Source organism: Cydia strobilella, chromosome 27, assembly GCF_947568885.1.
Source record: "Cydia strobilella chromosome 27, ilCydStro3.1, whole genome shotgun sequence".
Lineage (NCBI taxonomy): Eukaryota > Metazoa > Arthropoda > Insecta > Lepidoptera > Tortricidae > Cydia > Cydia strobilella.
The window spans coordinates 1,391,361-1,446,831 of record NC_086067.1 but is presented as its reverse complement, the minus strand read 5'-3'; the positions used below and the strand labels follow the sequence as shown (position 1 = coordinate 1,446,831).

Sequence of the window (55,471 nt, the reverse complement as noted above, 5' to 3'; positions counted from 1 at the left end):
ACGGTTTATACATAGGTGTTACATTGAAATATTACTGCCAAACTGCGAAACAGTTTGATGGCAAACACTCCCTATTTTATTATACTAATCGATAGTATTATTATTCAGGATAAAAGTTCTCTAACAAACATTTGGTTACTGTTCAATTTCAACAAGTAAAAGACACGTAACAGTCCTCTTATCTCTCCAACATTCAAAGACTTCGTATGAAGTACACGCTTGCTAATTTATCGTTAAGTAACTTGTTGAAATCTTCGATAAGAAAATCGTTTAATGTTTGTAATACCTCTAAACTTGCTATGAAACCGTTCAAGAGCTAAGGGTTGCGTTGCGGTAGAAAATATTATTAGGGGCATACACCACAACACTTTGCTGAAGGCAGCAGGCAGAAATGAATTACAACGGCGACTAATTTTGTGTAACAGGAACGAGGGGACTCATTTCGAACAAATTTTATTTTTAAGACCAAATGTTTGTTAGAGAAATTTTATCCTGAATAATAAAAATAATAATAATATACTATCGATTAGTATAATAAAATAGCGAGTGTTTGTTTTTCTACTTTTAGTTGGCTCGAGTCCCGGGCGAGGTAAGCGAGTTTTAGAAAATCTTTGAATGCAGTTTTGTTTCTTTTTAAAAATAAAGGAATGTCTCCTTTAAGTAAAATGAGCCAGCTTAAGGATTTAAGGTAGTTTCCCTCCACCTCCAGGGCCCGACTTATCTTTCCACACTGTATAATATATCGTTGTCTAGGACCCACAACATAAGCCAGCTTACTGTGGGACTATTACTACTAAGTACTACTCGATCTGTGTAAAATTGTCATATAATACTGATTAATTTATTTATACGCCATAAGGAGGCTTAGTGCATATAAAATCACTTGCGTTTCTATGTGTAAACGGGACGTCTGTACGCGCGTCTTGCGTCATAGTGTGAGTAGGGCGCAACACTATTACTTATTCTGTACTAATCATACAGAACGGCCACGCACCGCCCCGCCCCGACTCGAATTACCTCGCCCCGCGACAGCAGATCGACGAACTTTTGCCGACCGTTCAGTACTGTTTTTAAGCAACTTACACAAGTGACGCATGCCGCGTGTACAGACGTGCCGTTCACACATAGAAACGCATAGAAAATAATGATCATTTTAACATTAGGTGTGTAAGTTAGTAAATAGGATAGTACTCGCTGGCACCGGCGGCCGTCATTCTTGTGACAGGCTCCTAATCCTTATGTATTTATTTGCAGACATGGAGAAGGCATACTCGGCGGAGGAGCTGGCAGCGATGCCGGACCGCATCGCGGCCACCTTCAGCAACCGCTCCGTGTTCGTCACCGGCGGCACCGGCTTCATGGGCAAGGTGCTGGTCGAGAAGCTGCTCAGGTATGTGGCCACCTTGAACAACCGCTCCGTGCTCGTCACCGGCGGCACCGGCTTTATGGGCAAGGTGCTGGTCGAGAAGCTGCTCAGGTATGTGGCCACCTTCAGCAACCGCTCCGTGTTCGTCACCGGCGGCACCGGCTTCATGGGCAAGGTATTGGTCGAGAACCTGCTCAGGTATGTGGCCACCTTCAGCAACCGCTCCGTGTTCCTCACCGGCGGCACCGGCTTCATTAGCAAGGTGTTGGTCGAGGTCGAGAAGCTGCTCAGGTATGTGGCCACCTTCAGCAACCGCTCCGTGTTCGTCACCGGCGGCACCGGCTTCATGGGCAAGGTGTTGGTCGAGAAGCTGCTCAGGTATGTGGCCACCTTCAGCAACCGCTCCGTGTTCGTCACCGGCGGCACCGGCTTCATGGGCAAGGTTCTGGTCGAGAAGCTGCTCAGGTATGTGGCCACCTTCAGCAACCGCTCCGTGTTCGTCACCGGCGGCACCGGCTTCATTTTTATTTTCTTTATTGGAGAAACAACAGAAGTAAGTACTTACAATATAAATGATAATAAGATACAGTTCAAAACATATGCACCTACCTCCTAAAACGCTCTCACTAAGAACTATACATAATATAGGTAAGGTACTTAATGCTACAGTAAACTTAACTAAGCTTAACGCACACTAAAGAAACAAGCTACACAAGGAAGTTAAGTTGTCTCAGCTAGGATTTCAAGGACTTGCTTTTGGAAACGTACTTTGTTTGTGTTGAAAATGTCTACGGCCGTGAATAGTTTATTATATGTATTGCAAAGGCGGCGCAGAGGTGCGCGGATCCCAGCGTTAGTTGAGCAATTCGGGACGGCGAACAAGGCGTTAGAGCGGGCGGTACTGCGTGAGGGGACCCTAAAGCGGATTTTGTCAAGCAGCTCCGAGCAGTCGTACCTGTCACGGCAGATGTTGTGAAGAACCATCATATCAGAACACATGCGTCTTGAGTCAAGAGAGGATAGCTTATAATATTTCAATAAATTGCAGTAGGACATACGTTTGCCGGTTAGGCGTCTATGTGTAGCCCGCAAAAACTTTTTTTGGACCATTTTAATTGCATTCGAGTACTTGGAATAAAATGGGTTCCACACAATTGATGCATATTCCAAATGCGGTCTAACAAGAGCTTTGTATAATAGAATGTACGTGGATGATTTTTTAAAGACTTTTGCTGTTCTCAAAACAAATCCTAACATTTGATATGATTTAGAGATAATTCGTTCAATGTGACTGTTAAAATCAAGTTTATTGTCAAACAATATACCTAAGTCCCGTACAGTAGATACTTTTGTAATGGTCGTATTGCCAATCTTAAATTCAGAATCAATTACCCTTTTTTTATTTTTAGTAAAACACATGTGCAAACATTTATCACCCGCTAATTGAAGTTTATTTTTATGGCGGTACGAGGTAAAGTTGTTGATATCATCCTGAATTAAATGAATGTCATCACGAGATTTTACTGATTTAAATATTTTTAAGTCGTCCGCAAACATTAGAATATTACAGTTCTTAAAACAGTCCTTAATGTCATTAATAAAAATAATGTACAACAAGGGACCCAGAATAGAACCCTGTATTACCCCAGAAGACACAGTAGTGAGGTCAGACCTAAATCCAGTCAGGGTAATGACTTGGGTTCTGTTTGAAAGGTACGACATAAACCAACGTAGGAGGTTACCCCGAATGCCATTGTAAGCCAGCTTTTCCAGAAGTAGTACATGGTCCACCTTGTCAAAAGCCTTTCTGAAATCAGTGAATATCACGTCAACCTGTACTCTTTTATCCATAGATTCTAATAGATAGTTTGTGTAAAGTGTAAGATTAGTGATTGTAGATTTACCTTTCATGAAACCATGCTGCTCTGGTATTATAGCATTAACAAGCGAGGGACACAAGAGGTCATGTATTAAACTTTCAAATACTTTAGGGATGCACGATTGCACTGATATGGGTCGATAATTAGTAATATCAGCGCGTGACCCATTTTTGTGAATTGGTGTAACATGAGAATTTTTCCACTGCTCGGGAAATACACCTAAACTTAGGCATTTATTAAATATAATATATAGTGGATTAGTAAGCGCCTTAGCAGAGTTCTTAACAAATATAGGGCTAACTTTGTCAGGCCCGATTCCCTTATTTGTATCGACTTTTGATAGTTTCTTAAAAATATCTGATTTCTTAATATATAAATTTGATAAGTTAGGTGCTCCCTCACGCTGTGGTAGGTTTGTCAGAACGTCATGGTCTATGTCACCCTTCGGCTCAAATACGGAGAAAAAGAACTTGGAGAATAGATCTACAATTTGTTTAGGTGTAGATGCAGATTCACTCTCATAGAACATAGTTTCAGGGTAGCTAGACAAGCTTTTTCTTTGGGATGCCACATAGGACCAAAATGCCTTGATATTACGTTTCAAAGACTTTTCCGTGTTAGCAGTAAAGGTATTAAAACATTCTAATATTAATGTTTTGCAGCGAGTGCGAAGAAGTGAGTATTCTCGATAATCAGCAAGCGATTGATAGATCTTCCATTTGCGCCATACTTTGATTTTCCTATTTAAAGTGCTAATAAGTGCCGCGGAGAACCATTTTGGATATTTAGAATTTTTTGAGTGCTTAAGTGGAACTAATTTATCAATAACATCAAACAACAAATTGTAGAATCGCCCTACCGCCTGGTCCGGTTGTAGGTTACATAATTCAGCTTCCCAGTTTACCTTATTAAATTCATGTGATATAACAGAGTAATCTGCCTTTTCGTAGTTATATTTTCGGACACAGTTGACGGAAAGGGGTCGAGGACAATTAAGGTTCATGGTAAATACTATAGGCGGGTGATGCCTATCGGTATGAGAGAGTTCAATATCGGGCTCAGAAATAACGCCCTCCTGGCTACAAAATAGTAAATCTAAAATCCTGTCATTCGTATTGCGGAACCTGTTAAACTGTTTAAGGCCTAACATGCCACTAGATCCTAGAACGAGCCCCCCTATCTGGCACAAGACCCCATTCGATGGCATAAGTTCCCGCGAGCCCGGCCGCTCCACCTAATCAATAGTAGGTATGTTAAAATCACCCACAATACAAATACCAAAACCACTGTAGCTATCGTTTATTTTTGTAATTTTGTCACAGTAATCCTTAAAGATGCAGTAGGATGTTTTAGGGGGAATATAGACGCAGTTAATTATTAATTTAAATTGTTGACTAATTAAAGTAATAAAAATATCTTCAATATTTTTGGACTCCCAATTTGGGACACGGGATGCTCGTAGGGATGATTTTACCGCTATAAGAACGCCACCGCCATCCTTCTTCGCCGTTCCGATCAAGTCCCTATCGCGCCGGAACACATTGTAATTAGTATTACAAAATATTTCCGCGCTGTGTATACCTGGCCGCAACCATGTTTCTGTTAAAATTATAATATCATAATCACACTGTAGTATATTTAGACGCAGATCAGCTATTTTAGTTTTTAAACCACCACAGTTCTGATAATATAATGTTAAATTATTAGGACCCGTCACAAATAATTCAGGAATAAACAACTCGATGTAGTTGACCCACAATAAAAATTTAATATGCAGCCTTTATACACAAAAAATCTAATATGCACGGTCGGGTTTAAAATGAATGTAAAGATAACGTTACTAATTGCTATTGTGGTGTCCAAAAGAGGTCTTATTGTTATTATTATTTGCGTCTTAGCCGTTCGCGTTACATTATGGATATAATTACACAATAAACCAGCATGAAAATACATCAGAAACATGTGAAATCATCCATAGATTTAATACTCAGTAAAAGGGGTTTAGCACACAAACCACTGCTTGCTTTGACATTTCTTTTATTACATTGATATACAGGATTAATTATAAGATTACATAAAGATCAAATCGAACATAAGTAACATAACCTCGCGCACAGGCCTGCCGCCAAATCTGACAGCTCTCTCTCTCAAACTAAAATGACCATAGATACAACAATCAAAAGTATAGAGCCAGGTACATACTACATGAAATTATCAGTAGTATTAGGCCACATATAGGATATTAACTATTGTGATGCTTACAGCTCGGCCATCCTTTTTATTTTAGTGAGTCCTCTCACTAAAGTAATTAAACATTTATATCAACAACCATATATCATAACATGTCATCCACCTTAACACTAACGAAAGATAAACATACATAACAACATTATTTTAACCTTCTGGTTATTCAGTTCCTCATTAATCAATCGCAGCCAGTGACAATATGTATATTAACCTGATGCTTTAACTTGAGATCATGTAAACAGTCATTTCATACAACCAGCACCTATAGTAGCATTTACAGCCTTCTTCTAGTCTTTCACTATATGAACTAACTTACAGTCATGGTCTGCTCTAGACAGTCTGTTAAAGTATAAACCAACATCAACATTTACAGTCTGCCCTCAAGGCCTGCTCTAAACAGTTTGGTAAGTATAACACGTTATAAACAATCATAGTCTGCCCTTAAGGCCTGCTCTATGGCAAAGCATAATACATCATATACAATCACAATCTGCCCTTAAGGCCTGCTCTAAGCTGTTTGACATAGTATGACACATCATAAACAATCAGTCTGCCCTTAAGGCCTGCTCTAAATAGCTTGGCAAAGTATAACACATCATAAATAATCACAGTCTGCCCTTAAGGCCTGCTCTAAACAATTTGGCAAAGTATAAAGTATAACACATCATAAACAATCACAGTCTGCCCTTAAGGCCTGCTCTAAATAGTTTGGCAAAGTATAATTCATGATAAACAATCACAGTCTGCCCTTAAGGCCTGCTCTAAACAATTTGGCAAAGTATAACACATCATAAACAATCACAGTCTGCCCTTAAGGCTTGCTCTAAACAATTTGGCAAAGTATAAAGTATAACACATCACAAACAATCACAGTCTGCCTTTTAAGGCCTGCTCTAAATAGTTTGGCAAAGTATAATTCATCATAAACAATCACAGTCTGCCCTTAAGGCCTGCTCTAGACATCATTCCAAAGTATAAAAATTGTTATGGCCTGCTCTAGACTAGACTAGTCTAGACAGTCTGCCATCACGGCCTGCTCTAGAAGACAGGCTGCTATCAAAGCCTGTTCTAGACAGTCTGCCAACATTCAACCTAGTCAATCTAATTATTTAATTAGACTGTTGTTATGGCCTGCTCTAGACTGGACCAGTCTAGACAGTCTGCCATCACGGCCTGCTCTAGAAGACAGGCTGCTATCAAAGCCTGTTCTAGACAGTCTGCCAACATTCAACCTAGTCAATCTAATTATTTATTTAGACTGTTGTTATGGCCTGCTCTAGACTAGACCAGTCTAGACAGTCTGCCATCACGGCCTGCTCTAGAAGACAGGCTGCTATCAAAGCCTGTTCTAGACAGTCTGCCAACATTCATACCTATAGCCAACCTAATCATTTAATTTGTTATGGCCTGTCTGCCATCACGGCCTGCCCCAGACAGTCTGCCCTCAAGGCCTGCGCTGGACAGTTTGCCAAAGTATAACTAATTATTTATTTATTTTTGAATCTAACTAACTACAAGGTCCATATTACAAGTACCTATCTTTGCCAAAATATAAACTAACATAATAAACAGTCTGCCATTACGGCCTGCACTAGACAGTCTGCCAAAACTCAACGGTTATATTCTAGATTCATAATATTAATATAATAACTAGCAGTCGTGTCAGCGAAGAGTCTCGACCAACACCGAGAGAGACTCTCGCCGAGTCGCTTGATCAGATGCATAAGACGGTAATCGTGGACACGGCGCATAGTACGTCGGTTGCTCACTCTGCGGCCCTGACCATCGGCAGCTTGGGCCCTGCCCACTGCTGGCAGCTCTGTCTTAACAGTTTCACCTCCTTTGCTTCAGTCAGCTCTTGCTGCGATGCCCTCGCTTATCATCAACTTCATCCGTTCAGCCAGGTTACCAGCGTTGAAACATACAAAAATAAAAATAGTTATAATCATTAGCAGTAGCAAAGATAATTTTAGTCACAGTCATCCTCAACAATTTAATAATTGAAATATAAACATCGACTCAGTCAATCATTATCATCATCAATTAATCTTACTATATACCTAATCATCATCTATCATCATCTATATCGTCATCAAAATCGATCTGTTCGGTAATCATCATCGATATCATCATCAATATGGTCAGTCAAGCATTATCGCCGACATTGTTATCGAAGTCGTTCAGCTCCGTTTTCATCATCGATATGGTCAGTTATTGACCCTGTCGTGGACATCGAGGCAAACATTCGTTAACATCGACACTGTAATCGATATGTTCGGTCATATACATAATCATCGTTCTCGGACCTCTGTTACCTAAGATCTTCCTTAGATACCTACTCATCGTTACTGAAATCGTAATCAGACGTCATTGACGTCATCGAAAAATCCTCAACATTAATTAAATAAAATGACAAATATTCCATCGATTCATCAACTTTAAGATGATTACATTTAAAACAGGTTTTTATTAATTTATTTATATAAACAGATAATTATTTATTCAATGACCTTATGATCCTGATGTTTCGTCCTAAACTTCGTTCAGTATTTCACAATGGTAATATTCAGCCCCAGGAATCGGCAAGAACGCAGCAACTATATCTCGGGATGACATGCACCCAAAAAAAAGTAGCTCTAAATAATAGCGTATAGGTACTACACCGAGTACACCGTAACATATACTAGCGTCATTAGTGTCATTACCCCACCTACTATATTATTGGAAGTATTGGAAGTGTTTAAAAGTTATTCCAATATACATTTATTCACTTTTTGTTAATTGATACAGCCAATATTTCCTGGCTATGCTAATCGTGGCGACAACGCACTTAATGACAAAAATGCAACCATACATTTTGTCTTTATGAATCATGGTTCTTTTGCCTTACTATACTTTAATTAATATTACCAACTTATTTCTTGTCATCACTGTGTCTCTGTCATAAAATCATACATGTTACCTTCCATGGTACCTTCTGTTAAACCTACTGATCAAGCAAATTTTAAGAATACAAAGTTTCATGAATTGAAATGAAAAATAAAAATTAGTTCCAAGCTCCTTATAAGGCTTCTTGAGCCTACTTTATAAGGCTTCTTTAAGTTTGAATGTTATCTACTTTTAGCTTCGTTTATTTAACTTACCTACTCTGGTGTTGATTCTTTTGTTAAGGTCAGTCACAGACTTCTGCTCAGGACCATACTAAAATTTTGTACTAACACTTGTGAGAGTGGTTGTACTTATTCATCGATTTTGCATTTCAAGTCAATTTTCAATGAGAATTCTTTAAGTCTTGTTTTTTTTTTCAAACAGGGACTGTTTTTGTAAACTTTTTAATTTTACAAATAGACTTTCTTAACTTGATAATGTATACACAAGTATGCTGCTTTTGCCTTTTCTTGACACTTTATGGTCCTTACCTATTAGTAACCTGAATTTTATAATTTGTGACCTAAGAGTTTGATTAACTTAGTTAGGCATCACTAACTGTAAAATTTCTTAACCTGAATCTGTCATAGAATAATTATTTCAGATTCACCCTTTATGCAAATGAAACCATAAAGTCACAAATTAATTGTATTTCATAGCAACAATTCATAGTTTCATTTGTGGTTTGTTATTGTATTGTACAACTGCAAAATATAACTGAATACTATGCAATATGCTTAATACAAATATTGAATATTGTGTCAACAGCATGGAAAAAGTAATCTGTTCTTGTTTAGCCAATCTGCTTTTACTAGACAGAACTTGCACTAAACTTATAAATTTAGAGAAACAAATGTGTACATTGGTGTATATTTTGTGCAATAAGGTTTAAATATAAATACCGCTTGTCACCAATTCAAAGGTATGAAGTAGGTATTCAAGATTTCTAAATAGAGTGAAATATAACTTCTTTTAAATACCTACTAGGAGATCTTAACCACTGAAAGTGAACTGTACTTATTGTTATCAGAAAATAAACATTTATATTTCATTTTTTTCATTTTCTTATGCTATGTCAATATCCACTACGCAACCAGTCATCATGTAAATCATGCTCCCTGAATGATAATAATGATGTTTTAAAATTGTTACTTTGATTTTCAATTGCATGACATTTAAAACAGTAGTATGAAATAGATGTAAACTATCAATGTCATTAATTTCAAATTTAGAATTCATACTGTGTGTAATTCCATTAATTCATTATTGTTTCTATATGCATCTCTCGGAGTATCCAGACTAATAATTTTCAGTACAACAATGATTGGCAACTAAATGCATGTACCTACAGTACTACTATGTAGAATATACCATCTTTAATTAACATTTTTTTTTTTACATTTGACTATATACAAATGTTTATAAATAATTTGTTTGCATCAAAACAAAAACTAGTTTCTTTGTCTTTTCACCTAAATAACCGATATGCACATTTATCTATTAAGATTCTTTTATTCTGAATTAGAGACCGGGGTATTTATCTCAATAAGTGTGATGCTTGGTAAAGGCCTTTTCTAAATCTTCCCATTGACAACCGTCATGGGCCAATCTCCTACAATTCTAGCCCGTTGTCAGTCGCTACCTCTCATCTTTGCTATTTCATCATGGCAATAACTTCTGCAATACTAATCAATCACCTTTTTTTGTTATCTCTTACCATATATAGGCATTATATACTCATGCATCATTAGAACAAAAAAAATAAACCTTTTAGTGTCATTAGACTATCCAAAAAATAATAGTAATAATACCTAGTAAATATTCAATTATTGTCATTTTACAACTCATTGTTAATAATTAACTTCACTGAGCACCTGAATTGTACCTGAACAGTGCACAATACCATCCTTACCATTTTGACTTCTTATAACCATGTTGGCTCTTAATGATAGTTCTCTGCGTCTCACCAATCTCACCGTGATGGTCGTTTGCTTGCATTTTCGTCGAGATCTATTCTCATTGTATTCCAACGTGTCTCAACGTGTCAGTCCAAAAACAAACAATGACAAAAAACACAGGTTAATAACTAGATCAATACATAGCAAATGTCCAGTGCATTGCAAATTTAAAACAACTTTTATTTTAAACAAATGAAACCAATTGTCAATCATTTTGTTTACCGTACAAAACAAACTAATGAAATCGTGTATCATATATATTTATATGTATATATACACTATTGTCTTGATTATGAAATTAACATTCAAAAGACCAAGCAACTTACATTACTATGTACCTCTTTCATCACCATCATCAATTTTAAGAGCTATGCTCTTGTTGATGGAGTAATTACCATTCTTTGCTGGGCCAGCCTTTTGACTCCCTCGTACAACATGACAGAAACTCTATCTTTTATTTGGCTGAGATATGTGTTCCTCTGCGTCTTTCTCGCTCAATCTTGCCCTTCAGGATGTTTAAAAAGAATCTGTCGTGCGGGTCGTCCCGTATTAGATGACTAATCATCTTGCACCTTCTGTTAGCTGTTGTGCCTAACAGGCATCTCTTCTCTCCTGCCATGCTCAGTTCCTCAACGTTCGTCTTCCTTTCTGTCCAGCTAATCCTTAGCATCCTCCGCCAACACCGGATTTCAAAGGCCTCTAATCGCTCTCTGTCCCGTTGTGTCACTGTCCACGTCTCACAAACATTTAAAGCAATGCTCCAGATATACGCCTTAACTAAGAGTTTTTTTTTCACATTCTTCGAGATGTGTGCTTCATCTCTATATAGGTGAAAATAATCATCCAATTTCTATGTGGGCATTTGAATTCACAATCCCGCTTTCTGAGTTGAAATCATCCATAGATTTAATACTCAGTAAAAGGGGTTTAGCACACAAACCACTGCTTGCTTTGACATTTCTTTTATTACATTGATATACAGGATTAATTATAAGATTACATAAAGATCAAATCGAACATAAGTAACATAACCTCGCGCACAGGCCTGCCGCCAAATCTGACAGCTCTCTCTCTCAAACTAAAATGACCATAGATACAACAATCAAAAGTATAGAGCCAGGTACATACTACATGAAATTATCAGTAGTATTAGGCCACATATAGGATATTAACTATTGTGATGCTTACACATGTTAATATTAAATAGTTGTGATTGCACACGTTTGGTGACTGTTGTAAAATTGCACGCATTATAGATTAGTGTACAAATCTTAGCCGTTATGTTGTTGTACTTATTAGACCTGTACCGCTGGCTATATTTTGACCCCTAGGTTATAAAAATATTAAAGTCAATTCTGTTTTCGCTTATGAATACTTTGTTAAGATGTAAATCTTACATTTTGTTTTGTGTCATATATATAATTTGCTTTTCTAGTAATTTGTTATTTTGTGGTAATTATTTTTTATTTTGAATTATCTTGGAGAAAAAAATATTCGAGAGAAAACATGTAACTGTGTTGCATTTAGGATAGTGTTTTTAGTGTGAAAACATAGTTTGTGTCAATTACGTCCACTGCAATCTGATACTATGTCATAATATTCTAAATGACACAAAAAAAAATTAGAGTTAAAAAAAATTACTTAGGTCGAATTTAATCGTTTAAATAGGTCCATTAAATGATTTTGTGTCTTATTAAGGCATAGCTTCATAAGATATTTGATGATTTTGTTGTAACAGGCTGTCACCGTTACAAAAGAATATTAAAGATATTAGAGTTTACATCTTATTAATTTGAAATGCGGGATAAATAAGATGTATGAATTTGTGTCACTTGCATCCACTGCATAAACAAATATTACAAAAATATTATTTGCGTTCAAACGAAGCTAGCGGGCGGTCTGAATGGGCAACGGAAGCCGTGCAGGGTGGGGCCGCGGCGTGACCTTGCCGTACGCAACGCATGTTTACTTCGCCTGTGCGCCAAATTAACGCAACTTATTCAAAGAAGTTACGCAAACAACACAACAACAAGCAACAAGCAAGCAAAGAATGCGTCGAATTATCTTTTACCTATTTAAAACTCATAGATATTGTACAATGTCACCATTATGCAAAAGAACTGTAAGTACATGTTTGATTTGCGAGCGAGCTGGCAACATTGCGCAGGGAAATCTTAAAAATATCGCGTTTACGTGAACGCCACATACATTTGTGACAGTGATAGGGAAAAGGTACCACTAAAGTAAAATTTGGTTATTAATACCGTGACTTTCTTTCATTCTTTGATAAAAAAAATTGCTATTTATGCAACAAGTGCGGAAATCATCTTTACGCACGTGTATCATACAATGTTTTACTATGCATTGTGCGAGTAAATAAAAAAACATGTCATGGCAAATAAGTTTAATTATTAAAAGGAGTGTTTTAAATCGACACGAGTTGCAAATTACCTATTCGCACGTGTATCGTACGTTTTACAGTACATATGGCCCTTTAAACTTTCGACATATGCACGGTAAGTGCTCTTTTCCGCACTAGTGCGAGAAAGTAGCACCATATGTACTGTAAAAAAAAATTGAAAACAAAAAGCACTAGTGCGGAAAAGCAGTACTTTCCGCACGATATGGCTCCGTAGGAAACGCACTTTTCGAGCACATGCATTGTAAAAAAATATATAGGACTGTATCTCCTAAACCATGCGTCGTAGCGCAAAAATAATAAAATTTTCGTTCCCCTTTATGTAACCCAAAAGTAATACATGAAAAATACAATGAAAAAAAAGAAACAAAATCTTTATAGGGCTGTATTAGCTGTATCTCCTATATCGTGCATCGTAGCGCAAAAATAATCAGATTTTCGCTCCCCTTTAAGAAGCCCCTAATTAAGATTTAAAAACGCAAAAAAGAAAAAAAAGAGGAAAAAATCTTTATAGGGCTGCATCTCCTAAACCGTGCATCGTAGCACAAAAATAATCAAATTTTCGTTCCCCTTAAGAAACCCTTAATTAAAACTTAAAAAAAAAACCAGGAAAAAAACTTTATAGAGCTATTATAGCTATATATATAGATATAATATCTCCTAAACCGTGCGTGGTGGCGCAAAAATAATAAAAATTTCGTTCTCCTTTATGAAGCCCCAAAGTAATATACTAAAAACACAATGAAAAAAAAAGAAAAAAAATAACAAAAAAACTTTATAGGGCTGTATCTCCCACACCGTGCATCGTAGCGCAAAAATAATAAAATTTTCGTTCCCCTTTACGGAACCCCAAAGTAATATACAAAAAACACAATGAAAAAAAAAACAAAAAAACTTTATAGGGCTGTATCTCCTAAACCGTGCGAGGTAGCGCAAAAAGAACAAAATTTTCGTTCCCCTTTACGGAACCCCAAAATAATATACAAAAAACACAATGAAAAAAAAAAACAAAAAAAATCTTTATAGGGCTGCATCTCCTAAACCGTGCATCGTAGCACAAAAATAATCAAATTTTCGTTCCCCTTTAAGAAACCCTTAATTAAAACTTAAAAAAAAACCAGGAAAGAAAACTTTATAGAGCTATTATAGCTATATATATAGATATGATATCTCCTAAACCGTGCGTGGTGGCGCAAAAATAATAAAATTTTCGTTCCCCTTTATGCAACCCATAATTTATATTTAAAAAAAAAACGCAAAATTTAAAAAAAAAAATCATTATAGGGCTGTATCTCTTAAACCATGCGTCGTAGCGCAAAAATAATTAAAAAAAAAACCCTTTAAGAAACCCGTAATTAATACTTAAAAAAAAAAACAAAAAAAACAGGAAAAAAAAACTTTATAGAGCTGTATCTCCTAAACCGTGCGTGGTACCGCAAAAACAATAAAATTTTCGTTCCCCTTTATGCAACCCATAATTTATATTAAAAAAAAAAAAAGCAAAATTAAAAAAAAAAACATTATAGGGCTGTATCTCTTAAACCATGCGTCGTAGCGCAAAAATAATTTAAAAAACCCCTTTAAGAAACCCGTAATTAATACTAAAAAAAAAAACAAAAAAAAAAAAACCAGGAAAAAAAGCTTTATAGAGCTGTATCTCCTAAACCGTGCGTGGTACCGCAAAAATAATAAAATTTTCGTTCCCCTTTATGAAACCCCAAAGTAATATACAAAAAACACAATGTAAAAAAGAAAAAAAGAAAAAAAAAACAATAAAAAAATCTTTATAGGGCTGTATCTCTTAAACCATGCGTCGTATCGCAAAAATAATTTAAAAAAACCCCTTTAAGAAACCCGTAATTAATACTTAAAAAAAAAACAAAAAAAAAACCAGGAAAAAAAACTTTATAGAGCTGTATCTCCTAAACCGTGCGTGGTACCGCAAAAACAATAAAATTTTCGTTCCCCTTTATGCAACCCATAATTTATATTTAAAAAAAAAAACGCAAAATTAAAAAAAAAAACTTTATAGGGCTGTATCTCCTAAACCATGCGTCGTAGCGCAAAAATAATAAAATTTTCGTTCCCCTTTATGAAGCCCCAAAATAATATACAAAAACACAAGAAAAAGAAAGAAAAAAATAATAACAAAAAAACTTTATAGGGTTGTATCTCCTAAACCGTGCATCGTAGCGCAAAAATAATCAATATCCGTTCCCCTTTAAGAAGCCCCTAATTAAGATTTAAAAACGCAAAAAAGAAAAAGAGAAAAAAATCATTTTAGGGCTGTATCTCCTAAACCGTGCGTCGTAGCGCAAAAATAATAAAATTTTCGTTCCCTTTTATGAAACCCCAAAGTAATAACAAAAAACGCAATGACAAAAAAAAGAAAAAAAAACAACAAAAAAAACTTTAGGGATGTATCTCCTAAACCGTGCATGGTAGCGAAAAATAATCAAATTTTCGTTCCCCTTAAGAAGCCCTTAATTAAGATTTAGAAACGTAAAAAAGAAAAAGAAAAAAATCTATATAGGGCTGTATCTCCTAAACCGTGCGTCGTAGCGCAAAAATAATCAACTTTTCGGTCCCCTTTATGTAACCATTAATTTATACAAAAAAAAAAAACGCAAAAAAAAGAGTTTTTTTTTTATAGGGCTTGATCTCCTAAACCATGCGTCGTAGCGCAAAAATAATTAAATTTTTGTTCCCCTTTATGAAACCCCAAAGTAATATACAAAAAACACAATGTAAAAAAGAAAAAAAGAAAAAAACAATAAAAAAAACTTTATAGGGCTGTATCTCCTAAACCGTGTGTCGTAGCGCAAAAATAATCAAATTTTCTTTCCTCTTTATTCAACCCTTAATTTATATTTAAAAAAAAACGCTTTCACTAAACTGCTGTAACTCGGAAACTTAGAATCCACAAAGGGGACTTTACTAAATTATGACACATATTAAAGCCTGACCAGTAATATATGATCATTGTCAAGAGGGCGCTGTTCATTCTCATGTATAGGGTGACAGTTCAGTATAGTATGAAAAAATATTGTATTTAATGAACATCATCATCAATGTAATTAATGTTGCTTGCCACGCTTAAACATAACAAAAATCACAATAAATTGCGTCTTAAAATAAACTTAAAAAGACTACTAAAAATCGAAACAAAAGTAATTTTTAAGTCGCTGTTGTGACATTCTCAATCAAAAGGTAGGTACCACTTTGTCGTTTACCATAAAGACGAAATTTGATTATATCTATACAAATAACCTGTCAGAGAAAGTGGTACCTTTTGATTAGGAACGTCACAAATGTTGGTCAGTATGAGGAGTGCAGCCTACAGTTTATTTTTAATTATATTTATATACCTACTACGGTAAGATTGATAAGACAATGTAATTATGCCTCCGAATGAAATAAATACACTGTATCGCAAAACTAAGTGGCGAGACAGCTCATAATGCCATCTCTTGGTTGGTCTTAACAAGGGTAAAGGAGATAGTGTTAAGATCTCAGTCGCCAGCTGATATTGCGGCAAGTATAATAAGCACCCCACCCGCGTAGGTACCCTTCCCCGCGCACGCCCTTCTTGCTCAATTGAGTTTTATTTTGCCAGATAGTAAAAAAACCGTGGATCAAAATGACCCAAATTATGAATGATGTCTCAATGTGGTATTATAATATTGTAGACGTAAACTTAATAATATGAATTTTTTTTTGTGGCAGATACAGGGTGTTAATTAGAAAAAAATTTTTTTTAAATAAAAGCGGTGGATGAATTTGACACAGATTTGTTTGAATAACATATAACAATGTTCTGTAAAGTACAACACTTCACTTACCGACTCTAATATTTTTTTAGGCGTTTTAGGATCAATATTAGGTATTTATTAAATGCCATTATACCCGTGGATGAAAATGACACAAAATGCGTGTGTACGTCGGAAGCCACTTTGCCTTTACAGGGAAACAAAGAATTTCGTCTCGAATATTTTTTTTACAGAATGCTGATTGAAAAAAGAAATACCTAAATTTCTACCTAAGCAAATACCTAGGATGACACAAAATATTATTTTTAGGTTTAGTATATGGTCTGGAAACTATATATAAAAAATAAGCAACATTAATATTCTTATAACCTCAGAAGTTATTGGTACAGGTCTATATTATCGTTCTTAAAAAATGATGTAATATTGTAGCGAGACAACCAAAAATGCCAAATAACTGTTGTAAGTGAGACAGTCTTACATAAAAACAAAATGCATAACCCAATAGAATGTTTACAGAATCCTCATAGGTTTTCCAGGTCGGCGTCACAGCGGATACGTTTAACTTTCGTGTTGTCGGCTTTCCTGACAAGAATGGCACCATTTTTAATCCAGATCCATTTATATTGTTTGTCTTTCGCCACTTTGCGCGTGTTCGAGTACAGGATTTTATTCTTTAAGGTAAGATGTTCGTTTATAAAAACAGGTTGTGCTGAGCCATGGTCGTCCGGCTGGGATGCGGGGGCGGTGCCGCTCGCGGCCTGAATCAGCTGGCCGGCGGTGACGCCGCGCCGGGCCCGGGCCGCCGCTATCACGTCGTCTCGAAGCCGGCGCGAGCAAAGTTCGATGATGATGTTCTTCGGACGGTCCGTTTGTCTATGGTGGGGTACGCGATGCACAGTTTTTATACTTTCGGGAGTAACCGCAACATTCAACACTTTGCCCAGGGTCAAAGCGATATGTGTTAGATTTTCTGACGATTAGGCAAGGTTCTGGTCGAGAAGCTGCTCAGGTATGTGGCCACCTTCAGCAACCGCTCCGTGTTCGTCACCGGCGGCACCGGCTTCATGGGCAAGGTGTTGGTCGAGAAGCTGCTCAGGTGTTGCAGGCGTCCATAGGCTACGGTAACTGCTTACCATCAGGCGGGCCGTATGCTTGATTGCCACCGACGTGGTATAAAAAAAGGGTATGTGGCCACCTTCAGCAACCGCTCCGTGTTCGTCACCGGCGGCACCGGCTTCATGGGCAAGGTTCTGGTCGAGAAGCTGCTCAGGTATGTGGCCATCTTCACCAGCTCCGTGCTCGTCAGCACTGCTGAGCTACCAAAACCCACCAGTGGCCTGCGAATCTTTCCATACATTTCTTTTTGATTACACGCATGGAGGTCCATAGCGACATCTACCATAAAAATGGTCTATCTTAACACCACCGGAGTCCCAAAGCAGGGTCACAGAGTAAGTAATAGTATTATCATACAGAACGGCCACGCACCGCCCCGCCCCGACTCGAATTACCTCGCCCCGCGACAAAAAACTGGCGGACTTCTGGCGTACTCTCAGTACTATTTTTAAGCAACTTACACTATGACGCATGACGCGTGTACGGACGTGCCGTTTACACATGGAAACGCGAGTGATTTTTGATGTATAGCGTGTCCGCCCTGTGGCAGGGTATCGTTCGCAGACGTATTGCTTAGGTTACGTACGAACGTATCTTGCTTATCACTCAGTCTCGGTACAAAAAGTACTGAGGTTGATTGAAGTAGCATGACAAATACGAACGTTTCCGAGAAAATACGATGGTAAACAATTATGCACTACATCTGTACTTATTATGTATAGAAGTATTGCTAGCGTATTGTATCTGCTGGATAAAAATTAGTTGTATGTGCTGGTATTTCCAGGAAGTGTCCCGACATCAAGCAGATCCTGCTGCTGGTGCGGCAGAAAAAAGGCAAGACGCCGCGCCAGCGTATGGAGGAAACGCTTAACGATCCTGTGAGTATTTATGTGTGTGTTAACGCAACCAATTGACACAGAAAAGTTTTAATAAGCGTAGGTAATACTTCAAGTTATATTTATTTTATATGATCATAGAGTAACTTATACTAGAGCGGTACTGTCATAGTAAATTTTGTAACCACAGTAAATTCACTGCCATCTGTCGACACACTTTAAAACTAAAAATGACGAAAATACGATGAAATGTATAAATAAATGTATATGGATAAATGTTTTTTTTTTATTTGCATTAATTATTTTTATGATTTTGACCCATGTTCTTTCACTGATATGCGTTAAAATTGTTAAATAACAAACGAAACCGTCAACGCCATCTATACGACAGTAGGCCAAAGCTAGTAGCGCCCTCTGATCGAGAATCAAATTTTCTTGATTTTCAGGCACGTTTTTTCCTTAAACTGTATCCATCTATTAGGTACGGAGTTATATCTATCTTTATGATAAAGGTACTCGGGACACTTATAAACCCAGAGTTTTTACTAAAATTTGAGGGCACAATTTGTTCCCAGAATGTTATGTATGTATGTATGTATGTATGTTATGAATACGTTACAACTCTTCTATAATCCTAATCCCTTTACTTTATGTAAGACTTATCTAATCTATTCTAATTAATAATAAGACAATTCCCAAACCTTCTACTACAAACTCGTAAGAGGCCCTCTGAGAAGAGCGAGTCCATTTACGATTCTAAGTTTGCACTGTGCAAAGTCAAAACAAATTTAGAGTAAACAGACTAGAGTAATGATGATAATTTCCTACCGTAATGTGCACGTGCACACATTTTATAGCAAACTTGTTCGCGTCTTTCCTGTAGACTTCGCAAATAAAGCTATTTTACGTAGCACCTTTACAAGGCGGGATAAATTTTTTCAATACTGAGACTCAAATAAGAAAAACTAGATGGTTCTCTGCCTCTTCGCCGAAAATTGTATTGCAGAATTTCACTTGGCAACCAACTTTTCGCCAAAGTTTCATTTGGGCGAATTTCATTTTTGGTAACGATTGGTTTGTCAAATGAAACTTTGGCGAAAAGTTGGTTGCCAAGTGAAATTCGGCAATACAATTGGCAAACGGGTTATCTATGTAACAGAGTCGTTAACTTTTATTGTAGTATCCACTTTATTTATTTCTCGTAGTTGTTTGAGAAAGTACGCACAATGCGCGGCGGCATTGAGCCTCTCCTGGACAAGATGACACTCATCGCTGGAGACGCAATCGAACCTGATCTTGGACTTAGCCCAGCTGGTCGTCAGAAGATCATTGAAGAAGCTGACATCATCATACATGCTGCTGCCACTATCAGGTACAATCACCATCAAATACCCACTCCGATAAATGTTAAACCTCGTTTTAGTCCTGATGATTTGGCGCATATATCAGGATATCTTGGATAACATAACACCCATCGCTGGAGACGCAATCGAACCTGACCTTGGATTTAGTCCAGCTGATCGCCAGAAGATCATTGAAGAAGCTGACATCATCATCATACATGCTGCTGCCACTATCAGGTACAATCATCATCAAATACCCACTCCGATAAATTTTAGACCTCGTTTTAGTCCTGATGATTTGGCGCATATATCAGGATATCTTGGATAAAATGACACTTATCGCTAAAAAAGCCCGGCTGATCGTCAGAAGATCATTAAGGAAGCAGGCATCATTGTCGCTACTGCCACTGTCAGGCACAATCATAATTTAATACATCATTGGCATGTGGCCTTTGCGAGACGGAATTAAGGAAACACATGAAAGACGAGCCAATACTTGTGGAGACAGGTCGGCTGCAGGAATCTGGCGCTTATGTCAGGTTGGACCCTACTCACGCGGCTCACGCCTTACGGAAACTCCATTCCGGTCCATTCCGTTCTATTTAATACAGGTACTCCAATAAAGCAGACGTCGTACATGTGATTTGGCGCATATACCAGGCATCTTGGATGACACTTATGGCAGATGACTCAACCATTGTGGTTGTCAGGAAATCATTTTCTACATTGCTGCTGCTGCTGTCAGGTACAAGCATCATTAAACACCAGTCTGCAAAGTATCAGAACTTGTTCTAGTTCCAATAACTTTGAGCATAGTCCAGTCTTATATTAAATCACATTTACGATCGGGTATATCGCGAATTTATTTTGTTACCTTTATTTACCGACGTTTCGACACAGGTTTCACTGGTCGTGGTCGCGGCTAACTGAAAACGCGAAAGTCTCAAATGTTACGAGTATATAGTGTCTCTCTTGGAAAAGAGGAGTTTTAAAATGGGCCACCAGTTGTCTGAAAATGAAGGTTTTTCATTCCTTTATTACCATAATTTGTGTAATGAGTGATCATGTTTTAGATTCGACGATGAACTGAGAAAAGCGGTGTTACTGAACGTACGCGGAACTAAACTCGTATTGGAGCTCGGAAAGCAGTGCAAGCATCTTCTGGTGAGTTCTTTATGCATTGGTGATGGCTTAAACGGACATCGCATGTGGTATAAGGTCATCACCTTACCTTACCATCGTATGGGACAGAAACGACCCGTTACGAGCTAAGGGTGTTCTACTTCTAAGTACAAATTGATTTGGATAAAGATGAGTAGTGCTGTAGTTTTAAATTTCGTCAGAAGTTATCAATAAATCTCACGCCTTTCACAGCTGTTCATCCACATCTCGACCGCCTACTGCCACCTCCACGAAAAGCTTCTAGAAGAGAAGCCTTACCCTCCCCCTGCAGACCCTCACAAGATCATCCAGATGATGGAATGGATGGACGATGATAGTGTAGCTGCGGTGACGCCATTGTAAGTCAACTGCTAGAAATGTCTAGACTTAGATGAGAAGCCTTACCCTCCCCCTGCAGACCCTCACAAGATCTAGACTTATATTGACCATATAGACCGTGATTACCTTTGTATTGTTTTCGAGCTCCCGATATTTCGATGCAGGTAACTGCATCTTGTTCACGGGTAACTGAATATAGCGGGTGGGTGTCAAAGTTGTGTAGACCGCGTTCGGTCTACCCTCATTCTTGCGTGTCGGCTGCGTTCGCTTTCAACATTACCACCGGTCGCATTCACACTCGTTGGTCTGTCCAAGCACACTACACTCACAGTGTCACTACGCGTGTTCGATTCGGATATCACTGGTTTCGGGTATCACAAGATCATCCAGATTGAAGTGGATAGACCATGCGAGCATTGCTGCTGTGACATCGTTGTAAGTACCTAACTACGATGGTGGCCGAGTCGATCTGATGTCCGATTTTCAATCCAGGCGTCGCTTGTTCAAATCTTGGCTCGTACCAAGGAGTTTTAAATGAAGTGTCGGAAGCCTCGGCCCGGACGCGAACGGTTCTAGCATGATTCATCTCTTATTCTCACATAATAAATTTCTTTGTTTTATGTTGTTATTTTTCCATCAGGACCTTTAGTCTAGACTCCTTAGATATCGTTCAGCATTCCAATAAAACGTTTATTGGAATGCTGAACGTTATCTAAGGAGCCGAGACTAAAGCTGCTTTTAATTTTTGCAGCTTGCTGAAGAAGCTACCGAACTCCTACGCTTTCACGAAGGCACTTGGCGAAGCTCTTGTCGTGGAAGCCATAGACATTTTGCCGATTGGTATTCTGCGGCCCTCCATTGGTAAAACATTCATTATTTTCATACCTACCCAAAGATGACCACTACTAGGCATGTCTCCTCTAAAGATCCCCATCCTTCCTTCAACCTACTGCTGCTGCTGGACCTTCTACTGAAGAAAGTCCAATACTAGACATCAACTCCCAAAAAAAATCCACGATGATAGAATCGTTGATCGCCACTTGTTGGTCTTTAACCATGAAATAATTAAATAAAATTCGATGGTCAGGTTATGTCTCTGTGGGATAGCCGTGGGGATAGGCTATCCTTAGCACAGTGAGTCTAACTGTATTAATTAAAAAACCGGACAAGTGCTAGTCGTACTCGCCCACCGAGGGTTCCGTACTTTTTGGTATTTGTTGTTATAGTGGCAACAGAAATACATCATCTGTGAAAATTTCAGCTGGCAGACAGACAGACGGACAGTGGAGTCTTAGTAATAGGGTCCCGTTTTTACCCTTTGGGTACGGAACCCTAAAAAAGGGACGGGCAGTCAATCTCGAGGGCGAGATACTGTCGTGACGCTCCTGTGTGAAACCTGCAGTATGTCTAAGAGCGTTTTGTGGGACGACATCTTAATACAATTTGGCAGCCGCTAACTGATAAATAAACAATAATATATGTCCTACACCCACTAGGACGGCGCCACAGTGATGCACCAAGCGAATAGCATTACATTATAAATTGGCAAGCTATAACAATACACATGAAAACATACATTCTCAGTTTGAATAACCTATGTGTTTCAGTGATCCCAATTTATCAAGAGCCAATCCCGGGCTGGACCGACAACATAAATGGACCTACGGGACTACTCATCGGTGAGCTACTTTGTTCCGAATTGAAAATAAAAGTTCATATCGTCTTTATATCCTCCAGTCAAAGCCTTAAATTCCAATGTATTGAATGAAACAACTCAAAATTTTCATCAAATTACTTTTGTTACTCTTGTAGATAAAAAACTGTCTCATCTGTTTTTGAAACATAATGCCTTTCCGAGGAGGAGAAATTAATTTACTGTACCTACTGGATAATGCGGCTCCGTGCTAAAATTTTACAATTTAATTGCCATGAATCATATGGCGGTATACAGCGCTATATTCTTCAGCCGTTACTACTTGCTGTGTATAGCTTGCTCGTGGTTTGGTAAAAGTTAGCAAGCTCTTACAAATTTCTGTTAAATTTTGTTTCTTTATGTTTCTTTCCAACAAACAGAAATATCAAAATGACATATGGACAAACGACAATCAACTGCTTGTTACATTTGACTGACGTTTATGGATAACGCCATTGAGACTTTATAAATACATCTTTTACATAACATCAACAAATCTTTAGCTAAGCTGAGACATGTTTTCAGGTGCCGGCAAGGGTGTTATCAGGACTATGTACTGCAAGAGCAACAGCTACGCTGATTATCTTCCTGTCGACGTCTTCATCAACGGAATCATGATCACCTGCTGGGAGTTTATCGAGCAGGGGTGAGTCTTCATCATTATTATTATAATTTTCATCACCAACGCAAGTATCATCATCTTTATTCTTAATAAGTTCTGTTGTTTTTCACGGACTTGCCTCATCTAATTTTAAGAAAAAACAGGGAAAATTCCTCTGGCTCCCCGTCAGATCATAATCATTATTACCGCTATCATCATTAACATCACCAACAACATCATTTTCTATCCTTGGCACTACTTCAAAGTATCTATTTTGTTTGAATAAGGTCAGTCAGTCAGTGTAAAAGTGCTATTATAAGCCTCATATTTTTATAGGGACTTGAGGTCTATTTAAAAGTGCTTGTTGCTAGACCTATTTGAATAAAGAATATTTTGACTCTTGTCTCTTGACTCTATAGTTTGGACGGTAAAGGAAGGACGACAATGTCTGGCAGAACTGTTGCAAAAGTGACCAGCTTTAAAAAAAAATTGCAATTACAAAATAAAATAAAACAAAAATTAGATTTTACTAGTTTTTTCCCAACAACAAACTATCATTAAAAAGTGGATTCACTCAACTACACTATCTAACCTCGTTTTCAGTGTCCATCATATCAAGGTCGTCAATTTCACATCTTCAGCAGAGGTCAAGGTCACTTGGGAGGAGATGATAGAAGCCGGCAGAGAAATCATCTTGAACAGAGTGCCGCTCAATGGAGTTGCTTGGTAAGTGGTCACAGCAGTGTATGGACACATCCAAAGTAGGAATGAAAATTCCGGAAAAAGTCTAATGTTTTTTTCGGGAATTTTACAAAATTTCGTTTTATTTCGGTTTTTTTCCAGTTCTATTCAGAAAAAATTAGTACGTCACACACAATGCCACTGATGAGTGATGACAGTGTCAATGCCATAAACAAACACTTTAGACATGCAAGGGGGCGTTCAAATAATACGTAACGCAATTGGGGGGGAGGGGGGGTCTTGTAAAACGTTACGATGCGTTACAGTTTGGAACAAGGCGTTACGTAAAATTTTTTTTTTTTAAATAAATATCATTATAATCACGCCTATTTCCCGGAGGGGTAGGCTGAGACCACGGATTTCCACTTGTTACGATCCTGACATACCTCTTTCGCTTCCTTTACTTTCATGCTATAACATACCTCATACAACACGGTCGCTCATTTCTTCAATTTTATGATTATACTTTCCTAAACATAATTGTGACTTTTAGGTAAAAATGGTCACTTTGGTGTTACGTAACTTTTAGGTGGGGGGGGGGACCGGAAAACGTTACAGCGCGTTACACGGGGGGGAGGGGGGTCAAAAATCTTCGAAAATTGCGTTACGTAATATTTGAACGCCCCCCAACCTTAACCTACCTCTTTAAATTCCTAATTAAGTATATTGAAAAATACATTGTTTTTCGAAAGAAACTTGAAAAAAACGAGTCGTTTCAAATTTTCCCGAAATTTTCCCGGTTTTTTCAACGCTAATCCAAAGCCAGGGATATACTTGGGGAAATGGGGACGAATAGCCAGAGGTTTTTATTATTAATCGAGTTATTAAAACGCTTGTTTTGAGATACCTCATAATTCGGATTAATAATTATATCACCGGTTAAGTTTGTAAAAGATTAACCCGAGTAGAATTAATTGCGAATATAGGTTAATGACTGAGCGCAAACGAAATTGATCTAAACAGTCGTAGCTATTAAATGTTAAAGATGTTACCATGACAACCGACACAATTAAGCTCTTAGTTTCAGAATTAACCCCATCATAAACCTTATCAAAGCGCTTACACAATACCTGTCAGTTAAACGATAAATTCATCATAAACTTAATTTAGTATAATAATATAAAATTAACAGAATCAAATGCCAACCCAAACAAACGATTAATTAACAATAGGCTTAAGGCTTAATCCACATACTTACGAGTACTTACTTACTGCTGTGGCGCGACGACCCGAAGTGGATCTTGGCCTCCGACACCAAAGCAGGGACCGGCCCGCTATCCCTTATCGGGGTTTTATAAGGGTATTGCATAAGGCTTAACTCACCATACCCTTTGCCAGACGAAACCCTTTGTTTTGGTTTTAAAAACCCTTATATAAAGCTACCACATTTGAGTAATCGGTAGCCCAAATACCCTTACAAAACCCTTATCATCCGCTCACCAACACCTTGCATATTGCTTATAAGGGTTAGCCTTATAAAGGGCTTCCCTTTTAGCATATAAGCGTGCTAATTTAAGTCGTCTACCTTGGTCATAAAGCACACATTACTTCGAATCCGAGCGTTCGTCGGCGGCGACGGCGGCGTTCTTTGACTAGGCACGTATTTTCTTTCCTTTTCATACACTACCGTAGGTATATACTAATCCTGTCTCTTTCACGCAAAGGGAAACCTTTATAAAAAGCGCTTAAAGATAAGGGTAACCCTTATTAAGAGCTAGCCTTATTTTTGGTTAGTTTTTCGGTAAGGGTTAGTCAAAGGTAAGGGTATGAATGGGCTTGCAGTTCAAAAGGGAAAGTCTTTCAATGTGTTAGCCGTGTTTAAGTGTCACCCATTGAAAGGGTTTTATCGCGGAAAGGGTTGTCCGGTCCCTGCACCAAAGACCGTTATGCTACTCTATCCAAAGCCATTCCTGTCCAGTCGACGGCGCCGCTTAATCCACATGAATGACTTAATTCTAGAGGGGTTTTCCGGCCCCTGCTTATCAGGCTAAGTCGTCTAGTTCGCCAAACTTCGTCTAACAATAATCTGGAAAAAATCTATGACACACTTATGATTATCCAAACTAGTCTTGGTCTCCATTAGTATTGGAGGTTCTACTGTGTACTTGTTGACATGGAATTTATTTCACTGACATGCTGTTTGACATGCTTCTTTTTAAAAACATGTGGCGTCTCCTCTAGCTGCCACTGTCGACGTCATCTAACACATGGCGTTAGGGAGCTAGGACGCAATTAGCTAGAAACCTACATCGCGGTTACGGAGTTTCAAATGTCACTTACTATATATACTCCTTCTGACTACCTCTCAGTGGACTTCGGTCCCCAGGCATAACACCCGCCTGGAGAGAGTACTCCCTATTGCCCTCTCTCCACATTGGACATAGTTTTCCCTACATATGTTCCACAAACACACCTCTGACATTTGTTTTATATCTAGTTTAATTTTGTGCATGTGAGGTTGGCCTTGTATTTAAGTGTTTGTTGTTATTTTAAGTATAGTTTAGCGTACTCTTAGGTATTTTAGTATAGTTATATTTTTATATCGTACGCCGAAAGACACACCATGGATCATGGACCTAATATATACCAAACTGACACCTAATAAATGAATCTTTGAATCAGGTATCCCGGCGGATCGATGAAACACTCTCGTCTGTATCACAACATTTGCTTGCTGCTGTTCCATTGGCTGCCCGCCATCTTGGTTGACTGCTTGCTTTGGTGTCTCCGATACGAACCTGTGTACGTACATTTTAAGTATATGTGGCTTTTCATCAGAGAAGGGTTCTTATGCTTCATGTGCATAAAGAACTTTCCCTTATAACACCCCTCTTTTTGCGTGAAGTGTTAAAAATTAAAATTGTAACACGTTTGTCCAAAAGGCCCTCTAAGCTAAAATCCATACAATCTGGTCAGCAAAAAATGTGGCCCTTTCTTGAATCATAAAGTTTTTACTAGCCTTCCAGTCCATTGTATTTTGAATGTTTATGTTAACAAAGCAAAAATTGAATTTGTCTGCAAAGTTTGGCCTGAGGGAGACTAGATCGTAATATAAAACTAGAATTAGATCATAAATCATCTGAATCGTGCTGTCTCTTTCGTACTACGGCCTTACTACGGGGGGAGGGGGAGGGGCAAAAAGGGGCGTGGCTCCCCCTCCACCCCTCTCTGACGTCATCAGAAATACCTAAAGTGCGGCAGAACATACATATTATCCCTACTCCGTACCTCAAAAAGGGGCGTGACCAAAAAGGGGCGTGGCACCCTCGCCCCTCCCTCACCCCCTTGGTCCAGAACTCTCATATTTACCCTGCTTAGGGCGCAACAGTAGTGCCGCTAGCGATGCATTACAGATACGGAACCTGACTTTTATTGTCCGACTCGCCACTTGATGCAGCGTCAAGTGTAATATGCCTCTGCCCGCGATTACGTATATATTAAACTGCTCACCTATTTTTTATTATTCTTGCAACCCCCATTGAACCTCCCCTTCCCCCCTTTTGGACTTGACGAAGAGTTTCTTTAATTCCACAAGTTTAAAATCCGTTTTGAACATGTCCTTTTAAAATCACATTGGGGTTGAGAAGATTATGGTTTAATACCTTACGGAAAATCGCAGGCAAATAACACTAGACCCTATTCATAGTGTTGTGTTCCTGCCGGTTAGTAAGATTGCCAGAGCTCAACGAGGGTGCGGGGTGTTAGGGTCGGCAACGCGCATTAACACCTCTCGAGTTGCAGGCGTCCATAGGCTACGGTGATCGCTTACTATCAGGCAGGCCGTATGCTTGTTCGCCTTTGCCACCGACGTAGTATAAAATAATAATAAAAATAATATCCACAGTCTGTGCCGCGTTCAACGTCGCGTAACTAAAGGCTTTGAGGTCTTCGAATACTACACCAACAACCAGTGGGACTTCCATTCCGACATCGCTCAGAAGTACAGAAACGATCTGAACCCACGGGAAAGGCTAGAGTACAAAGTGGATGCCAGTGGTAAGTATATGACTTTCATATTTTACACAGATGCCATAGGTTTAACGCTCGGAGCCGTACTACACCAGTGGTAAGTATATAACTTTCATATTTTACACGGATGCCATAGGTTTAAGGCTCGGAGCTGTACTACACCAGTGGTAAGTATTAACTTTCATATTTTACACGGATGCCATAGGTTTAAGGTTCGGAGCTGTACTACATCAGGTACTGCAAAATACAATAGAGAATTAACGTCCCATGATAGGACTCGACATCGAATCTGATAGGTTATCGAGTTTTTAAATTTTTTTATTATTTAATTACGTGCAGAATGTGAAATGAGTTACATCCTGAGGTATTTCCTTTGCGCTACGACATGGGGTTCTTCAAGAAGCGGGTATTTAGAGTTCTTAAGGGTCGGCAACGCTCCTCCGATGTTGCTTATGTCCATGGGTGACGGTGACCCCTTTTCATAAGGCGTCACGTATGCTCGTTTTCTGACCATCACAAAAAAAAACTTGGCTGTTGTATTTCTAAATGTTGTTTTCAAAACCTCTCTAAGTTGCTCCCTCCCTGACAAAACATTGTATTACAGGATTTTTTGTCATTTCCTCTGAGATTCGTGCTATCGAATTTCTATATATATTAGGCCAACCCATATCCCTCAACAAAATTAATAAAATTTTCTTCCTTGTTCACGCAGGTGTAGATATCTCGCGTTACTTCGAAGATTGCATCTTAGCAGCGCGTCGATACATCCTCAAGGAGACAGATGACACCATTCCCGCCGCGAAGAGACACATGAAAGTGTAAGTTAATTGGCTCTAAGGTATGCTTATTTCAACTACCCGAGGCTCCCACAGGCTCCTTTCAGTTGCACATGAATTCGACATTAAAAACATCATCATTATCATTATTGGCCCTTTTTGTCCTTTGCAGAAATATAGATAGATAGATAGCGTTTATTCGTGGCAAAAAAAGATGAAAACAACAGGTAGGTAACACAATATATATTTAACTTAAATAATATAAGCCACAAAATGGTCCCGACTCAGCATGGTGCTATCCTGGCTGGGCTACCGCTGGTCTTCCGTCGGGGCCATGATCTTGTGCAGCACGCAGTTTAGAACATTTTATTTTTAAACAATTTTAAATGTTTTTTAATTTATGGTGTATAGCTTGAATTAGACATCAAGGAGGCGTCCGCTGCGCGGGTGCACGGCGGATTCCACTATTGTAAATTGCGCCGCAAGCGTTCGCGCCAGACCTGCAATACGCTCTTACATACAGGCACGCGCCGCCGAGTCTCTTTACGAGTATTTACTCTTTTTTTTTTTCCAGGATGTGGTGCGTGGACAAGCTGTTCCGCATTTGTTTTTGGGCGCTGCTGCTGTACTGGATCAGCGGGTGGTTCTCTTCCACCCCCACCGCCGTTCCTGAAGCCATCTCCACATAATCTCGACTCGTATACTATATTAGACCAATCAAATTAGATTTTTTCGAAGAATTAATTCCCGGCAACCTGAAAATCGTTTTAATCCGAGTTTGCTTCTTCCCACGACCCATGAGGTGTGCATACATTTTTGCTGTTTTTCCACTTTTTGCTTGTGGCTGTGGGTCAAAGATATTTTCAAAAAAGATGTCTGTGGACAATACAATAAAAGTTAACGACTCTTATGGTAAGATGTATCATGTATCCCGTCTGGAAAGGTGCCGCATAAAAATTAGCTTTAGATTCCCTAACTTTGCTATGTCTACAGGAAAGATGCGAACGAGTTTGTTATAAAATGTGTATGACCGTTGTAGATCAAAAACGGTACGTCCGACGGAACAATTGTTCTAATCATGATAAAAATTGATATCTGAGGATCCGAACGCTACCTGAATTAAATATGAATTCGCAACTAAATATTAGTCAGTTTGTAAAAAATGGCCGCCACTTTGAATTTCTTTTTTTTTGGGATAATCATGATAAAAATCCGAAAACGCCTTTTCACCAGTGTCTGACCCAAACCTTGCTGGTAGTGCCATTATAACTGATGGTGGGTCCCTTCTAAACTACATCGAGCGACTTTGCAATCCAAAGAAAACAATATTTACTAGGGCACTTTAAGATTTCAGTTCGAAAATTCGAAAACGTGTATCTCCATTTCTATTGCTTTTCATAATTGAAACGACGGAGAAGACGCGATTTTCGATGTTCGATACCTAATTCCCACATGCTCCCAAGACCCAAAGTCAACCAATATTGAGTTAAATAATATCCTACCTACTTAAGATTTTACATTTTTTATTTAATAAAATATTGTTAACATAAAAATTGTTTCATTGGTTTGTATTCCTGCATTAAATATCGATAAAACAAAAATCATGTCCAACAAAACTCATAGACCTATTTTCGTCGAAAACAGACAGGTAGAGTTTGTAGAGCAATATATATACTTAGGTAAACAGCTATCTCTATCAAAGTCTAGACACTGTGCACTGTGACGAATTAGAATAACGTATTACAATGACGTGGAATAAATTCTGGAGCCACAAGGAAGTCCTAAAGTCTAACCCTTAACACAAAATAAGAAAATTTTGGACTCATGTCTCCTACCTTGTCTTTCCTACGCAGGCCAAACATGGATATATAATGCATATACGAAAAGAAAAATTATAACTTGTCAAAGAGCCATGGAGCAGAGCATCATGAACTTAAAACTTAGAGACAAACAACGTCATACGGGAAAAGACTAAAGTTATCGACGCACTATCACACTGCAAGAAGCTAAATTAGAAGTGGGCTGGCCACGTCGCACGAATGAACAACGAAAAATGGACTAAAAGAGTCATGGGCGGGACCTCCCGGTAAAAGAAAGTCAGGCCGCCCACTGGAAAGAAGAGCTGAAGAACTAAAAAAGTTTGCCAGCGACGACTGGGTAACAATAGCCCAAGATAGGGAAATATGGAGTAAAATGGAGGAGGCCTTTACTCGTCAAGAGGTCCTTAATAATAAAAATAATTAAATAAAAACTTAATAATAAAAACCTAGCCTAAGATAAAAGATAAATAAAGAAAATAATTAAATTATTGTATAAAATTACTACCGACTTAAACATGCATGTTAATTAATTTGATAATATTTTATTTTATTTATTAATTTATTAATGAAATATAAATATGTGTATAATTAAATGGCTTAAATTAATTAATAATATTCAGATAGCACTTCATAGTATTAAGTTTATTAAAAAATATGTGTTACATACAGAAAACTATAGGTATACATTAAAAGATTGTCGGCAAGCCCGAACTTACTGACGGCTTAGAACCCCTTAGTCTTCGGAGAGACGTTGGCTTTGCATGTTCTACCGTCTGTACAATGGGAAATGTTCCGAAAAACTTTTTGATCTGGTGCCATCGTCTCGTTTCTATCATCGCACCTCCCGCCAAAGGAGCAAAGCTCACTTCTTAGACACATGGCACACCAAGAATAAGCGGGCATCTCGCTCGTTTCTTCCCAGAACGTGCAGAATGTGGAATGAGTTGCCTCCTGAGGTATTTCCTTTGTGCTACGCCATGGGATTCTTTAAAAAGCGGGTATTTAGGGTTCTCAAGGGTCAGAAATGCTTAAGTGGCTCTTGTGATGTTGCTTATGTCCATGGGCGACGATGACTGCTTCCCATCAGGCGGCTCGTCTGCTCCTTTGCTGACTATCACATAAAAAAAAAGAAATTCTAGATGTTAGCTTATTTAACCTACATGTTTTATAAGACTGTTTCTAAACAAAAAAATAGTACATTTCGATGCTAGTGCGGAAAGTATGTCATTACTTCACGAGTGGCAAGACTCGGGACGAGTGAAGAATGACATTTCCGCACGTGTATCGAACGACGTTTTTTAATACAATTGCGAAAAAATAAGAAAAGCAACAAGTAAGGAACGGAATTCGATTCTTTTATATTATTAATTCTGTGACATCATTGACATTGACATTATGAAGAAGTGGCTTTTATTCGACTAGAATTGATTTTGTTATTATTATTGAACCCACTTCAATGAAAGTTTTTTTTTTCAAATGCATGTTATAAGACAGAAACAATTGTAAATATTAAAACATTTTATTATCATTATTACCTAAATATCGTTATTTATGATTATTTGTGTATCGTATATTTATAAAAACAATATCGAATGTTGCCTTTGGAAACTTAAAACATTCTTGCAGTAAGAAAATACGCCTCTTATTTGACAGGCGTTCCGTTCCATTCAGACAACTTATTAAGAACGGTTTTTCAACATTAAAAAATAAACGTGTTATAATACTTATAATGATGAAGAGGTAAGTAATAAAATATGAAATATGCATATTTTGCGTATTCTTACATTAACAGTAGGTTTTTATGTTGATTACGACGTTTAAATGAAACTAATATTAACACTCATCAATAAGTAGTCATGGAACAAGTAAAAATTTAAAAAAATTGGAAAAGTAAAAAGCACTAGTTCGCGAAAACCAACTTTCCGCACGCTAAACAGCCACGAAAAGTAGCACTTTTTGAGCAACTGTATTAAAAAGATATTAGCAAGGGGTTAAACAACAACTTTGCCCCCTTGTAAAAGAACTAAATATATTCTCGTTCAATTTTGTGAAACTAATAATGAAGATAATGATCAACTCGGTATTTGAGCTAATTTTAATTGTTTCGAGATCCATGATCGTAAATTATTTTGATGGCATTTCACTGTTTTTAGTTTTTCTGTTAGATTTGTCGAAGGATTACTACTTGCTCTAATGAGTAGATGCACTATTTTCAGATAAAACGTCAATTCAATTAATGAACTTAATTACAGTTTTTGATAGATTTCTTTACACGTGCTAAATCTTGTACCTACTGTGGCTTAGAAATAAAGGGAAAGTAGAAAACTCATAGCTAGTCCACCGCACTACCAGCTCCGCTACCGAGATTTACCCGTTGACAGCGAATATTTCACATGACATTATAAGACGAAAGTGGACGACGTTGAAACATAGTCCCCATTTTCCTCTCTGTATAATAAAAATATTTTGACAGTTTGATGTATATGGGTAAATTAACTTTTTCTTGTCACTCGTTATCATGATGGTTACGGTCGCCTGGGTCACTTTTAAAACACTGGTTTTATGGTACTTAAAATAACCAAAAAAAAACTTCTTCTGGCGCAGGGGTTAATGCATTTCCACTCCCGGGCTGGGGAAGCCCATTGGGGGGTGGTATGTGGGACTCGCTCCTTCCGTAACATTGTCTGCTAGCCAGAGGGAGGGGAGGAGAATGCCCACTAACATCCCCTGCCGCGTCACCCTCCTTGCCGTTAGGGGAGCGCATGGGATCGCTTGCGGCATTCTATCCGCGACGCCCCCCGGGAAAATAACCAAACGTACCTCCTTTACCTTTATTTCTGTAAATTTTATGTAAACCTGTATTGTGTACAATAAAGAAAGTATACTACTCACATGTCAATTGAGATATTGGTAAACAACACTAAACTACCCGACATTACCTATTACTTGTTGCATTTCTATTGAGGCTAGATCGTTCAAGTATATTAAAAACAATGTAGGACCCAGAATGCTCCCCTGCGGAACTCCAAAGGATAACCCCAATTGGTCGCTTGTGGCTGTACCCAGTTTTACGCACTGCCTTCTATTAGTGAGGTAGCTGCGAAACCATTAAAGTCCAAGACCCCTAATTCCCGAACCTTCAAGCTTCGTCAACAAAATGGGTATAGACACTGTGTCGAAAGCTTTGGCTAAGTACTTTGATGTACAAATCGCGCCAGTTTAAAGTGTAAATACATACCTAAATTTTATTATACATAAATATTTAGTTACAAGTCCTTTCCATAATGCGCCATCTAGCCCATCTACTTATCAATCTTAACATGACTGACTGTACTTTTCTTTCCACAGGCACCTAATACTAACAACCCCAAACACAATTAGGTTGCGTTGTTTTATCAGAGTTCCTATGGTCACCTCCTGTCTCCATGGTACCATAATGTTGCATTGTCACCCGACTTACATATGTATGCAAATTTTCAGCTTCATTGGAAGTCGGGAATTAGGTCAAATTTAACTTGCAAGAACCCGTACAAACATAGTTACCTACATACATAGCTACATTACAAGTTAATAAAAAGCTTGTAAAAATACACTGTAGGTAATGGTCTGGATTCAAAATAATTCTAATATATATAGCCTACTACTACTACTCCTCTGGCGCAGCGACCCAAAGTGTGTCTTGGCCTCCAACACGACAGTTCGCCACTGATCCCGGTCCTGTGCAGTTTCTCGCCAGTCTTGGACCTGGAGCTCGCGCAGATCAGCATCGGCATTTTGCCACAATAGCCTTGGGCTTGATAAAGCCTGTAACCGCTACCTAAAGCGCTCCCTCCGACGGCTCAGCTACCGTCGTGAGCTGCCTTCGTGTCGACCTTGAGCGACCTTGACCTTGGCCGCGCTTCGTCTCCTGGCCTCAAGTCAAACTCCACCACGCCACGCACATCCGAGGGACGTGGGGTATTGTACTGGAAACCGGCCAACTCTTTAGTAAACAGACCCAGTATCTAGGCTTCGAACCCACTCTTGCCCTTGTAGAAGCATAAAATTAAACCATTAACTTAACTTAATTTCACTTAATTTAACTTAAACTTACTTAATTTAACTTAATCTAAACTTAATTATTATCTCCTACTTACATATAGTAAACAGAACCTTATCTCTAAGCTAAAACGAGATAGTGTATATTAGTATTAGTGTAAATTTAATAAATTGTTATATAGATTTCAATATTCTTGATCATTTACGTCCCAGTAGCATCTACCCAAGTAATAAACGCTTAGGTGATATATATTTAGGTGACAGTTTAGCCTAAGTATTATTTAAATTTTGAATCTTCTTTAGTTCATTTTGAAATAAAAATAGTTACTCTGCTTAAAATGTAGGTAACGTGCAATAGTGCTAACCACCAATTGTTTTTTGTTAATCTGTCTGTATCCACTGGTGAGAACCTGTGTAATTGGCTTTTTGTATAACATTTATAAAACCTATAGATATATTAAGAGCTGTTGGATATCCGAATAATAATAAATAAATCTCGAATCCAAACCCATAGCAGTTTGGTTAACATCTTTTTCCTCATTGGAACCCTCAGAGCGCGGGTTCAACTCGCACTTAGCTTAGTGTTTTCTTTTAATCATAGTTAGATAGGTACCTACACGAGTATGGGCTAAATTAGAAGCATTACGGAGGCGCGCCGCTCTTACAGCTCGACATTGAATACTATAGAACGTTCCGTTGTGACAACTATGATCATTATGATCAAAGTCAAAACGTTTCCAATCCCAACATGTTCTCTAATAATTTATTTATACATCATTGTGGTTAACTGTAAGTATATTTTTTATAATATAACCATTGGGTGTAGAATATACAAGATAGCTTGTCGAATATCAAACCAGAGGAATTATTTTTATCAAAACAAAAAACCACTGCTTAAGTACTTAGGGTGACTAAATAATAAGTGTATTCCCGTTGCCAGAAAGGTTTTTGGATTATACTGAGCAAAGATAGATATAACTCCGTAATAGATGGATACAGTCTAAGGAAAAAACGTGCCTCGAAAATCAAGAAAATTTGACTCTCGATTAGAGGGCGCTACTAGCTTTGGCCTACTGTCGTATAGATGGCGTTGACGGTTTCGTTTGTTATTTAACAATTTTTACGCATATCAGTGAAAGAACATGGGTCAAAATCATAAAAATAATTAATGCAAATAAAAAAAATCATTTATCCATATTTAAATACATTTTATCGTATTTTTATAAATCTTCATTTTTAGTTTTAAAGTGTGTCGATAGATGGCAGTGAATTTACTGTGGTTACAAAATTTACTATGACAGTACCGCTCTAGTATAAGTTACTCTATGATACTGAGCAACTTTTACTTTGGGACTAGCCAAAATGTATGAAACAGCCAAATTTTTTTCGCGATTTCTGGGTTGGTCCCATAGTAAAAGTTGCTTACTATAATCCCAAAACCTCTCTGGCAACGGGAATGCAGTTATTTTTTTAGCGACCGTGTATATTTTTAAAAAACTTTTTTCAATAGTTTTCATTTGATACCCAAATTGCTATGGTAAAAAAATAAATAGGTACCCCTCCCCCCTTTTAATTTGCGGGCGCCATTTTAAAAATGCCTATGTCACTAAATAAAGGATGATTCACGTTAGACCGGGCCGAAGCTTCCGGCGCTTACTTTTCTATGACATGACAGATGATCACGAGATGCTTTCCATAGAAAACGAAGCGCTGGAAGCTCCGGCCCGGACACGGCCCGGTCTAACGTGAGTCATCCTTAACACAGGCCGTTTGGGCTGTAGAGCGTGTCAAATAAATTAACATAGGTACATAAATACACTCAAAAACCGTTACTCTCCTTCTGACGCAGTAGGGTAAAAAAAAAAAAAAAAACATTTATTTCGGACGATAATACAATCCATATTTTGTTACTTACAAATATACTTAAATTACTATGTTAGTACCTAAACTAAGATGTTGGGAGAAAAAAAAAAGATATCGAGTATTATTGGAACTGGAAATATTTATTTAATTATTTTAATTCAGAAATAATACGTCACTGTGTGTGTGATACATAAAGTCCTAAGCTCATCAAATTACAACACTTACTTATTTAAAAATCGTATTTTGAAAAACCCTGTTACTGCTGTTAAAATTACATTTGCACGCTATTTCTCTGTCTTCTTATACCCCCGAATTTACAATCGATATGAATATCTAGGTTATATGAATTTAAAGAACACCAATTTCCCTTTAGACGCATATGCCAAAAACGCAAAACGCCATTCATACGCGAAACGCCAAAGACTTGTATTGCCAAATTCTGTTAATGCCAAACACGTGGAATGCCAAAGCTGTATAAAAACCAAATACGCATAATGCCAAAAGCTTGTTTTTGTTTTTGTACGAAATCCCTCGACCCGGTCTAGACGAAGCCCCGCTTCCTATTTCCTATAACGTAACCATGGTATAATAAAACAAGGTACTCTCTTCCGAGACTCGCGAACCGCGTGACTGACACTATATAGCTACGTCATCGTGCTGTTAAAAGGTTCACGATGACGTAGGCTTGTGTCAGTCACGTGGTTCGCGAGGCACCGAAGAGAGTACCAGGCGGAGTATATTATTATACCATGAACGTAACTTAACTAGTGGTAGCCCCGCGAAGCCCCGCGAAGCGGGGCTCCTACTAGTTAAGTTGCGAAGGAAATGTACTCATACGAAAATTTTAAAATCTTGGAAACTAAAGATTGACCTGAATTCTGACAGTGATTAGGCGTTTTGCGTTTTTGGCATTATGCGTTTTTTGGCATTCTGCGTTTATGTCATAAAGCGTATTTGGCGTTATGCGTATTTTTGTTTTAATTTCGCGAAATGACAAAATGCCGTTTTGCTCTTTTAGCATTTGTTTTATATTACGTTACTCGATTTCTTTTTTTTCTTTCTTTTCTTTGTCATCTCTGTAAACTGTATCTGTAAATTCTTCACAGTTTCTTTTTAACTAAATAGTTGTATAATGTTTTTCTTTCAAGCCTCATTGTAGTATTGTTTTCATTCGTAGCATAAACGTACTGTTATAATTTTATTTCCAAAATAAAACATTTGTATTTGTACAATACAGTGATTAGGTACTAATACTACTTCTACTACTTATCAGGTCAGAAGCCGAGCGGGGAACTAACAGTGACACCAGAAAAATATGTAGACGATAAAAAACCGTATATGGAATTCACTTGCGAGGCATACTTGGATAAAGGAGATAAATTATCTTGGAGCATGACGAAAAATAAAAAACAAGGTATTATTAGGGGCTGCCATGTGTAAAAATGGAATATCCTGAAAATTTTCGGGCATCAGATTAAAAATTCTTAAATTTTCTCACGTCATTATTACTAATTTAGCTTTATTGAAAAGATGATAAATAAAATTTACATTAATTGTATAAAACAAAATTAAGACTACTTATAAAATAAAACAATTAAACTAAACCTACCTAAAAATAATTTTTAAGAAAAAAAAACCGACTTCAATGGGGGATGCCGTTGAAAGGTTACTTATTGTTGATGGTGCACTCCAGACAATGAAATGAAAAAGACAGCATCTTTTGCCTAACTAAAATGAGGTAAAACCACCCACGTTTCTAGTAGCATTTCGTTTCTGTAAGGGTCATAGTTCTAACCTAACCTAACCCAATGTTCTGATAGCATTTCGTTTCTGTAAGGGTCACAGTTCTAACCTAACCTAACCCACTTTTCTGATAGCAGTTCGGTTCTGTGAGGATCGCAGTCCAAAAAAAAGTCCAGGTCCAAGTTTGGGTCTGGGTCCATAACGAAGAGAATAAATCTGATATTTCTGATCATCATCAGCAGCTGCACTTCATCAAATGTCACTTTTTTAAATGGAAATGCTGGATTTGTTGATGAAAATACAAAAATCACTATATGTATGCCTTTCACATTTGAGGAGTTCCCTTGATTCTTCATGGATCCCATCATCAGAACTCGAGCTTGACAAAAATGTGTCTTGAAAACCTAACTTGCTTACCAATCATAACGAAGAGGACAAATCGCCAAACGTGAACTATGCGTCATTGAAGAGTTCCGTTCTGATCATCATCAGCAGTTCCACTACATCAAATGTCACTTTTTTAAATGTAAATGCTTGATTTGTTGATGAAAATACTAAAATCACTATATGTATGCCTTTTACATTTGAGGAGTTCCCTCGATTCCTCATGGATCCCATCATCAGAACTGCGTTTTGACCAAAACGGGACCAATAACAATAAAAAAAAAAATTTTCAAAATCGGTCCAGAAATGACGGAGTTATGGAGTAACAAACATTAAAAAAAAAAACATACAACCGAATTGATAACCTCCTCCTTTTGAAATCTTGAAGTCGGTTAAAAATAAAAATCCCTATATTATGTAAAGTAAAGAACAAGACGGGAGATTTGTCTGACAGAGGCAACTACAGACCTATATCGTTAGCTACCTTTGTTGCCAAAGTACTGGACGGCTTGCTTGATGGTCTTGCTCAGGCCGCGTAGCCAACATGCCAATCGCTTACGCTCCGTAGTGATCGAAACGCAACTGTCACTGTCGCACTAATATGGAAGAGTGATAGAGAGACAAAGCGTTTCATTGTCGAAGAGACGCTCCATGGCTGTGCGTTGTAATATGCTTGCCCGCAGGTTTGCACGGTGTACAAAAGAAGTCAAAATAACCTTGTTTAAGGCCTACTGCCAGAGCTTAAACACGTGCAGCCTGTGGGTAAGATATACACAGATAAGATATACATTGACATCTCTTTTTTTGTGACATTTGTTTTATTTATTTATTTTATATTCTATTATTTCTGTTCTAATCTTTAGTTGACGATCTTTTAGTGAAAGCCTTTGTTTTATCCCTTTTTGTAAAATACTGTGCCTTTTTCTTTAAGAAATAAATATATCTAATCTAATCTAATCTAATCTATAGTTAATGCTGCGGGAACCCTTCGTGTGTGAGTCCGACTCGCACTTGGCCGGTTTTTTTCATTCTGGCGACAGACGATTTTGATACTTTTAATTTATCTGCTGCCACTCTGACGGACGTTAAAGGAGCCTTATCAAAAATAGACTTAACTCTGTTAATATTTTGAGGTACCGTGATTGTACTATTTCTAACCGGTATCTTCTTAAAACTAATCTCACCCGTTTCTTCATAAAGTCTTATTATTGTATATACTTATACAGTTTGTCTAGCTTTTACTTGAAGAAAGTGTTTTAATATATCCTTTTAAGTATGAGACTCGTAAAATAAAGGCAATTGTGAATAATCCTATTAGCAAGTGCTTCATGTTCTGATAATTCATTTTGAAAAACTAATATGCAGTAACGAAATTCCCACTTTAAATAACAGATAACGAAATCGTAGATGCAACGACACCAAAACTTATTTTCTTTTAATAATACTTTCAGTCAGTAAGACTTTGAAAGTTGTCTCTTTACTTCCAGGACAGCCTTTATTTATGTATGTATATTGAAAATAGTAGTATTTAAATAGTGACTTTTATCTCTATACTTACTGATTTTCTTTCCGCACCAATGTAGGTAATAAATTGTGTAGGTACTTTCTTGTATTGTGCAATAAAGGTTAAATAAATAAATACTACAGCATAATCTTCTCTTTCCTGTTGAGGTTTTATAAAAAGCTTACCAGGTCCCCCCGCAATTCGGACGAAGGACAAAAAACCTTTCCAAGTACCCCCGCAATTCGGAGAAAGAATCAAAAACCTTCCCAAGTCTCCCCGCAATTCGGTCGAAGGACCAAAAACCTTCCCAAGTCCCCCCGCAATTCGGACGAAGGACCAAAAATCCTGACATGTTATGGGGATTCCTGTTGTATGGAAACCCCAGTTGTAGTCTAAATTGAACATTAATAACCCTTGTTTCATATAAAAAGAAACAGTAGCACTATATGAGGAAAGCTACGGAAACGGGACTAAAGGATTGGATTTACAATGGCCACTCACACCAGACGACAATAAAGCAGAAATATTTTGCTTTAAGGAGAAAACAGTGAATGGAAAACCGTCTACAACGAAAAGCAAGAAGATTTCTATTAGATTTGAGACAGCTGATGGACCCCAGTGTAAGTAAATGTTAACAGTTCGATCAAAACTTAAGAGTAGGTACCTATTACATAGGTAAAGTGCGATAATGTTTATTTTCAACACACTTGCTCAAAACGACGTTTTTATTCCACCGATTTTTGGCTCATAATCCTAGATATTAAACACGCGTGCTCTTTCAGTGTATTATTCCACTCGTGCTTTTTCATTGTATTGTCCGACTGAGTTAATGTACTATTGCATAAGATCTGAATCAAAATTCAAGATAATCTAACTTACAAAGATAAAAGATAATAGTACATTATGATACAAGTGTGCTAAGTTGGTCATTACACACGAGGCGATATTGTGCGCGCGAGCTGTAAGCGAGCGCGCAATAAGAAAGCCGATGTGTGTAATGACCAATGCACACGCGTTTCATACGACGTTTTTCAACACACTTGCGAGAAAAAAAAACTCATATTAATCAAATTTTAATGGTTAAAGCAGTTAGTATTGTGTGTTGCATCTGTCATACTGCCGGCCGCCCCTCGCCCGGGGCATTTCCATGCATATTATTAGCAATCAGTTACCTTCTTAACTCAGCCGGATAATATAATGAAAAAGCACGAGTGGAATAATACACTGAAAGAGCACGCGTGTTTAATATCTAGGATTATGAGCCAAAAATCGGTGGAATAAAAACGTCGTTTTGAGCAAGTGTGTTGAAAAGATAGTTTATTATTCAAGTAGACATATATATTACAATGCGCTTATGAACGTCAAATAAAGCTACGCCGGTTCTAACCCTACACCTCTGCCTCGAGAAGATTTAAATGCCCCCTCAATTGAAGATAAACAGAATTATTCAATATGGGACCGGCTACAAACTCGGCGGGACATATCTTTTAAAAACATTACATCATATAATTAACATGCATTACGAGTAAATAAGAAAAAATGCAATTTAAATTACTATAGAATTGATGCAATTACATACATCAAATCATAAAAATACGTAGCTCTTTCAGAAAACATATCAATTTCTTAAAAATGAAAAGAAAATTAATACAAGGAATGGGAACATGAATATAAAACTAAAACTAACTACAGCTAGAATGAATAAAGCGAAAAATTTAAATAAATTGCGCGTTTGCCGAGCGCCTTGTGGAGCATCTGTGTGCCTCTGCCTCACGAACCAAGAATCTCGACGCCAAACGAGACGAATTCGAGCGCCGGGCTTTAAATATAAAAATATAATTAAAATTTGGGGGTTATCCTACATAGATCGACTGAATTTAGGGCTAAACACTAAATAAGGGAAGCCTGTAGCTACTATGGGTATTATGTGAAGATATACAGACATATAGATTAATACGTACTAAGATAAATACATCTTATAAGATCCATAACTCGGGAACAAATCGCCGTGAATCGTGAATGTCGTTATGACTTATGAACACAAAAATGACTGGTTTTACCGGGATTCGTACCCAGGCCCTTTTGCTTAGTAGGCAGAGTCGCTAGGTCGCTCGGCTACCTAGGCTGCTGGGCTAAATAGGTTCCACCTATTTACCTATTTGCAGTACTACCTATTTAGCCGTCGATAGTGATTATGGCTTATAGCTTATGACGCGAAACATTTATTTCATAAAATGTTGATGTTTGGAGAGCATTAAGATTTAAAAATGTTATGGAAAATAATTAATTATTTATTATTGTGTTAATAATGATATGAAATTGATAATTCAATGAATACCTATATATAATAGACATTTATTTACATACAAGATATATACAGTGGTACTACATAAACGAAATTAATAACTAGCTTAAATCTAAAATAGGCCCTTTAGGCATTGTACCAAGGATGCTGGCGGCATTTCCCCGCTGTATCGCAATGCTGATACGTTGTGCGAGAAAGCCGCCAGCTCTTCGGTCACCAGTTACGTCAACCAGACGCTTCGCGAAATGTTATTAGTACCTATTAATATTTTCTGTGACCTTGGAAACCTTTTATATCTCCAAATTTATGTAAGTATATTAACCCTTCCCTCTAATTAAATTATGTGGTTGTTCTGCCTTGTGAAAGAGCCCTTGAGACCTACTTATAAATAAAATAATTTTTGTATACTGATTGCGCCATTGGGTTTAAACAAATAAGCAACGTCTTCGTTCAGAAGTAGAAATAGAAAAGATTTATTTGGCATAAAAAATATATACATATTAAACAGCAAAGTAATTAATCACAATTACCTACACCAAATAGGATGCCGCTCAGCATAAGCCGTGTCTATTAGAGACGACACGGTTTTCAGGACACCAAAATAAAAAAAATAAAAGTTAAAACCTAAAATTAAAATATGTATTTCTCTCTATTTCTGAAATATGCAAGAGCGATAGAGGGGCACGTACATGATTATCACTACAAAACAAGCCCCCCCCCCCACGTCTGTGTGTTATAAACTCAAAAACATCTGAACTGAATTTCATATTGAAGAAATAGAGAGAAATACATATTTTAATTTTAGATTTTAACTTTTGTTTCTGTTTGTTTATTTTTTTTTTATTTTAGTGTGTTGAAAACCGTGTCGTCTCTAATAGACACGGCTTATGCTGAGCGGCATCCTATTTGGTGTAGGTAATTGTGATTAATTACTTTGCTGTTTAATATGTATATATTTTTTATGCTAAATAAATCTTTTCTATTTCTACTACTGATCGAAGACGTTCTGCTTATTTGTTTACACGTTCACCTATCAATAGAGTTTTAAAATAACAATAAAATAATAATAAAATCAGATGTCAACATTCAGTGTCTTCAGCCATGCAGCTGCATGGGTTGTAAGATGTAGCAGGTCTTCCGGTGGTCCAGAGTATGAATGCAGAGGACAGCGCTGGATAATGTGTTCCATCGTTTGGTCCTCCTCACCACATTCACACAAGGCAGTGTCCTTCCATCCCCACCTGTGCAAGAGGTAGTTGCATCGGCCGTGTCCCGTTCTCAGTCTGTTCAAACGGCACCATTGCTGTCTAGGAAGGTCACAACCAGCAAGTCTACGCGCTGGGTTAGTAACTCTAGAGTCCACATTTGCAGCATTTGCAATCATTATCAATAGAGTGATTCGTGAGAAAGGTTTACGTGTATAATTTGTTAAGGCTTTCCCGAGGGGCTACAGTATTCTTCAAAAAAGGAGTGTACAGGTTTTTAAAGGATCGGCAACGCGCGTGTAATATCTCTGATGTTGCAGGCGTCCATAGGCTACGGTGACTACTTACCATCAGGCGGGCCGTATGCTTGTTTGCCACCGTCGTGGTAAAAAAGAATAAAAAAGGTTTTGTGTAACCCGTGCGAAGCCGGGACATATTTCCTAGACTTCACATTTCCCTTCCAGCCCGTGACCCGCTGTGGATCTGGCCGAGCAAATCTGTGATAGTTTACAATGACACGACTCCTGTAGAATTGGCCTGCTGGGCGTGGCTGGCAACAATTTCTGATTTACCAACAAGTACAAACACAACTCCTACAACAAAAAGAACTGATCTTGATGATGATTATGAATATAAGATTCGCTACGTAGCCTGGTATCAAATCTACGGTATGATATCCCAACAAACACATAAATGTAAATTGAGAGCCAAGTTCAATATTAAGAATATATTACCGTGGGACTTAGTCAATCTGTGTAAGAATATATAGTATATATTTATTTATTATTTATTATGTCGTTAACTCGCCGACAAAAAAAACTGATATCTATATGGGTGCCAAGTTTTGTGCTGTGTAGAAAACCCTAAAATTATAAAGGATTTGTCTTGTCTAGTTTTTACATATTTGTCTATGTTACTTTTCTAAAATTTGGTTTATTGGTAAAAAACTAGCCAAGTCAAATCCTTTATAATTTCAGGATTTTCTACACAGCACAGAACTATAAATATTGTACATATATGACATGACATCTATTTACTTAAATTGATTTCAGGATCAAGTACACCAGAAAGATTAATAATGTTGCAGCAAATAAACAAATTCAGCCATGTAAAGCTTGATTTAATGAAGATTTTTAAGCCTATGGATAATGGCACAGAAATTTTTTGCGCGTGTGAAACTATATTGAAGAAAAAGTCTAAATATAAATTTACTAAGAGTATTAGAAATATGAGCTACCGGATTTTGCTTTTATACCAGGAGCCGGCTCGTATATCATGTTATCCGTTAGGTAAGGAAACTAATATTTGTAAGTTATTATTTATTGCAAATGTAAGCATTTAAGAGAAAGGTAACGATTTTCTCATCTTGCCTTTTAATAATGAGGTCGCGAGCGTGCGTCACCAGTAATATATGACGAGAAGGGGCAGTTTTTAAAAATTCATCAAAAAATTATGGTGGTAAATTATACAAAATGATGTATAAGAACAGTTTCACCATATGTTGTAGATTGTTTCAGTATCAAAATTACGTTGAAACTAAGTCGATTTTCAGAGAAATTGTCACCTATTAACCAAAGGCAAAATACCCAATTAACTGGGCCTGTTTCCTTGTTCAAATTTAGTTTTAAATGTTATTTCAGAGTGAATATTTTTATCTATTATTTTCCTTATGTTATAATGTTATAATAGTAAAGCTGATTTATATTCATAATATTGTCTTCGGTTACCGCGATAGTTACTCATGAAATAAAACTATGAACCCACCCACCCGTTGACCACGAACGCTGTAAAGAGTTCGAAACGTCGGGATGTATTATAAATTCAATATACGCGATATAATCCGTTTTCATAGTTTTATTTCTGATTTATATTCATTATCTTAGTTTCCGAATAGATTTTGGATTAAGCTATCCATATACTCTTGAAAATATCTAGTTTTACTATAATAAAAAAACCTTTTTTTACAACAGATGCCTGTAGAACTTTGACGGGATTGGGTTGGATGGTGGCTGCAGTATTACTTGTGTTAGCAGTATTGGCAGTGATCGGGCTATTCTTCGCGTTCATCATGCTTTGCTTCGGCAATAAACCCTGCGAATCATACAAACCCAAATCAAATTAATATCTAAAGGGTTCGTATTCATCATGTAGGTACGTAATTCATTAATTCATATCCATTCATTCATATACATAATGTAGTCTACATATGACTATATGCATAGAGTAACTTATACTAGAGCGGTACTGTCATAGTAAATTTTGTAACCCCAGTAAATTCACTGCCATCTGTCGACACACTTTAAAACTAAAAATGAAGATTTATAAAAATACGATAGAATATATTTAAATATAGATAAATGATTTTTTTTATTTGCATTAATTATTTTTATGATTTTGACCCATGTTCTTTCACTGATATGCGTTAAAATTGTTAAATAACAAACGAAACCGTCAACGCCATCTATACGACTGTAGGCCAAAACTAGTAGCGCCCTCTGAACGAGAATCAAATTTTCTTGATTTTCGAGGCACGTTTTTTCCTTAGACTGTATCCATCTATCACAGAGTTATATCTATCTTTGCTATATGTTTAGATAGGCTCTAGAGTGGCTTAAAGGATGACTCACGTTAGACCGGGCCGTGGCCGAGCCGGAGCTTCCGGCGCTTCGTTTTCTATGGAAAGCATCACGTGATCACCTGTCATGTCATAGAAAAGTAAGCGCCGGAAGCTCCGGCCCGGACACGGCCCGGTCTAACGTGAGTCATCCTTAAGTATGCAGCGGCGGAACAGATGAAGCTCTTAGTGGGTACATTTTCGACTTTGAGAAAAGTACCATGAATGACACTTATTTGACATAGGTATAATCAAAGATAGATATAACTCCGTAATAGATGGATAGTCTAAGGAAAAAACGTGCCTCGAGAATTACGAAAATTTGATTCTCGATCAGATGGCGCCACTACCTTTAGCCTACTCTCGTATAGAGGGCGCTGACGGTTTCGTTTGTTATTTAACAATTTAAACGCATATCAGTGAAAGGACATGGGTCAAAATCATAAAAATAATTAATGCAAATAATAAAAAACATTTATCCATATTTAAATACATTTTATCGTATTTTTATAAATCTTCATTTTTAGTTTTAAAGTGTGTCGATAGATGGCAGTGAATTTACTGCGGTTACAAAATTTATTATGACAGTACCGCTCTATCTTATTATATCCTCTTTGGTATAATTAAATATATTAATAACGGGTCACTCACGTATTTTAAGTCGAAAAACGCTCGACATGTTTCACTCCGTTATTAATATATTTAATATGTCTATGTCTCACGGAAGTTGTTCTAAAATTACCAGTCTGCCTGCAGTCTCTGGCCTGCCGGCAATGACCTGCTGCCACTTCTGGGACTGCAGACTGGCAGTTGAGAGTCCGCCTGCCGGCAACGGTCTGATATCAGTTTGACAGGGCCCTATACATTGTCAGTTCACCGGACGATATCAGCCTATCAGTTAATCGCAACAGGCTACACATTAATTCTATTTCAGACCACGGACTGTCCGGCCGATATCTGTCGGCGCTGACCGGAATCGTCAAGCGGCCACTCACTATACCCTGTCACAGAATAAGTAATAGTATTATCATACAGAACGGCCACCGCACCGCCCCGCCCCGACTCGAATGACCTCGCCCCGCGACACCAGATTGACGGCCGTTTGCCGGCCGCTCAATACTATTCTTAAGCAACTTACTCACACAATGACGCATGACGCGTGTACAGACGAGCCGTTTACACATAGAAACGCAAGTGATTTTTGATGTATAGCGTGTCCGCCCTGTGACCCTGTATAAAGTAACTAAAGCGTTTCGGCATCGGCAAAATATTCTCGCCGACAATTTTTGACGGTCCGTGCATGGCACGCGACGGTGCTGGTCGGTGCCGAAATGTGCTAGTGGGCATAGTCTGATAGTTTTCTATAAATTTTATTTGATAGCGTGATGGACGTACCTATAGGTATAGGGTAAAGTAGGAAACAGTGGCTCGGAAAAAAAATACCGGGTGAGCCACCGTCACTCAACTTAATTCCAACACGATAGAGGCGATATTGGGGCGACTTAGCCACTGTTCGAGCTGAGCCAATGTTTCCTACTCTACCCTACGCGTTTGCGTTAAGTCTCATTTTGTATGGGACTCAAACGCGTAACGTCACGTCACGCTATCGAATGAAAAATACACTAGGGGTCCCGATGTTTCCGCTTCATAAAATAGTTATTTGTTATACAAGGGTGCAAAGTTGTATTTTACCCGCGAGTGTAGAATTGAAACTCGAGCAAGCGAAAGGATTCTATAGAATCCTGAGCGTAGCGAGTGTTTCAACACACGAGAAGTAAAATACATTTGCGCCCGTGTGTAACACAAAACTTTTCACCTCACTATAGCGAGGAAAGTGCAACATCCACAGGCGTTAGATCATCTTCATCAATGGAATCACTCATTTCTTTACGATATTATAACAGAAAACTCTGGAAGTTGTGTATTTTTACGCGAGTCGGTGAGAAAAGGTTTTAAGTAAAAAAAATGTTGACAATGTTGACATTTCTGATGTATGAAATGTCAACGATGCGTTTTGAAATTGCATCGACTCAACTTGTGCGTTCAGAATTATATTTAACATCATTATAAAAAAACAAACGTTTCTTATGGAATTTTAAGGTTTATGACTTAAAATCATTAAATAAAGCTAAATTTGGTATTTTTTAATAGATTCTCAAACCATTTATTTAATGATAATTAATATCGAACGAACCATTATCATGAGCGTTTTACGTTTTGTTATCTGTCAAGCTACTTAAACACGCTCCATCCAAGGTCAAATTACTTTCCCCACTAGTGGATAAAACGCGTTTTTCCCCGCTTGTATTGAAGGATAAACGACAACTTTCCGAGCTAGTGAGGGGAAAAATACTTTATCACACTTATACTTCGCCAGGGAAGGCTGCTTGGAACTGGGATTTATACTCAAATGTTTTTTTTTTTCAGGCTCATCTGCAAATGACCTGATGTTCTGAACCCACCCACTCGATTGCGATAGTCACGGCAAACAACATCGGAATCAAATGAACACGCCGACAGAAAGACGCTTCGTAGCATATACACGGCGTTACTTGAGCCACTGAAAACCTGAGACACCCCAACAGATTTTTTTTATTATTAACTCATCTTGGGTATTTATTCTTTAATCCGATAAATATTTAAAAAAATATTCGTTGTTTAGTTTTCTTAACAATTCTATCAACTGGTAATTCTACACAAGATACTTCGTCGTTTTAGTGACAAACAATTGCTAGTTACCATCGTAAACACTGTTAATGTTAACTGACCATTTGCATACCTTACTGCAACGAGATAAGGTTTACCAATGGCCAGTTAAGGGTGTTTGCTCATTGACAAATAACGTGTCAAATGCTACTTATTGATATTGCATTACAAACTTGTAGACTGAGCATGTAAAAATAATAAAATAATTACCCCCATTAAAATATAGCGTAATCGATTCTCCTATCGATTCTGAACACTGTTTTTAGGTTTTCAGTGGGTCATGAAACACCGTGTATATTATATACGTCTTGTATTTGTTTCGTTGTTTAAAATTGTTATATTTTATACAGAAAATACAGCGAGTAGAAGTTTTGTTTGTAAAACTACCAAAATACACTACTACTAATACTAATGTCCTGTATTTTTTTGTAACATGTATATTTCTTTTCCCCTCACTAGCTCGGGAAGCCGTTTTTTATCCTTTAAAACAAGCGGGGAAAAACGCATTTTATCCACTTGTGGGGAAAGTAATTTGAACTTGGATGGCGCGTGTTTAAGTAGCTTTTGACAGATAACAAAACGTAAAACGCTCATAATAATGGTTCGTTCGATATTAATTATCATTAAGTAAATGGTTTGTGAATTTAATAAAAAATACCAAGTTTAGCTTTATTTAATGATTTTATGTCATAAACCTTAAATTCCATAAGAAACATTTGTTTTTAGTGTTCCGTGCAAAACTTTGTTTTGACAAACTGAACACTTGGGATCACCTCGGTCTTGCAAATCAGTTAAATGCGTTTTTCTCAGACACCGTTCGACATAGATACCTAAAATTTGAAACAGTTATATCAATTTACCACCATTAATGTCGTGAATAAGTCAAAACCGCTTATTTCTTATTTTAGGGGGAAATTTAGAGGGTTGCGAGGGGTAACCAGATTTTTTTATTAGTAAGAATCGTGTGGGGTACCATTAGAAACCTTGCAAAAAATTGAGTCGATGGACTGATTTTGACTACATTACTGCAGTAGTTTCGATAAAAAATGCATTTAAAGTTGCAAGTTTTCATACAAAAAGATTCTCCTAGTCTGTCCTGGGGATTTTTGCAAAAACTATAGCTAATAAGGAGCTTACCAGCCAGTAACTAACTAAGTCGAGTATGGAGACTCTTTATTAGTTTTTTAACTGCAGCCTGATCTTTGGTTGCTTAGGTTAAGTTACTAGCTTGGATCAGCTTCTTAGACTGGTAATTTCATATTAGGGAGTCATTTTAGCATTCTTAGCGAGAAAGATCTTTACTTAAAACTTTGGCATTGAAATTAATGACTTATGTGTGTGACACAAATTTTAATTCAACTTGCTTATTTTTGTGGGTTATTTCATTTTTTTGTAATAGTCTACTAAACGCATGAGAGAAAAAAAGATCTACAAAATACATCCTTGTTATAATGCAAATAAGCTTAAATTTCGAACGGGCTTTCCAACCAATGGACTATCTCAATGTGTTCAGTAAGAATCATATTTATTGTTGGAGTACTTGGAGTAAACTTTAAATTTTTAAATTAAGAATTCCGTTCTTCACTGTCGTTTTGTTTTTTTACACAACAAAGCACATAGAGTTAGTAAGACGTATAGAGATAAAAAAGTCATTTAATATTTATTAGAGAGTATCTAATTCGTCGAAACAATATACAGAACATCGATTGCTTATTCAAATGGTTTTTAAATTGTGTATTGTTTTTGTATAATTATAATCTATTGTTATTTTCTACTTGACGAACATAATATAAATTCGTATAGATTAGTGTAAAAATAATTTATATTGTAATTTAATATTATGAAACATATTATTGTTAGTATTAGTTTCTATGGTAGTATAGTTTAGTGTAAGTTTAATTTTTGTTGTGATGAAATAAATAAATCTAAATCTATCCCTTTGCATTAAGTACGATGACATTTGTGTATAATTGTATACAGAATGTATATTTTTGAAAGGATCGGTGAGAGCAGCAACTAGATCCCGTTCTGTTACGAGAAAATAATCTCGGAAGACCTATACAAGTACAAGTGTGCTCGTGACAAGATATCTCTGTACTCGTGAAGTAATGACATACTTTCCGCACTAGCATCGAAATGTACTATTTCACGTTTATAATATTGTCAGGGTCCGATTGAATAATCAGTATGTAAATCTTAGGAATTAAGTTAAGCATGCTAATATTTGTGTAGATAAGTTATTCAGTATGGAAATAAAGAGGCTTATTATTATATATATTACGAGTATATATATGTAATATTGGCAGGGATTGGGTCATTCAATTAGGATTTAAAACACATTTGTATTTGTAATTATATTTCTAATATTATTTAGAATAATATAATATAATATCTTAAACGGAACTAAGAATAACGATTCCCAGTCGAATGTTATAATATAAATTGTGTCATGTCATATACATGTATGTATCTCTTTGTTTTCTTTGCAATTACGAGTATTCATCCATCTAATAGGGGGGTCTGCTTAAAAAAAAACACCTCTTCGAGCAAAATTCGAATTTGCGACCTTTTGGAACACCAGTCGAATCGTTCTTAACCCACTGAGCTTCCAAAGCTTACCAAATGCGTGCGCCAGGGCTCGGAACCGGTATTTTTAAAAAACCCCGAAATAGCCCAATATTTTGAATTATTTTATGCTCATTACGTAGGACTGAATCACGTATTTAGGAAACAATTTTGCATTATTAAAACGTCCCATAAAAAATGAAATTATAAACAAAAGAACGAAAAAGAACGTAATAATACCGGTATTTTTGTATGGAGCAAATACCGGTTTCCGAGCCCTGGCGTGCACATTACTTAATTTCTTCCTTTTTGTTTACACGTCAGAGTGCTTAGTAAATAAAAAGTAGTGTCTTATTTGTAATTTACAATATAAGAAATATACAAACGTTACATTCGATCAGGAATCGTTATTTAAATCAGGGATGTTGCGAATATTCGCATCCGCATCCGCATCCGCGGAACTTCCGCATTATTTTCAACATCCCCATCCGCATCCGCATAAAATTGATGCGGAGCTTAATGCGGATGCGGATTTGGAACAGGTAGGTACAGGAGCGTCTTAGCGGCGGCGTAAGTGCTAGGTAATTTCGTCATTAGCCAATAGGAATCTCATTTTGTTTTTGTGATTCGTCGATCGAGCACTTTAGCCTATGACGGACAGCGACAAGAAGTGAAAAGTTTGTTTTGTTTAGACTTTAGTATAGTAATGCGATTCTGGGGCACCTATAATCTTGTTCAAATACTAAGATTCGTTTTTTTTAAATAAAAATTACTAAAGTGTAATATTTGACGTTTTTTATGTGCCTAATCTCGACATCCGCATCCGCATCCGCATCCGCGGATGTCAAAAAATCGGCATCCGCAACATCCCTGATTTGAATCTAAGGTAAATCTAAACCTAACCCTTAATCGGTCCTAATCGCGTGACCTTACTTAAAGTAAAGGTTATGCTTATATATTATATTTTACCCTTTTGTTTATATGTTTTATTTTATATAAAGTAAAAGTAAAGTAAAAATCATTTATTGTACACAAAGATTTTGGCAGAAACAAAAATTATCTGGTCTTAAAACTAAGAGACAATTGTGTACATTTATGCATTTACAATGAAGGTCGTACCGGTTCCTACACTAGGCGTAGCCTGTCACGTAGGTAACCAATCCAGACACGAATTATCAGTGACATGATATGTGCGAAATTCCAATAAGACACTTGACTATACTTAAATTAAAGAAGTATATGCTGATTATTTTATGTGTGAAATATAACTTTGTAAACGGATTATAATTATAGCGTATAATAATTTGTGTGGCACGTATAAATATTTATTTTCTATTAAAACAATAAAGTGAGCTAAAAACATAATGACCTAAACTAAAAAACTTACAAATAAAAAATCTGACCTAGGTCTCGGTCGTGTGGTAGGGTGCCCAGAAGGCTGGCCGCATTTCCGCGCTGTATAGCTATGCTGATGCGCTGCGCGAAATAGTGACCAGCCCTGGTCACCGGAAGCCTCAACAAGACGCGCCGATATCTCCTTGTGGAGTCGGTGCGCACTTGGCCCCCACGGCCCCAATTACACTTTGGCACGTATAATAATATGTGAACATTTTAGTATGTAAGTGACAAAAACTGACTTTCCATTTTGAGTCGCGTCCGGTCTACAAGTTTCAAATACTATGGTAATAATTGTCATAGGCTGGAATCATAACATGAGGTTTTATACCTACTTACTGTTTTTGACGTATTTATTTTTCACGTACGAAGTTGTCATGTTTATTTATTTATTTTAACTTTATTGCACAGTAAAAGTTGTACAAAAGGCGAACTTAATGCCTGAAGGCATTCTCTACCAGTTAAACTTTAGGCCAAACAGAGATCAAATATAGTGATAGATGCGGGAAATGTTTACACTAGGTATAAGTTTGTTGTATGTTTATTGTCAACTTTAACGTATATTACACTAGCTTTTGTCCGCGACTTCGTCTGCGTGGACTTAGTAACCCCAGCTAGAGTAAGAATAGCGCCTGGAGAAAGTCTTATAGCAATTATTCAATTTGAGCATATTATGCACACAAATTAGCAGACACTTCATTAATTATCTCAATTCCACCCCGCTTTTTACTTTCTTAAGGGATGATTTTCGGGATAAAAACTATCCTATGTCCTTCTCAGGGACTCAACCTATCTCTATGCCAAATTTCATCTAAATCGATTCAGCGGTTAAAGAGTGAAGAGGGAACACACAGACAGACAGACAGACAGACTTTCGCATTTATAATATTAGTATGGATTGTTGTTATTTTTGTGTTTGGTAAAGAAAGATGTAAAGAAAGAGTTCCGTATATATATTATCTTTATGCTTACATAAACAAGCATTTATTTTATAAAATTATAATAAATAAAATTACAATATTATAAAATTAAAACTAACCTATTAAACCTAAACTGTATACACTTAGGTCACTTAGTATATAAAAACTTATTAATCACAAACTAGTCCCGTCAAAAATTTCCTTTTAAGTCCCGAACTGTTCCCTACCTGGCCCAAATGTTCCAAATATGCCAGCTGCGTTGCCACGCTGAATGGCTAAGGATATTTGTTGGACCAGGTAAGATCCAGCACGGGGGTCACATACACGGGCCTTACATAAACCAAATGGACCGATAATAACAATATTTTTATCAATGTGAGTTGGTGGTGTGAATGAGTGTAATTACCCAGTCGTCCACTATCGTCTTAAAACCTGTTCGAAATACCTTTCAGCAATGATAAAAGCTTTATATCTAATTTATCTAATAAGGCCCTGCATTTCATAGTGTTTGAGATATGCCTAAAATTTAATCCGTCATAACGATGCGTACGATAGTAGATGGATTACCTACGCACGGGATACTTGCTGGACAGGTTGCTTGGACAGTTATGCCTGCGGGCTTGGCCAATTATTTTTAACCGACTTCAAGATTTCAAAGGAGGAGGTTCTCAATTCGGTTGTTTTTTTTATATGTTTGATACTCCATAACTCCGTCATTTCTAAACCGATATTGAAAATTCTTTTTTTGATTGTATGTATATACATACAGATTGGTCCCGTTTTTGTCAAAAAGCAGTTCTGATAATGGGATCCATGAGGAATCGAGGGAACTCCTCAAATGTTAAAGGCATACATATAGTGATTTTTGTATTTTCATCAACAAATCCAGCATTTGGAGTTAAAAAAGTGACATTTGATGGATCGGAACTGCTGATGATGATCAGAATGGAACTCTTCAATGACACATAGTTCACGTTTGCGATTCTCACAGAACAGAACTGCTATCAGAAAAGTAGGTTAGGTTAGGTTAGAGCTGTGACCCTTACAGAAACGAAATGCTATCAGAAAAGTAGGTTAGGTTAGAACTGCGACCGTTACAAAAACGAAATGCTACTAGAAAAGTGGGTGGTTTTATCTCCTTTTTACATAATTAGGCAAAAGATGCTGTATTTTTCATTTCATTGTCTGGAATCCAAGAGTGCACCATCAACAATAACTGAACCTTCAGCGGCATCCCCCATTGAAGTCGGTTTTTTTTTTCATAAA

The 55,471-nt window shown here is 37.3% G+C and overlaps 2 protein-coding genes across 3 annotated transcripts; both read left to right on the top strand.

The window, feature by feature from the left end:
* Positions 1 to 1,249: 1,249 nt before the first annotated feature.
* On the top strand, positions 1,250 to 29,850 carry LOC134753683 (putative fatty acyl-CoA reductase CG5065). Of its 2 annotated transcripts, none has more exons than XM_063689623.1 (13): positions 1,250 to 1,390; positions 18,469 to 18,562; positions 19,726 to 19,892; positions 20,937 to 21,027; positions 21,238 to 21,383; positions 22,115 to 22,224; positions 22,971 to 23,042; positions 23,582 to 23,702; positions 24,261 to 24,383; positions 27,021 to 27,140; positions 28,243 to 28,394; positions 29,080 to 29,185; positions 29,718 to 29,850. In XM_063689623.1, the coding sequence occupies exons 1-13, from the start codon at positions 1,257 to 1,259 to the stop codon at positions 29,830 to 29,832; spliced, it is 1,551 nt and encodes a 516-aa protein (XP_063545693.1). In that variant the 5' UTR covers positions 1,250 to 1,256; the 3' UTR covers positions 29,833 to 29,850. The 2 variants fall into 2 exon arrangements, with proteins under 2 accessions (XP_063545693.1, XP_063545694.1); XM_063689624.1 differs by lacking the exon at positions 1,250 to 1,390 and adding an exon at positions 17,764 to 17,838 and having other exon boundaries at positions 29,718 to 29,832.
* Positions 29,851 to 35,715: 5,865 nt separating this feature from the next.
* On the top strand, positions 35,716 to 41,123 carry LOC134753457 (uncharacterized). Its single transcript, XM_063689330.1, has 3 exons — positions 35,716 to 35,790; positions 38,138 to 38,278; positions 40,927 to 41,123. Exons 1-3 carry the CDS (start codon positions 35,718 to 35,720, stop codon positions 41,121 to 41,123), a joined length of 411 nt encoding a protein of 136 aa, XP_063545400.1. The 5' UTR covers positions 35,716 to 35,717.
* Positions 41,124 to 55,471: the final 14,348 nt, after the last annotated feature.

Excerpts from the sequence above, each read along its gene's own strand:
- LOC134753457 (XM_063689330.1), top strand. The coding sequence starts at position 35,718 with ATGATCAAAGTCAAAACGTTTCCAATCCCAACATGTTCTCTAATAATT. Across the intron at positions 35,791-38,137 it reads ATACATCATTGTGGTTAACT|GTCAGAAGCCGAGCGGGGAA; the intron begins GTAAGTATATTT and ends ACTACTTATCAG. Across the intron at positions 38,279-40,926 it reads GACGAAAAATAAAAAACAAG|AAACAGTAGCACTATATGAG; the intron begins GTATTATTAGGG and ends TCATATAAAAAG.
- LOC134753683 (XM_063689623.1), top strand. The coding sequence starts at position 1,257 with ATGGAGAAGGCATACTCGGCGGAGGAGCTGGCAGCGATGCCGGACCGC. Across the intron at positions 18,563-19,725 it reads AGGAAACGCTTAACGATCCT|TTGTTTGAGAAAGTACGCAC; the intron begins GTGAGTATTTAT and ends TATTTCTCGTAG. Across the intron at positions 22,225-22,970 it reads TATTCTGCGGCCCTCCATTG|TGATCCCAATTTATCAAGAG; the intron begins GTAAAACATTCA and ends TATGTGTTTCAG.